This window comes from Lepidochelys kempii, chromosome 6 (genome assembly GCF_965140285.1).
Source record: "Lepidochelys kempii isolate rLepKem1 chromosome 6, rLepKem1.hap1, whole genome shotgun sequence".
Classification (NCBI taxonomy): Eukaryota; Metazoa; Chordata; order Testudines; family Cheloniidae; genus Lepidochelys; species Lepidochelys kempii.
This window is the reverse complement of record NC_136385.1, coordinates 2,958,782-3,029,235: the sequence shown is the minus strand read 5'-3', so window position 1 is coordinate 3,029,235 and position 70,454 is coordinate 2,958,782. Positions and strand designations below refer to the sequence as shown.

Here is a 70,454-nt window from a genome sequence, read left to right as displayed (position 1 = left end):
TCTCCTGGAGTCTTTGTCTTCTAACTGTCCCTAGCCTATTTGTCAGAGGGTGGAGATGAGATCACTTGATCATTACTGTAAGGTTCACGCCCTCTGGGGCACCTGGCATTGGCCACTGTCGGCAGACAGGATACTAGGCTAGATGGACCTTTGGTCTGACCCAGTAGGGCCATTCTTATGTTCTTATGTTCCCGCCCCGGGTTTCCCAGGCTCCCTTCCCACCCCCACCCTCCTTCCTTAGGGCTTCTTGCTGGGACTCAGCCTCATGCCTCCACAGGTCTTCTTGGCTCTTATCGCACAGCACGGCCTCCCTGCCAGCTCCCCACCGCAGGGGCTGTGGCAGGAGCCTTCCCCTTCCTGCAAATCGTCTCCACAGCCCCCGCAAATCTGCCTCCAGCCCCACCCCTGCCACCTTAGGCTTCATCATCACTGCCTCTAGCCCCGTCCTGGCTCTGGTTCTGGCTCCAGGCTTCCAAGTCCCAGCTGCCTCCTGGGATCACGCGATCTCCTCACGCGATCTCCTCCTTGGTCCCTTTTCCCATGGCCCTGAGCTCCCTCCTTTATGAAAACTCATCCCGCCCCAGCCCCAGTTCTAGCACCCTCGCCAGCAGCCTAATGCGACTCCAGTTCCTGTTAATGATGGATGGATTCATAGCTTCCCAAACCATTGTGATCATCTTGTCTGACCTCCCTGGAGAACACAGGCCAGAGGCCTGCCCCCGAATAATTCCTAGAGCAGATCTCTTGGAGAAACAGCCAATCTTGATTCAAAAAAATGTAACAATGGAGAATCCACCACGACCCTGGGTAAATTGTTCCTATGGTTAATTACTCTCCCCATTAAAAATGTACACCTTATTTCCAGTCTGAATTTACCTAGCTTCAGCTTCCAGCCAGTGGATCGTGTTAGACTTTTCTCTGCTAGACTGAAGAACCCATTATCAAATATTTGTTCTCCGTGTAGGTACATGGGATCAAGTCCCCCCTGAAACCTTCTCTTTGCTAAACTTAATAGTTACAGCCTTAGTTACAGCCTCTTGTAACTTTTCCAGCTGCACCCGGGGCTTAAACAATGGCTCTGATCCACGTCCAAACTGACCTCCTCTGCTCAGCATCGATCTCAGCTGGTGCCCAGCACCCACAAGGCTAATCAGGGTAAAGGTTGGATCTCCAAGCTGATGAGCCAAAGAAAGTTGTTTGCTCATGCAGCCACACTGGGGCTTTCCTGGCCACCAGAATGCACGCAGCCAGGTGGTTGGAGATGACATGCTGTGGCTAGTATATCTGAGTATTTCCCGAGTGCTAAGAGTTTCAGTCCTAACCTTGGAAGCTTTCTGAGAACTTGGTGTTATGTACATGGGTGGTTCTCAACCTTTATTCATTTGCGGACCCCTAAAAAGTGTCAAAGGGAGCTTAGGAAATCGATTGTCTGCGTAGAGTTGAATTCGGTTCAGTCAGTTTAAGTCTGTGTGGACCCCTTAGACATAGTCTGCCAGCCCCTTGGGGATCTGCAGATTACATCTTGAGAACCACTGATGTATATTACTCGCATTCATAGATTCCACACCACTAGATCCTAGAGTCTGATGTCTACACGACTGTGGTAAGTCGACCTGCACCACGCAATTCCAGCTACGTGAATAATGTAGCTGGAGTTGACATACCTTAGGTCGAGTTACCACGGGGTCTACACTGCTGGGGGTCGACGGGAGAAACTCTCCCATCGACTTACCTTACTCTTCTCGTTGGGGATGGAGTATAGGGGTCGACTGGAGAGCCATCTGCTGTCAGTTTGGTGGGTCTTCACTAGACCCGCTAAATGGACTGCCGGTGGATCGATCTCAGAGCGTCGATCCCGGCTGTAGTGTAGATGTAGCCTGACAGTAGGACTTGTGTGCTTGAACTACAGCAGATCTCTCAGGAAAACATCCAATCTTGATTTACAAATAGTCAGGGATGGAGAATCCCCCCTTTGTAAATTATTCCAATGATTAAATTCCCTTTGCTGTTAAAAATTTGCACCTTATTTCCAATCTGAATTTGTCTGGCTTCAACTTCCAGCTGTTGGATCCTGTTAGACCTTTCTCTGCTCAACTGAAGGGCCCATTATCAAATATTTGCTCCCCATGTAAGTCATTATAGACAGTGACCAAGTCAGCTCTTAACGGTCCCTTTGTTAAAGCTAAATAGATTGAGCTCCTCGGACATCTCACTATGAGGCAGGTTTTCCCATCCTTTAATCATTATCACAGCTCTTCTCTGCACCCTCCCCAAAGTTATCAGCATCCTTATCTAACATCATTCTGCAGAGACTTGTTTGGGGGAGTTTTGCCAAAGTTTCTGCTTTGAGAAATGCTCTTTCAAGGTGTTCTCACATCCATGTGCAGACTTCGATTCTATGTCGCAATCATTTCCCTGGAAAGGCATATTAATTAAATCGTGGAGAGAGGCAAGATTCTGAGAAGCATGACTCAGGTGCCTTGCCCTTGGACTGAGTTGGATCCAAAAAAGAGCACATGCAATTCTCTGCAACGACAGCACGAGCAAGGGGGCCGATCGTGACGAAAACGTTTCCAGGGTCTGACAAGTCCTTTGGAACACCGTTTTCCAAGGAACTACAGCTCGGGGAGGGGTGAAATCAATCAGGACTGTCCTTGGGTTTGTGTAGATTGGATGAGTTCTCACAGACAGCTGGAGCCTGCTCTGGGGGTTGACTTTTCCATGATCAACTGAAGTTGCTGCTTTGATTGAGGACAGGATCCTGGTCAATAGCAACTGTACGCAAGTCCTTAGACTAGGACTGTCTGTTAGGACTACCTGGCCTGGCGTTAAGCAACTTGCTTGCTCATGCTTGGCATTTCTCAGAATTTTGAAATATCAACTCTGAAACCAGAACCTTTGGCCTCCAGGCAACATTACCAAAAATAGCCTTTGCGGAGGGCAGGACTCAGGCTCAAAGCCTGTGCGTGCTGAAGTTTACCATCACAACTAGTCACCAAATCCTGCTGGGCACATAAAGATTTTTTCTCCCCCGGCTCCTTGCTTGGCGTCCAGCCACACTGGAGAGCTAACATTGAGCCTGGATAACTTCATCACTCTCGCTTCCCCAAAGGGGGTAGGAGCTGAGATCCAAACTTAGCGGGGGAGATCAGTTTTGAGGTCGATGAGAGCCATCGTTTCATCGATAGGCGCGCACAAACAAAGTGGTAAGAGCTGGAAGTGGTGGCTGTCGTGTGATTTTTAGGGGGCCATATTTCGGGCTGACCTCAAATACCCCACCGTGCAGCCTCGTGAGGTGCCGCAGTTTTCAAGACAGTCGGAGTCTGTTTGTGGATACGGGAGAACTTGGAATAATTGGCCTCAGTCTTCATGATAGTGCCCGATTAGAATTGCTTTGCTGATGCATCAGAGGATTGCACTCGAGTGAAACTCAAGCGGGCAGCCAGCTGGGTGTGCAGGCTGTGGGGAGCACAAACTAGGGAGGTGGGAGGGGGGGCGTGACAGTCCGTCACCCCTGTGCAGTTCATAGCACACGGGGATCCGACAGGCCAAGGACAAGCTGCTGCCTGTAGGGGATTTGAAGGTGGAGTGGTCCCACTCCCATGCTCCAGGGCAGAAAGGAACTGCCTGTGAGCAGGAACAGGAAGGAAGATCTTCCTCTCGGTCAAACACCATGTCACAAGAGAGGCTGGGCAATGCTGAGTGGGGACATGGCAACTTCCTCTGATCCAGCCCTGCTCACTGCTGGAGCGGGCAGGATACAGCATTAGATGGGCCCACGGAAATTGAGCACCGTGCCCCCTGGACGGCACCCACATGAGGCAGCCAGAGCGAACTGGTCTCATGGCTCAGGCCAGGAGATAAGAGCTTCCTAGAGGGGAGTCCAAATGGGACCGAGCCGGGCAAGGTGCAGTCGCTGTTCACATTAACGCTCCACCCACCGCTATTGAGCCCCCCATTGCCTGCAGCGCTGCTCCCCCTAGTGCCGCACTGGGGGGCAACAGCGAGGGGAGAGTGCCCCCTACTGAGCCCCCCACCCCCCCCCGCTGTGTGCAGGACAGCGCCCCCTAGTGTCTCTCTGGGACATTGGTGCCAGCACTGACTGCCAGAGGGGAGCACTCCCGACCGAGCCCTGCCCGACTCCCTGCAGCACAGTGCCCCCTAGTGGTGCACTGGGGCATTGACGCCAGCACTGACTGCCCGGGGAGAGCGCCCCCTAGCGCACAGCCCTGTGTGTTTGTAAGCCCCAAACCAATATTTGCTTGTTTGTTTTTAAAAAAGAGTTTCCTTTTCTTTCACCGAGGTGATTTTGTTGGGTTTTTAGCCATTTTATATCCCCCCATCCCCTTAGGTGTCCTTGGGCTTTCAACCCTTTTCTTTTTTAGTCTATTGCCTTTTTATCCTCTGAGAACTGCAAATAGAACCCAGGCGTCCTGCTGACTCCCTTCCCCTGCTCTAACCCACCAGACCCACTCCCCCACCCCCCGGAGCGAGAGATAGAACCCAGGAGTCCTGACTCCCAGCCCCGCATGCTCTAACCCACTAGTCCCCGCTGTCCTCCCAGAGCCAGGGGTGGAACCCAGGAGTCCTGGCTCCCAACCCCTCATTTTCTAACCCATGAGCTCTAGTCCACAGACAATGATGCCTCAGAGATGTAAGTTCTCCCTGCTAAGTCCACTGGGTATCCTGGGTCCGGGCTGCCCTGGAGTCAGATACTGGGTCCTACTGAGCCAGCACATCCCTCCAGATGAAATCATCCCCCAGAGGCTACCGACACAGGCTCCTCACCCTTGTTTTCTCTCCCTTACAGGCCTCCAGCAAGGAGCAGTAGCAACAGGTAGGAAGCCCAACATCTCTCTGATCTGGGCTTGTGGGAATTTGGCTGCCCTCCTCCAGGCTCCTGAGCGGCTGGTTCCATCTGCCCCCGGAGCTGTGGCGGCTGGGGAGCAGGAATGGCGGCTCTGGAAAGGAGGATTTTTGCATTTCACGATGGGCTTCTGCAAATGAGTCAATGCCCAGCGCACTGGTCTGAAATCCACCAGAGGAAAGTCAATAAGGGCAAACGCAAAGCGCAGCACGTAGGAAGGGAAAGTCAGACGCACAGCTACAAAATGGGGGAATAACTGGCGAGGTGCAGTGCTGCTGGAAAGTCTTCGGGGCTTATAGCAGATCACAGAGAGAATATGAGTCAACAATGCGATGCAGTGGAAAGAAAGGCGAATATCAGTCTGGGGTGTATGAGCAGGAGCGTCATATGGAAGACCCGGGAGGTCATTGTCCCCCTCTACTCAGCACTGGTGAGGTCTCAGCTGGAGGGCTGTGTCCAGTTCTGAGTACCGCACTCTCAGGAAGATGTGGACAAATTGGAGAGGAGGGATGGCTCGGTGGTTTGAGCATTGGCCTGCTAAATCCAGGGTTGTGAGTTCAATCCTTGAGGGGGCCATTTAGGGATCTGGGACAAAAATTGGGGAATTGGTCCTGCTTTGAGCAGGGGGTTGGACTAGATGACCTCCTGAGGTCCCTTCCAACTCTGATATTCTAGCTTTCTATGAGAGAGTCCAGAGGGGAGCAAAAAAGTTTAGCCCACCTGAGCTATGAGGAAAGGTTAAAAAAGCCAGGTGTGTTTAGTCTTGAGAAAAGAAGAGTAAGGGGGGGATCTGATAACCATCTTCAAATATGTTAAGGGTTTTGGTACAGAGGCTGGTGATCAATTGTTCGCTCCGTCCACTGATAGTAGGACAAGAAGAAATGGGCTTAATCTGCAGCAAGGAAGATTTAGGTTAGAAATTTGAAGAAAACTTTCTAACTCTCAGGGGCATTAAGCTCTGGAATGGGCTTCCAATGGAGGATGTGGAATCCCCATCATTGGAGGTTTCTAAGAACAGGCTGGACAAACATCTGTCAGGGCTGGTCTAGGTTTACTTGGTCCTGCATCAGCACAGGGGGCTGGACTTGATGCCCTCTCATGGTCCCATCCAGCCTGACATTTCCGTGAGTCTAGATTAATAGGATACACAAGTAAAGCCATTGCAACATTTCATAGAATCATAGAATATCAGGGTTGGAAGGGACCTCAGGAGGTCATCTAGTCCAACCCCCTGCTCAAAGCAGGACCAATCCCCAATTTTTGCCCCAGATCCCAAATGGCCCCCTCAAGGACTAAACTCACAACCCTGGGTTTAGCAGGCCAATGCTCAAACCACTGAGCTATCCCTCCCCCCTGGTGGGGGAGGGATGAAGGCTCCAGATTTCCAGGCTGATGGGCAAGGGAGGTTTGGTAAATCATGCAGCAGATGTTGCAGAGACTCTGCAATCCAGCTGCATGGAATTTGCACATGCCACCAGGGATGTAATGACAGTGAGACACACACACAAGGGTATGCAGAATGAGGCGGACACAATCACATCACACACACACAGCCTCCCCATACTTTAACCCACTAGACCCCACTCTCCTCCTGGAGTGAGAGATAAAACCCAGGATTCCATGCCCCTCCCCTCCCTGCGCTAACCCACTAGACCCCACTCACTTCCCAGAGCCAGGATAGAACCCAGGAGTCCTGGATCCCAGGACCCCCTGTTCTAACTCACTAGACCCCACTCCTCTCCTGGAATGACCAGTTCCCTCTGTTTTCTTCCACATGTGGGGTAGGATTATTGAGTGATAACTATTTCCCCCACTTTCTACAGGACCAGTCTGTGGCCAGCAGAGAATCTTTGGCCGGATCGTCGGTGGGGTCAATGCCCGGAGAGGGGAGTGGCCCTGGCAGGCCAGCCTGCAGCTCCGCGGGGAGCACATGTGTGGAGGGACCCTGATTGGTGACAAATGGGTTCTTTCAGCCGCTCACTGCTTTATTGGGTGAGTCTAGAACCTCAGGACTCGAATCTTGGGGAAAGAAGTCTGCATGGCCTCTAGAACAGGGTAGCTAGGACTGTGTGTGTCATCTAGCACTGGGAGTGCAGGGCTGCTCATCTAGAGCCATGGGCACGAGAACTCTCAGTCTAGAACAGTGCACACATCATCCAGAGGCAGAGTGCTGTTCTAGAACCCAGCATGGTCTCCAGTACAACATCCTGAGACTTGAAAGATCAGAGATGATGAAATCTAGAGCATCTGCAACATCTAGATAGGTATTCAGGATCTAGAGTACAGAGCAGTTAGTCCAAAACCATGCACAGCATCTATAATGAGCCTAGAGCTGGGCATGTAAACTGTGTGCACCAACCACAGTTGAGGATCTAGATATGTATGCACGATCTGGAAAGAATGGAGACCTAAATCTAGAAAGGTGTCTACCATCAAGAGCAGTGAATCTAGAGCTTCATGCAGCATCTAGAACAAACATAGAGGCAGGAAACTAAAACAATATGTACAAACCAGAGCAAAGAACCTCATGCTGTATACAACATCTGGAATTAGTCTAAACCCACAATTGTATAGTTGTATGTACTGTCTAGAACTGGTCTAGAACCATGAATGTAGAACTGTTTTGCAGGCACCATCTAGAACAAACCTAGACCCACTAATCTAGAGCTGCAATCCAGAGTGAGTCTAGAGCCATGCACTTAAAAAGATGACCACCACCAAGAGACAAATAACCTCAGAACAGGGAATCTAGAATCAGCAAGATCCATTAACCTAGAACCAAGTGCACCACCAAGAGCCAGGAAGCAATCTATATATATAGAGAGAGAGAGAGAGACAAGATGGCCAGTGTCAGTTTGGTGGGTCCTGCACTTTTCTTGGCAGGGGGCTAACCTGCCACCTCTTGCCCCTGCTCTTGGGGCCTGGGAAGGTAGTAAAGGAGGGAAGCAGGAGAGGGGTCTGGGTTGGCTCCTCACTCTGAGCCCCAGCCCCTCTCAACCCCTGCGGGTTCTCACCCTCTTCCCCCTTGGGTGGGGTAACTTTGGTCCTTAGACGCTGGGGGAGGGAGTCTCCCTCCCCTGGTGGGGCAGGGTCTCCCTTACTTTGGTCCTCTGATCTTTCAAGTCTTACAGCACACCTCCAGGCTCCAGTCCTCTCTCCTTTTCCCTGACTGCCTGAAGCGGGGGGGGAGGGGTTATTAGGTTCCTGACAAGGCCTTAATTGACGGCAGGTGCTTCAATTAACCTGTAGCCACCCTCCCTAGGGAACCACACCTTAATTAGCCTTAATTAGCTTATATGTTTCTCCTTCAGCACACATACGCATACACAATCTAGGACAAGTCTAGAACTCAGCCTGGTAATGACACCCAGGCCCTTATCCCCCTGCAGGAAGGACACGACCAAGGACTCATCCTCCTGGAACGTGGTACTGGGGCGTCTGAAGCTGAGAGGTGGCCGTCTGCCGGGCATAGTGCGGAACGTGTCCGAGATCATCACCCACGAGAAGTACAAAGACTTCACTAAGGGCTTGGACATTGCCCTGCTGAGGCTGGCTGAGCCCGTCCCTTTCAGCCGTGATGTAGCCCCCATCTGCCTGCCTTACGCCAACCACCAATTCGCCTTCGGGTCCCAGTGCTGGGCCACCGGCTGGGGCAGGGTGAAGGAGGACAGTGAGTGAGAGGGGAGAGCTCCTGGCAAAGATGGAGACATCTAGTCCCCCGTCCCTTTCCCCGCTCCGGGGTATGCTCATTCCTGACAGGGCACTCACCCGTTTTCTTTCTCTCCCTGCAGTGACCCTCCCACCTCCCAAGCCTCTCAAGAAGGTGGGGCTGGACTTGCTCAGTGCAGAGACCTGCAACTGCATCCACAATAATCTGCGCCAGAAGGAGCTCGCCAGCCCCGCCGGGCCAGGGCTGATCTGTGCCGGGTATCAGAAAGGGGGCGTGGGGCCTTGCCAGGTGAGAGTGAAAGGGGGGTGCCAGGTGGGGGAAAGGCAGAGGGGCTGGGCTGAGGGGTTGGAGAGAAAGAAGGGGAGGGATAGCTCAGTGGTTTGAGCATTGGCCTGCTAAATCCAGGGTTGTGAGTTCAATCCTTGAGAAGGCCATTTAGAGATCGGGGCAAAAATTGGGGATTGGTCCTGCTTTGAGCAGGGGGTTGGACTAGATGACCTCCTGAGGTCCCTTCCAACCGTGATATTCCATGATTCTATGATTCTAAGGGGAAGCAGATGGGTTGTGGGAGGGGAACAGAGGGGCTGCCCCTAGTTTGGATGGGGGTAGAGAGGGCAAAGGGATCACACCTTGCTCCCCAGCCCTGAATGTCCATGCCCATCCCTCCCCAGGGTGATTCCGGGGGGCCGGTGGCCTGCTTCGAGGACGGGACATGGTTCCAGGCCGGGATCCTGAGCTTCTCAGTGGGCTGTGCCCGGCCCCACAGCCCCATCCTGCTGACCGAGGTCACTGCCTACACCGACTGGATCCAGAACCAGACAGAGGGAGCCTCCTTCGCTGTCCAGACTGCGCCGCCCCCTGTCAGCAGTGACCATGAAAAGTGCAGAGGTGCGGCCAGTGGGGAATGGGACATGGGGCCTTTCCCCTCTCGGGGGTGCTGGTTCTGATCCAGCCCCAGGGAGGGGGAATGGCTGGCTGTGAGGGGCAGGTGATAGGCTACTGACTTCTAATCTCTCCAGGTTGTGGGAAGCTGAACGGATCCGAGCTGAGTGTCACTGCCAAGGGGCCTTGGCCCTGGTACGTGAGCCTACAATATAGGGGGCAGCACGTCTGCGGGGGAGCGCTGATCTCTGAGAGCCGGGTGCTGGCGGCCGCTCACTGCTTCATCGGGTGAGTGAGGGGCATGAGGTGGGGGTGTCCCAGCAGGGGTTGGGGGGGGAGGGAGAGGTGTCATGCACATCAGGGTATCCATGCCTCTATCAGAGATGAATGACTGTCTGTAATGTGTGCCCTCCCCAGCTCCCCTCTGGACCCCAGAGATAGAACCCAGGAGTCCTGACCCCCCATCCCCCTCTGCTCTAAGCACTAGACCCCACTCCTCTTCCAGAGCCAGGGATAGAACCCAGAAGTCCTGACCCCCATCCCCTTCTGACCCCACTCCCTTGCCAGTGCCGTGGATCGAACTCCAAACTCCTGACTCCCAGCTCCTTGCCCTGACCGATTAGTAACCCCCTCCGGGGGCTGTGTTGCAGGCGGCAAAACCCCAGAGCCTGGAAGGTGCTCCTGGGTGAACGGCGGGAGGGGGAAGAGCCACGCTGGCAAGAAGAGAGGGGCCTTCGGAAGCTCATCCTCCATGCAGCCTACGTGAATGTGAAGACGGGATTTGACATCGCACTGCTGAGGCTCGCCAAGCCAGTGGTGTTTGGGGAGAACATCTGGGCTGTCTGCGTCCCCTACAAGACACACCGATTTCAGCTCGGCGGCACCTGCTGGGTCAGGGGACGGGAGAATGGTATGTGGGACATGGGGGCCTTTCCCCTCTAGGGGCACCGACTTCGATCTGGCCCCCAGGCGGTCAGTGGCTGGCTCAAGGGGCAGAGGGTAGGATAAGGGGTAGGGCTTGGTAACTGCCAACACAATGTCTCTGTGTTTTTATAGATCGGGCTCCCCTACCGCAGCTACTACAGGGCATGGAGGTGGATCTCATGGGACCTGTCGCCTGTAACTGCACCTACAACCAGTCCGGCTCCGCTGGCGAGGCAGTGTCCATCCTCCCAAACATGCTTTGCGCTGCTCAACAGGAGAAGAGCACCAGCTGTGAGGTGAGTGAGCCATCCTCGGCACAGCATGGCCCCCGGGTCTTCAGAACATCTGGGCAGCCACAACAGCTGGCTCTGAAGGACTGATCTCCATGGCTCTGTCAAGGGAGACATTCCCCCATTTTCCACCCAAAGGCCTGGTTCTGGCAGGCCTTCCGTCCCCGTCCCCGTCCCCCGCATCTCACCCCTGCCCCATTTGCTTATCAGATGCTCTGGATGTTCAGGGTGCTGATCACTTGAATCTAGATGCTGGCTCCTCTGGAGCTGTCCATGGTGCTGAAGTGTCCAATCCTCTGGGGCTGAACCATCCAGCATTCAGTGGGGCAGGTACCCAGCAGTACATGGGGCTTATGGCACTGTCCATGGTACTGAGATTTTCTATTGGCCATTGCTGAGCTACATGCTTTTGGGTCAGGCAGGTTTTCCACACACCCTTGTTCCTCTAGAGCTGTCCATGGTACTAATGTGTCCTATTTTTGCCCAGGGCTGAACCAGCCGGTGTTCGGTAAGGCATGGATCCAGTATGTCCTGGTTCTCCAGGGTGACCTGTCCTATTGTCTGTGGGTAGTCCATCCTGCCTTGGGTTGGACATTGATGTAGCACACCACAGCTCTCCACGGTGCAGAGATGGTCTGTGCAATCTCTGACCCACTGTGCACTGGGGTAGCTCATGGTCATTCTTGGAGGAGGACTGTTCCACTAAATTTCCTGGACAACTCCTCATGCAGCCATGCCCTTGGGAAGACCCAGAATATCCACTGTCCAACAGGCCCTGAGAACCCACCCAGTCTGGAGTTCATGCAGTTGTCCCTTTGCTCGTGACTTTCCAGGGCGATGATGGGGGGCCTCTGATTTGCAATGAGAAGGGCACCTGGTACCTGACTGGCCTCTCCAGCTTTCGCAATGGCTGCGGGAGGAAGAGCCAGCCCGGGGTATACACAGAAGTTAGCGCATATGAGGAATGGATCTTGGACATCACGCGGGATGGTTACTTTGCCAAGCAGCCCATGCCACTTCCAGAGGTCCTAGAAGAGGACAGATGCCCAGTGAAGCCTACTCCAAGTAAGGGGAGATCCAGACAGCAAGCTCAGTTTCTTTGGGCGCCCATGCTAAGAAGACTGGGGCTAGGTCAATGCTTGGATGGGGGACCAGAAAGGAAAAACTGGGTGCTGCACAGGGGGCTACCTGCTCTCTCATTGCAGTTGCGGCTGGCCCCGATGCCCCATAGTGGCATTAGGAGGCCCTGTGCTGTAGGGGTTGGGACAGGAACTCAGTAGTGGGTGGTCTCCCCTGGCAGTCCGTGCTGACCCCAATGCCCCACTGCGACACTAGGGGGCGCTGTGCTGCAGGAAATATTGTGAGTGATTCAGAGACACTCCCTGACTAGGCTTCTCTCTCCTGCAGCTTCCGGTGGAGACGGGGGAAAGCCAGTGACACCCACTGGTGGTACCACGCATGGGGAAGGTGAGTCCCGAAGCATCTGAGGGCACTTTTCCCCTGCCCTGGCAGTCCGAGGGGTGTTCAGAGGTGTGGTCTCGCTGCAAAGCGACCTGCCCCACCCACAATCTGCCTCCCCACCCAGAGCTACCTCCCAGCACCTGGGACAAGCCTTCCACCCTGCCTGCCAAGCACCATAGAATCATAGACTATCAGGGTTGGAAGGGACCTCAGGAGGTCATCTAGTCCAACCCCCTGCTCAAAGCAGGACCGATCCCCAATTTTTGCCCTAGATCCCTAAATGGCCCCCTCAAGGATTGAACTCACAACCCTGGGTTTAGCAGGCCAATGCTCAAACCACTGAGCTATCCCTCCCCCGAAGCCATCCAGAGCCCAGCCCCGCCTCCACCCGCTGCTCCGGTGTGGCACTAGGGGGCACCGCACTGCGGGAAGCAGAGCAAAGGCTCAGTAGGGGGCGCTGTCCTCCGGCAGTCAGGGCTGACCCCAGTGCAGTGTTGGGGGGCGCTGTGCTGCAGGGAACAATGTTGGGGACGCCCAGACACTTACTGACTATGCCTTTCTCTCCTGCAACTTCCGGTGGAGAGGGGGAAAAGCCAGTGACACCCACTGGTGGTACCACGCCTGGGGAAGGTGAGTCCCGAAGCATCCGAGGGCCCTTTTCCCCTGCCCTGGCAGTCCGAGGGGTGTTCAGAAGTGTGGTCTCACTGCACAGTGACCTGCCCCTCCCGCAATCTGCCTCCCCACCCAGAGCTACCTCCCAGCACCTGGGTCACGCCTTCTACCCTGCCTGCCAAGCACCAAGCCATCCAGAGCCCAGCTCCGTCTTCACCCGCTGCTCCGGTGTGACACTGGAGGGTGCCGAGCTGCAGGTGATGGGGCAGGGCCTAGTAGCGGGTGCCCTTCCCTGGCAGGCAGCGCTGGCCCTGATTCCCCAGTGTGGCGGTGGAGGGCGCTGTGCTGTGGGAAGCAGAGTAAAGGCTCAGGAGTGGGGGGTCTCCCCTGGCGGTCAGCGCTGACCCCAATGCCCCACTGCGACACTAGGGGGCGCTGTGCTGCAGGAAATATTGTGGGTGACTCAGAGACACTCCCTGACTAGGCTTCTCTCTCCTGCAGATTCTGGTGGAGAGGGGGAAAAGCCAGTGACACCCACTGGTGGTACCACGCATGGGGAAGGTGAGTCCCCAAGCATCTGAGGGCACTTTTCCCCTGCCCTGGCAGTCCGAGGGGTGTTCAGAGGTGTGGTCTCGCTGCAAAGCAACCTGCCCCACCCACAATCTGCCTCCATACCCAGAGCTACCACCCAGCACCTGGGACAAGCCTTCTACCCTGCCTGCCAAGCACCATAGAATCATAGACTATCAGGGTTGGAAGGGACCTCAGGAGGTCATCTAGTCCAACCCCCTGCTCAAAGCAGGACCGATCCCCAATTTTTGCCCTAGATCCCTAAATGGCCCCCTCAAGGATTGAACTCACAACCCTGGGTTTAGCAAGCCAATGCTCAAACCACTGAGCTATCCCTCCCCCGAAGCCATCCAGAGCCCAGCTCCGCCTCCACCCGCTGCTCCGGTGTGGCACTAGGGGGCACCGCACTGCGGGAAGCAGAGCAAAGGCTCAGTAGGGGGCGCTGTCCTCCGGCAGTCAGGGCTGACCCCAGTGCAGTGTTGCGGGGGCGCTGTGCTGCAGGGAACAATGTTGGGGATGCCCAGACACTTACTGACTATGCCTTTCTCTCCTGCAACTTCCGGTGGAGAGGGGGAAAAGCCAGTGACACCCACTGGTGGTACCACGCCTGGGGAAGGTGAGTCCCGAAGCATCTGAGGGCCCTTTTCCCCTGCCCTGGCAGTCCGAGGGGTGTTCAGAAGTGTGGTCTCACTGCACAGTGACCTGCCCCTCCCGCAATCTGCCTCCCCACCCAGAGCTACCTCCCAGCACCTGGGTCACGCCTTCTACCCTGCCTGCCAAGCACCAAGCCATCCAGAGCCCAGCTCCGTCTTCACCCGCTGCTCCGGTGTGACACTGGAGGGTGCCGAGCTGCAGGTGATGGGGCAGGGCCTAGTAGCGGGTGCCCTTCCCTGGCAGGCAGCGCTGGCCCTGATTCCCCAGTGTGGCGGTGGAGGGCGCTGTGCTGTGGGAAGCAGAGTAAAGGCTCAGGAGTGGGGGGTCTCCCCTGGCGGTCAGCGCTGACCCCAATGCCCCACTGCGACACTAGGGGGCGCTGTGCTGCAGGAAATATTGTGGGTGACTCAGAGACACTCCCTGACTAGGCTTCTCTCTCCTGCAGATTCTGGTGGAGAGGGGGAAAAGCCAGTGACACCCACTGGTGGTACCACGCATGGGGAAGGTGAGTCCCCAAGCATCTGAGGGCACTTTTCCCCTGCCCTGGCAGTCCGAGGGGTGTTCAGAGGTGTGGTCTCGCTGCAAAGCAACCTGCCCCACCCACAATCTGCCTCCATACCCAGAGCTACCACCCAGCACCTGGGACAAGCCTTCTACCCTGCCTGCCAAGCACCATAGAATCATAGACTATCAGGGTTGGAAGGGACCTCAGGAGGTCATCTAGTCCAACCCCCTGCTCAAAGCAGGACCGATCCCCAATTTTTGCCCTAGATCCCTAAATGGCCCCCTCAAGGATTGAACTCACAACCCTGGGTTTAGCAAGCCAATGCTCAAACCACTGAGCTATCCCTCCCCCGAAGCCATCCAGAGCCCAGCTCCGCCTCCACCCGCTGCTCCGGTGTGGCACTAGGGGGCACCGCACTGCGGGAAGCAGAGCAAAGGCTCAGTAGGGGGCGCTGTCCTCCGGCAGTCAGGGCTGACCCCAGTGCAGTGTTGCGGGGGCGCTGTGCTGCAGGGAACAATGTTGGGGATGCCCAGACACTTACTGACTATGCCTTTCTCTCCTGCAACTTCCGGTGGAGAGGGGGAAAAGCCAGTGACACCCACTGGTGCCACAGAAGAGGAAGGTGAGTCGCTAAGCACCTGAGGCCCCTTTCTCACTTTCCAGGCAGTCTAAAGGATACTCAGATGTCTGGTTTCACTGCAGAGCGACCTGACCCTCCTGCATCCAGAGCTACCTCCCAGCTCCTGGGACAGACCTTCCACCCTGCCTGCCACCCACCAAACCATCCAGAGCCCAGCTCTGCCCCCACCAGTCAGTCTGGTGGGGCACTAGGGGGCCCTGAGCTGCAGGGAATGGGGGGCTCAGTAATGGGCGCTCTCCCCTGACAGTCAGTGCTGGCCCTGATGTCCCAGCGTGGTGGTAGGAGGCGCTGTGTAGCTGTTCCCCGGCTGCTGCACCCCAGAGCTGGCTGCATATCGGCGCCAGGCAAGCCATCCCCATCCAACGGCATTATCCAGCTGTTCCCCCGTTGCCCCACCCCAGAGGTGGCTGCATCGCAGCACTGGGCAAGCCATCCCTTTGCAGTGTCACTTTGGGGCAAACCATAGCATGTACTGGGTACTGCGTGGAGCAGAGCAAATCAGTAGGGGACACTCTCCCCTCACCACCAGTGCTGACCCCAGTCCCCCAGTGCAGCACCAGGGGGCGCTGTGCTGCAAGGATTGGGGCAGGTGGCTCAGTTGGGAGCGCTCTCTTCTGGCAGCCAACGCTGACCCCAATGCCCCCGTGCAGTGCTAGGGGGCGCTGTGCTGCAGGGAACAATGTGGGTAACTCAGAGACGCTCCCTGACTATGCCTCTCCCTGCTGCAGGTTCCGGTGGAGAGTGGGAAATTCCAGTGCTACCCGGCTTTGCCAGACGACGAGAAGGTGAGTCCCGCAGTGCCTGAGCCCCGTTTTCCACTCCCCGGGCAGTCCAAGGGGTGTTGAGATGTGTTGTCTCACCACAGGGCGACCTGATCCTCCTGCAATCGGCCTCCCCGACCAGAGCTCCCGCCCAGCTCTTGGGACAAACTTTCCACCCTGCCTGCCAACCACCAAACCATCCACAGCCCAGTTCTGCCGCCACCAGTCACTCTGGTGGGGCACTAGGGGGCCCTGAGCTGCAGGGAATGGGGGGCTCAGTAATGGGCGCTCTCCCCTGACAGTCAGTGCTGGCCCTGATGTCCCAGCGTGGTGGTAGGAGGCGCTGTGTAGCTGTTCCCCGGCTGCTGCACCCCAGAGCTGGCTGCATATCGGCGCCAGGCAAGCCATCCCCATGCAACGGCATTATCCAGCTGTTCCCCCGTTGCCCCACCCCAGAGGTGGCTGCATCGCAGCACTGGGCAAGCCATCCCTTTGCAGTGTCACTTTGGGGCAAACCATAGCATGTACTGGGTACTGCATGGAGCAGAGCAAATCAGTAGGGGACACTCTCCCCTCACCACCGTGCTGACCCCAGTCCCGCAGTGCAGCACCAGGGGGCGCTGTGCTGCAAGGATTGGGGCAGGTGGCTCAGTAGGGAGCGCTCTCTTCTGGCAGCCAATGCTGACCCCAATGCCCCCGTGCAGTGCTAGGGGGCGCTGTGCTGCAGGGAACAATGTGGGTAACTCAGAGACGCTCCCTGACTATGCCTCTCCCTGCTGCAGGTTCCGGTGGAGAGTGGGAAATTCCAGTGCTACCCGGCTTTGCCAGACGACGAGAAGGTGAGTCCTGCAGTGCCTGAGTCCCATTTTTCACTCCCCGGGCAGTCCAAGGGGTGTTGAGATGTGTTGTCTCACCACAGGGCGACCTGATCCTCCTGCAATCGGCCTCCCCGACCAGAGCTCCCGCCCAGCTCTTGGGACAAACTTTCCACCCTGCCTGCCAAGCACCAAACCATCCACAGCCCAGCTCTGCCCCCACCAGTCACTCTGGTGGGGCACTAGGGGGCCCTGAGCTGCAGGGAATGGGGGGCTCAGTAATGGGCACTCTCCCCTGACAGTCAGTGCTGGCCCTGATGTCCCAGTGCAGGACTAGGGGGTGCCGTAGCTGCGGGGAGTGGGGAAGGGGCTCAGTAAGGGGTGCTCGCCCCTCACCACCAATGCTGACCCCCAATGCCACACTGCACTACCAGGGAATAATTTGGGTGACTTAGTGGAGACACTCACTGACTATACCTCTCTTCCCTACAGCTTCCAGTAGCCAGGGGCAGAAGCGAGTGCCACCCGGTTGTGCCAAACGAGGGGCAGGTGAGTCCCCAAATACCCAAGGACACTTTGTCACTCCCCAGGCACCGTAACTGGTGTTCAGAAGCGTGGTCTCGCCGCAGAGCGACCTGACCCTCCTGCAATCTGCCTCCCCACCCAGCTCTTGGGACAAAGCGTCCACCCTGCCTGCCAACCGCCGAGCCGTCCAGAGGCCAGCTCTGCCACCGCCAGCCGCTGTAGCGTGGCACTAGGGGGCGCTGTGCTGCAGGGAGCAAGGCAGGGGCTGAAAAGAGGCGCTGTCCCCTGGCAGTCAGGGGTGGCCCCAGTGCAGCACTAGGGGGCGCTGTGCTGACAACGTCCATTGCAGTGTCTCCGGCACGTTCGTCTTTAATCCAAGAGTTCATTCTGGTGTCCTAGCTGAATCCCTCGCTCTGCCTGCCTCGCTCCCCCCTGCGCTTTCAGCTAGATACCAGGGTCCCCTCCTCTTCCTGTATTAAACTGTGTAGCTCAGTACCCGGCCACCCACCCCAGAGGTGACCGCATCTCAGCACCAGGTGTGCCATCCCTGTGCTGCATTGTGTGCAGCTGTTCCCCAGCTGCCCCGCCCCAGAGCCGGCTGCATCTCCGCGCCGGGTGAGCCATCCCCATGCAACGGCACCCCAGAGCTGGCTGCATCTCCGCGCCGGATGAGCCATCCCCATACAACGGCACCCCAGAGCCGGCTGCATCTCCGCGCCGGGTGAGCCATCCCCATGCAACGGCACCCCAGAGCTGGCTGCATCTCCGCGTCAAGCCAGTGATCCCCGTGCATGCAGCCTCTAAAGTGCTTTGGGATCCACCAAAGCATCATAACCATGGCTAAAGATACCGCATGACCTCACTGCCTGTTGTCTTTCTGGTCACTTTCGCAGATAAAAACTGGAAGGGATACAAGGGAAAGATCCATGTCTATTAGCTACCGACCCAGAGAAGAGAATTCTGGCTCCGTCTGTTTGCTTCATCCAATGGCAGATTGTCACTTGCTAATCGGCAGCTCTCTCTGTTTCCTGTGCAGTCCCAGCTGCTGAGATGTCGAATCGGGCACGAGAGAAGCCACTCGCCTTCATTTGTGTTATGATCCCTTCCCAGTGGGTTCTCCTACCCAGCATTCTATGGATTTAGAAATGACATTTCCTGATGCCACAATGCAACTGGCTCTGGGGAGGAACATTTTTGTTTAACTGCCTATTAATTATTATTAATAATAATGTTACAATAGTATCCAGAGATTCTGAGATCGGGGACTCCATTGTGCTGAACACGGCACAGATCCCAGCCGAGATTGGGGGTCCCCATTGTGCCACGTTCTACACAGACCCTGACCGAGATCGGGGGCCCCCCGTCGCACCGGGCGCCTCACAGCTCAGGGACCCTATTGTACTGGGTGCTGCATGGACCCCGACTGAGATCCGGGTCCTCGCTTTGTTCATAGCGCACCAGAGACGATGTTTGCATCCAAAGTCTGATCGTCAACGCTGCGGTGACCTTGGCTTTCCCCCACTCCCACCTCAGTTTGGGTTTCATTTGCCTCGTGTACATATATCACCTGGAGGGAGGTGTAATGATCTTGGGTGTTACAATGGCTTAAAACGAATGTAATATTGTTAATCACAGCACAACCTGTTTTTTTGCAGTAGTGTTCAAACAATAATAAAAAATGGATTCATGAACCGCACCAAAGGGCTTCGAGCGTCAATCTAGAGCTTACGTTCAAAATCTTTCGTCTACTACGTTGCGCCCATATCAAGCCTCCTACGCCTTGCAAGACAACACCTCGTGCTGAGCCTCCCCCCGGTTCCCTGCATCACAGCGCCCCACACTGAGCCCCTGCCCTACTCCCCCCCGCTGAGCCCCCCACTCCCTGCATCACAGCGCCCCCTGCTGAGTCCCCATTCCCCGCGCTGAGCCCCCCATTCCCTGCAGCACAGCCCCCCCCCACTGAGCCCCTGCCCCGCTCCCTGCATCACAGCGCCCCACACTGAGCCCCTGCCCTACTCCCCCCCACTGAGCCCCCCACTCCCTGCATCACAGCGCCCCCTGCTGAGTCCCCACTCCCCCCGCTGAGCCCCCCCATTCCCTGCATCACAGCCCCCCCACTGAGCCCCTGCCCTACTCCCCCCCGCTGAGCCCCCCACTCCTTGCATCACAGCGCCCCCTGCTGAGTCCCCACTCCCCACGCTGAGCCCCCCATTCCCTGCAGCACAGCCCCCCCACTGAGCCCCTGCCCCGCTCCCTGCATCACAGCGCCCCACACTGAGCCCCTGCCCTACTCCCCCCCACTGAGCCCCCCCACTCCCTGCATCACAGCGCCCCCTGCTGAGTCCCCATTCCCCCGCTAACCCCCCCATTCCCTGCAACACAGCCCCCCCCACTGAGCCCCTGCCCCGCTCCCTGCATCACAGCGCCCCACACTGAGCCCCTGCCCTACTCCCCCCCACTGAGCCCCCCACTCCCTGCATCACAGCGCCCCCTGCTGAGTCCCCACTCCCCCCGCTGAGCCCCCCCATTCCCTGCATCACAGCCCCCCCACTGAGCCCCTGCCCTACTCCCCCCCGCTGAGCCCCCCACTCCCTGCATCACAGCGCCCCCTGCTGAGTCCCCACTCCCCACGCTGAGCCCCCCATTCCCTGCAGCACAGCCCCCCCACTGAGCCCCTGCCCCGCTCCCTGCATCACAGCGCCCCACACTGAGCCCCTGCCCTACTCCCCCCCACTGAGCCCCCCCACTCCCTGCATCACAGCGCCCCCTGCTGAGTCCCCATTCCCCCGCTAACCCCCCCATTCCCTGCAACACAGCCCCCCCCACTGAGCCCCTGCCCCGCTCCCTGCATCACAGCACCCCACACTGAGCCCCTGCCCTACTCCCCCCCACTGAGCCCCCCACTCCCTGCATCACAGCGCCCCCTGCTGAGTCCCCACTCCCCCCCGCTGACCCCCCCATTCCCTGCATCACAGCCCCCCCACTGAGCCCCTGCCCCGCTCCCTGCATCACAGCGCCCCCTGCTGAGTCCCCACTGCCCCCCGCTGAGCCCCCCATTCCCTGCTGCACAGCGCCCCCTGCTGAGTCCCCACTCCCCCCGCTGAGCCCCCCCATTCCCTGAAGCGCAGCGCCCCCTGCTGAGCCCACCACCTGCTCCCTGCAGCACAGCGCCCCTTATTGAGTACCCGTTCCATCCCCCACTGAGCCCCCACCCCCACCCCCACCCCACAGCACAGCACCCCTTACTGCTCTGAGCCCCATAAACTTTGCAGGAATCTTCGCATCCCAGATCCCCACATGGGGCCCTTTGGAGAAGCACTGACAGTAGGAAATACGCTTCTGCTCCCGGCAGCCCCCGTCGCGCCCGCGTTCCCCTTGCACCAGGGATCTGGCATGGGAAGAGCTGAGCCTTGCAACCGCCCTGGAGCTGAACTCCTTGTTCCCCTGCTGCCCCACCCCAGAGCTGGCTGCATATCGGCGCCAGGCAAGCCATCCCCATGCAGCGACATTATCCAGCTGTTCCCCAGTTGGCCCACCCCAGACGTGGCTGCATCTCAGCACTGGGCAAGCCATCCCTGTGCAGTGTCACTTTGGGGCAAACCATAGCCCAGGCGTTACATGCTCGCGACTATGACCAGATTTTACAGCTGCCTCAAGTGCAGAGGTAAGTCCAATAAAGATCTTACCTCACCCTCCTTGTCTCTCAAGTACACAGAAAAAGCAAAACACCCTCAGAGCCACCTATTCTCAGAAAGAAGACGTCTCCTGGAATTTATTCAGGCTCCAGCCATAGCGTGCAAAGAAAATTCCTCACAAATAGTAAACTATTCAATGCTGGGGAATAGCTGCACAGTGACGCCACACGGGGATGGCTCGCCCAGTGGTGAGATGCAGCCACCTCTGGGGTGGGGCAGCTGGGGAACAGCTACACAGCAATGCAGATAAGCTATTACCAGCAGGACAGTGGGGTGGGAGGGGGTATTGTTTCATATTCTCTGTGTATATATAAAGCCTGCTGCAGTTTCCACGGCATGCATCCGATGAAGTGAGCTGTAGCTCACGAAAGCTCATGCTCTAATAAATGGGTTAGTCTCTAAGGTGCCACACGTCCTCCTTTTCTTTTTGCAAATCAAAACAGATGATCTCAGAAACAAAAACAAAATTGCCATCTAAGCTCTATAAATTTGAATCAAGCAGCGTCTCACCCTGACGGTACAAGCAGTTTGCAAATCTTTCATACACAAGCTTGAATCCACCTTTCCTGCCTGGGACCCTCCTCCTGTTCAAAGTCTTAGTCCTGCAGACATGCTTCCAGGTGTTGAGTTGTGGGGAGGGAGTGGGGCCAAGTGATTATGTCACTGTCTCCTTTTATGGCTTCTTCCATGTGGAGGGAACTTCATCGTTCCAAGCAAAGTCCCCAGTATAGTTTGTAGAAAAGTACAGACACAAGATGGAGTCCAGTGTCACATGATCTAGTCACATGCCCTAGCATGCTTCGATGAGACATAGCAGCCATTACTCATAGACTGGCTGGAGCCTCCACAAGAAAGTCCATCAGGTGGGAATAGGCTTCTTCTAAGGCCAATTCTGTTTCTTAATGGGCCATTACCTGGAATGGTTCTTCCACAATGTGCTGGCTAGACCGGATGTAAACTACCTTGTGGGTGTCACCCAGGAGCAAATGCAGCTGGAATACTGGTTCATAGTCATTATTCATAACTTCAGCTACAAAACATATCTGTGCATGCAAACAGGGTAATCATATTCGGCAAATCATAACTTCTCCACTGATACCTTACATGACAAACTTCATATAAAACGTATTATAGTCATATCACTGTGGTAAATATGGGGGGGCTCGGGTGTTGCTCTGGGGTACAGAATGTCAGACCCTGGAAAGATCTCATTTTGCAAAGCCAGGACCTCACTCAATGCAAAGGGCATCAGACAGCTCGGGGGGGGGCGGTGGGGGCTGCGTAGGAAGAAGGTGGAGGAGTGATTCTGAAGGCCAGATCCCCAGCTGGGATCACTCAGCTGTCACTCCACTGGGGTCAATGGGGCCAGATCCCCAACTGGGATCACTCAGCTGTTGCTCCATTGGGGTCAATGGGGCAGATCCCCAGGTGGGGATCTACCTCTAACTCTTGACTTCTGCTGCCCCATGCACAAATCTGTCTGGTCCCACGGGTCACTCTGGCTATGGATTCCCTTGGAACAGCAGAATCCCAACCCCCATGTCGACCCCCTGGTACTCTATCTCCTCTGTCTCGCCCCCACCTCCGCACCCATTTCTCCTTTGAACAGCAAGCCCAGGTCCCCTCCCCTCTTTACAGAGCCCCAGTGCTAAGGGTGATCCCTGACAAGAGTTTGGGGTTCATTCTTCAGGGTTTCAGCCAGTCACCTGTAGGGGTCAGGAAGGAATTCACACCCTATCTGCCCCATTGCACAGCTGGCCAACAGTATCTGGGATTGTCTGTCCCCCGCTTCCTCTGAAGCATCAGGGATCAGCCACCCCTGGAGACAGGACACTGATGGGGTGGCCTGTGCCCCGAGCCGCTCCAGAGAATCCTTGTTCTGCTGGCGGGTCTGGCTCATGTGCTCAGAGTCACCAGATTGGGGGTGGGAAGGAATCTCCCCTGGGTCAGAAGGGCAGGCAGCTTGTGGGGGGTTGCTGCAACATGGGGTGCGCATGGCCTGCAGGGTTGTCTGGGGGTGTCTCACCTATTCCATTGCCTGCCACCGCAGGAGCCAGGGACATCGGGGGAATCTCGATCCCTCCTGCTCTCTGCCCATAGCACGCAATGGTTTGGTCTCCTGTGCACTGAAAGAGTCTAACCCACGTGAGTGGGCAGAACACGGGGGGCTGGGGGAGGGATTCTCTGGTCTGTGCTATGCAGGAGGGCAGACGAGCTGATCTAAAGGGGCCCTTCTGGCTTTCGACTCTGTGAAGCTCATTCCTGCCTCAGTTACAAGGCGGGGGGGCCCACTGCATGGCTGAGCCGGGCAGGAATCAGATTTCCCCTGGCCCTAATTTGGTTCTTTTAGTGCTGCACCCTCAAGCCTCTATGGCAGGGGTTCTCAAACTGGGGGTGGGGACCCCTCCGGGGGTCGCGAGGTTATTACCTGGGGGGGTCGCAAGCTGTCAGCCGCCACCCCAAACCCCACTTTGCCTCCAGCATTTATAAGGGTGTTAAATAGATTAAAAAGTGTTCTTTTAATTTATAAGGGGGGGGGTTGTACTCAGAGGCTTGCTATGTGAAAGGGATCACCAGGACAAAAGTTTGAGAACCACTGCTCTATTGCGTAGTAAGCAGGGGGTTCTGTTTTTACCGCTGCCCCCAGCGGCTGCAATCGTGTGTGTGTATGTGTGTGTGTCCACACTGCCCCTAGTGACTCTGTGTGTGTTTGTCCCTCCATCCGTCCTCTACTGACTCTGTGCGGGTGCCCCACATACGTCAACGCCACCTGTCGCTCAGATGGGATCTGCAGTCTTCCGGAGGGACGTCCCGTTGGCCTTTCATCCGGCACAGCTCTTTCTCCACTTTAGCCAAGCTCTTCCACGGACCCCCTTGGAGCCTCCGCATTTCCCTCTTGTACTTTGCCACGTCCTGTATTTCCGCCCTGATTTCTTCGACGCGCTCCAATGCAGTCCGACGTTCTCCACCGCCCTCCTCCACCTGGATCCCGAGCTTCCGTGCCGCCACGGCCATGTCTCGGATGCTCACGCTCTTGGGAGAGGAGCTCACGACGCTCCATAGGGTGGATCGCAGCCTTCTGACCAGCTCCGCGCCATTGTTGCTGTCATAAATATGAAGGGAAGGGTAAGCACCTTTCTGTATACAGCGCTATAAAATCCCTCCTGGCCAGAGGCAAAATCCTTTCACCTGTAAAGGGTTAAGAAGCTAAGGTAACCTCGCTGGTACCTGACCCAAAATGACCAATGGGGGAGTAGATACTTTCAAATCTGGGGGAATGGGGGGGAAAGGCTTTTGTCTGTCTGTGTGATACCTTTGCCGGGAACAGATCAAGGATGCAAGCCCTCCAACTCCTGTAAAGTTAGTAAGTAATCTAGCTAGAAAATGCGTAAGGTTTTCTCTTTTTTTGGCTTGTGAAATTCGCTGTGCTGGAGGGAATGTGTATTCCTGTTTTTGTGTCTTTTTGTAACTTAAGGTTTTGCCTAGAGGGAGTCTCTATGTTTTGAATCTGACTGCCGGTAAGATTATCTTCCGTTCTAATCTTACAGAGAGTCTTTTATCTTTGTTTTGTTCTTTCTAATAAAGTTCTGTTTTTTTTTTAAGAATCTGATTGGGTTTGTAGGGTCCTAAGAAACCCAAGCTGGTTTGTGCTCAACTTGTTTATTCTCAAGCCTCCCCAGGAAAGGGGGTGTAAGGGATGGGGGGGATCGCTGGGGGAAGAGGAACTCCAAGTGGTCCTTTTCCCTAGTTCTTTGTTAAAGCGCCTGGTGGTGGCAGTGTACCCTAGCCCAAGGGCAAAGATTTTGTGCCTTGGGGAAGTTTTTAACCTAAGCTGGTAGAAATAAGCTTAGGGGGTCTTTCATGCGGGTCCCCAAGTCTGTACCCCAGAGTTCAGAGCGGGGAAGGAACCTTGACAGTTGCTGTGCTCTGTCACCAGAAATTGTGGTTTGTTCCTGTCCAGCTGCAGGGCTAATTTCCCGAGGAGTCCCAGCGTTTCCTTGGCTTTCCCAGCCCTGGCTGGGATGATTTAGTTGGGGATGGGTCCTGCTTTGAGCAGGGGGTTGGGCTAGATGACCTCCTGAGGTCCCTTCCAACCCTGATATTCTATGAGTCTATGATTGTTAGAGATGAAGCAGTTTTCAGCGGCCGATCCCTGCAGGGATGAGAACAGCCCGTGTTCTCTCTCACCGATGCTCTCAGTACCTACGAACGCTGCTGAGGAGACCACTGTTAAAAAACGAAACTGCAGCCAGTGGGACTCAGTGTCTCCCCGCAGATTTGTAACCACAGCGGGCTCTGGGAAAAGATCTGAACTCTCCCTCCCCGCAGGGAAATACCAGGAAATCTCAACCAGCCCATCTGTGATTTCAAGCATCCTCATTCTGCTTCAGAGTTAAACTGTGTTAAACTGTGGGGCTCAATTCCCTCCCTCCATCCCTATAGCAGCTCCCAGTTCCCTTCCCCTGGTGGCTCCATTCCCACCCCCACTAACATAATCAGCCGTGGAATAGTGACAACTGCTATTGTTACATGCCATCATTAGACTCCAGAGTCAACACGGGGAGACACGATAGATGTGAACACTCCTCACTTCCTTGTGTCAGCTCCCAGTTCCCCTTGCCCCACATGGGCTCCACTCCCACCCATCTGCTGAGACTATGAGCAATGACAGAGTGAAAACTGACATTTTAAAGGGTTTTCATTAGGCTTCAGAATCAACAGGAGTTAAACTACAGACCTGAATCCTTGTTCGGTCTCTCCACAGCAACTCCCAATTACCCCTTCCCTTATTGGTGTCACCTTCATGCCCTTCTCCTGCCTCATCCACCCAAATGATCAGCACGTCGATGTACACTGATGTGCCAGCAAGTGACATCATTAGCTTCAAGTGTGAACGAGCCCCTGGAGACAAATGCGGCCAGTTCGCTCTGCTCAGAGCTGTTGTGTCAGGCTCTCTGCAGACTCTGGCAACAGTCACACTGGTTGGATGGCTTTCTTTGCAGCCACGAGGACTAGAGAATTAATTTTTGAAACGAAGGCTGAGGTGTTGCAGAATCTAGTTATTCCACACCGGCCTCAGAGACACATCAGCCAGGCTGGGGGTTGGCGAGCAGGGGAGTGCTCTTGTCCTTATGGCCCAGGGAAGATTCCAGGACTGCTGGGTTCACCTCCCAACACCCTGTGTGACCGTGGGCAAGTCACTGAATTGTGCTGTGCCTCAGTTTCCCCTCCACACGCTGGGCCTGTCTTGTCTGTTTAGACTATGAGTTATGAGGGTGAGGGACTGGCTCCTACAGGGCTCAGCACCCCCATTGTGTGCGCGCTGATCTCAGCGACCCCAACAAACGGTGTCTCTCTTGCCAGAAGCACTCCATTTCCAACCCCCACCTGTGAGCAGAAATCTTGCCCTTGCCCTTCTGCCTGCTTCTCCGCTGTCTGGCCTCGCGCTGCCCTGGCCTCTCCCTCCATCAGGGCAGGGAGCACTTTGCAGGGAAAGGGAGGCGTGTGTCCGAAATACGTTGCTCTCCCCTTCATCCACTGGCCCTCACCCACGCTGAGCTGGCTCATGACAGAATCTCAGCTGGCAAATGATCGGCTGGTTTGGCAGCTTTCCATGGCCCCAGCCGCACACACACAGACACAGACTACGCCAGTGTGTATGACTCATTTAGGAAGTATGATGAAAGCCTGAATAGATCTCTGTGCATGCAAATCTGCTCTAACCCTCTCGACCTCACTCCCCTCCCAGAGCTGGGGAGCGAATCCAGGAGTCCTGGCTCCCAGCCCCCCCTGCTCTAACCCACTAATCTTAAATACTCAAAGGAAATACTATCCCTAAATACCCACATAGCCCGTGGAACTCATTGGCACAGGACGTGAGTCAGGATTCGGAACAGGATCTTCACATGAAGAATGGAAAGAGCCAGAGTTATACTCCTATGGGTTTAAAACAAATATGTTTGGAAGGGATGTAAATGTCATGCTCCAAGGCTTAAACTACCCTCTGATTAATGAGGGTCAGGAGGAAAGTGACCCCAGGAGGGCAGGTTATTCCAGAATTGGCCACAGTGTAAGACTGGATACCAGGCTAGATGGGCCCACTGGTCTGACCTGGGGTGGCAGGGAGATGGCAGGCTAGATGGGTCTATAGGTGTGATCCAGAATTGCAGGGAGGGGGCGGGATACTAGGCTACATGGGCCTATGGGTCTGACTCTGATCTGGCAGGGGTGGGGTGGGAAATCAGGTTAGATGGGCCCATTCCCATGGTTCTGATCTTGGAAGCGGAGCAGGGTTAGGGTTAGCATAGGGGTTAAATTAGGGTTAGGGGAGGAGAGCTGGGATAACGTTGAAGCAGGCCTTAGGGGTAAAGTAATGGAGTTAGGTTAGGGTTAGAATAGGGAGCAGGGCCGGGGAGCCGGCTGGACAATCAGACCTGCTCTGGGGAAACGCTTTACAGGGCCAGCGGAGAGATTGGCTTTAACCAGCGTTCGGGCTCACCTCCCTAGCAATACACATGACACATTGTGTTCAACTCAGAGAGTTACCTCTAAAAACTAAGGCCGTTCCCAGACAGAAAACTTCATTGTGTTCCAGCTAAGGCTGCTAAGTGCCCTTTAAGAGACAACAATCCATGACAAATATCCAGACATTAAAATCAGGGGGGAAAAGTTGGTTTCTTTAGTTGGGGTTGGTCCTGCTTTGAGCAGGGGGTTGGACTAGATGACCTCCTGAGGTCCCTTCCAACCCTGATATTCTATGAGTCTATGAAATCATGAGCTCACTTGTCAAAAACAGCCAAATTTTAATTACTATTAATTATGGAAGTACTAATTCAGGTTCCATAATCAAGGTGAGTTTTGCATTTATAGCAGATATTCAGCCTCTTCATTACACATGAAAAATACAACATATTCTCCCCAAAATGATAACAATGACTCTTTGAATATCATATTAATTTTCCAGAACAGTTTATAGACAGGCAAGGAACTTACTTTTAAGGGTAGGTGAGTCCTGTTTGGTTTATCATGGATAGGGCCCTAACAAATTCACAGTCCGTTTTCATAAATTTCTCTGTCATAGCATTTTAAAAATCTTGAATTTCACGGTTTCAGACATTTAGACGTTACATTTCACACTGTTGTAACAAAACATGAATAACGTATTTTTAAGTGGCAAAATATAAACATGTAAAGCCCATAAGACTCAGGATTTCTCAAACTGGGGGTCCCGACCCAAAAGGGGTTCACAAGGCTATTGTGTGTGTGGGTCACGGGATTGCCACTCTTACTTCTGCGCTGCCTTCAGAGCTGGGTGGCCAGAGAGCAACGGCTGCTGAGCAGGAGTCCAGTTCTGAAGGCAGCTCTGCCGCCAGCCGCAGCCCAGAAGTAAGGCTGGCATTACTGGGACCCCACTAAAATAGCCTTGCTCCCCCTCTTGGGTTGGGACCCCCAGTTTGAGAAATGCTGTGTACTTTTGTATACTTTTACCCTATACAAAGAAACAGATTTCATGAGGGAGACTATAATTCACGGTCCGTGATGCATTTTTCATGGCCGTGAATTTAGTAAGGCCCTAATCATAGATAACAAGGCTTGGCCAAATATGACTTTTATTTTATTTTATTTTATTTTATTTTAGCATTGCAATGGCTAATATGAATGTTTCTTTTTAAGCATTGTTTTTATTTCTATCTACATTTTCACAGTTGAGCAAAATTATGCATTTTAATCATTTGTTAAATGTTTATCTATTTAAATTTTCACAGCTGTGGGAAATTATGGGGCATCCAGAAATGGGGACAGGTCAGACAACAATTATTTAATGACAAAAGTCATTGAGATTCAAAAAGTTAAAGCTTTATAACCATTCAAACACACAAACTGTCAACATCACACGTCAAAATACACAAAGGAACCCGTCATCAGCATGGACGCATGTCCTCTGGAATGGTGGTGGAAGCATCAAGGGACATATGAATCTTTAGCGCATCTGGCATGTAAATATCTTGCGACACCAGCTACAGCAGTGCCATGCAAACTCCTGTTCTCACTTTCAAGGGATATTGTAAACAAGAAGCAGTCAGCATTATCTTCTGCAAATGTAACCAAACTTCTTTGTCTGAGCAATTGGCTGAAGAAGAAGTAGGACTGATTGGACTTGTAGGCGCTAAAGTTTTACATTGTTTTATTTTTGAATGAAGGGATTTTTTGTAGGGCTGTGCGGCCTAGTGACCGGTCAGGGGTGTAAGCCGCCCCTAGGGTTGGGTGGCAGCTGGGTATGGGGACCCGGGCTCTCCCTGCTCCAGGAGGTCCCAGCTCAGGACCCTGACAGTGACAAATATGCTTGCCACTGGGTCAGTGGGGAATCTGCCCGAAACACGCTGACACCTCTCGGCACAGTGACTAGCCCCCCTTAGATACTTTCTACCCTGTCCCTGGGGCAGGGCTCTAGGGTGTCTGGGCTCCTCGGTCTGTGCGGCTCTCAGCAGCTCTGTCACTCCTTGGGCATCCTCCTGGATCTCGGCATCTCTGGTTTCTGCCACCTGGGGCTTCAGCAGCTCCGGGGCTGGAGCTCATGGAGTGCACCCTCCATCTTCAGTGGTCAGCCCCGAATGAGCCAAGCTGCTCCCTTTTATACCTAGTCACCACCCGGAACATGCCCAGCAAGGCTGAGGGGGCGTGGACTCCTCGGCCCAAAGAATAGAGTTAACCCTTGCAGTACCAGTGCGGGGCAAGCAGGAGGCACTGGGGAGGAGCGGCGGGGGCAGAAAGAGGCGGGGGAGGAACGGGGCAGGAAGGGGCAAGATGGGGGTGGGGCAGGGGTGGGAAGAGCTGGGGTCGGGGCTTGGGGGAAGGGGTGAGGGCGGGGGCTGGGGCAGAGCAGAGGTCAAGCACCCCCTGGGAACTCAGGAAGTTGGGGTGTCTGCTTCCAGCCATCAGAGGTCGTCTTAAAGTTGAAAGAATGAAGACCTCAGAAAGCTTCTACAAGGAAATAATTTAATAATATTTAAATAGGAATTATAGCTTTTATGACCTCGTGCTTGAATCTTGATAATACAGTGGCATGTTTGTTTGTCTTTGATAAGACAATCTTGCTGATCTCTTTATCTTTTGTAGATTTACAATTGCCCACTGATACCTTCAACACCTTGCAATTAAAGCCTTCTGTCACACATTTGCTACAAAGCATCAATCCCAAGGACACATGTATCTCTCTCAAATCATAGCATATAAGGAAATAGTACAGACGATTAAAGGACATACACGTTATCGTGTAAACATTTTTATAGCCAATAGCGTTATCTCCTCTCACACCTGAGGCCTATTGCCATGACAGAAAACAGAATTCCTCCTAAGAAATACCTTAGCTAGCTGAAATCTTTCACATGATGAAATCAGCAATAGGTCACATGCCTGTAAGTCATTATATTCTCCAAAGATTGTGTATAATAAGAATTATGAGTACCTCTTTAATTCCGTAAAGGCGCAGGCAAGTTTGTTGTGGCTTCACGTTATCAGAATAAATTATGCAGTCTGCACAGGTAACATGCTTTTAATCATGGCATCTGCAATCTAGCAGACAAAGGTCTCAGTAGATCTGATGGCTGGAAATTGAAGCTAGCCCAATTCAGACAGGAAGAAAGGACACAATCTTTAACAGAGAGTGTGATTAACCACTGGAGCAATTTACCGAGGGCCGTAGTGGATTCTCCATCATGGACAATTTGTAAATCTGGAGTGGTTTTTATTTTTTTCCTTAGAAGACCTGCTCTAGTTTGAACAGGAATTAATTCAGGGCAGGTCTCTGGCCTGTGTTATCCAGGAGGTCAGACTAGATGACCGGAATTGTCCTTTCTGGACTTAGAGTCTGTGGATCTACAACACTGAGCTCTACCCCTACAAGTTGCCAATGTCCAACGGTACGTCACACAGTGGTCATTTCTCTCTCCCAGGTTCTGGGTTACCCATAATCCTCCGCTCACCAGCCATTTCACCCAGGCCTTGAGGGACCTCCCGGAGGATTACACCCGCAGCTCGCAGCTCGAGTACCATCAGCTGATCAACACCTACGGCACCCACTATGTGTCCCAGCTGCAGCTGGGGGGCCGGGTGCAGGATGTGACGGCCGTGAGGGTCTGTGAGGCAGCGCTGGACGGGATGACAGCTGACGCGGTCAAGGACTGTCTGAGCCTGGAGGCCTCTGTCAGCATCGGGGCCGGGAAGGGCAGGGCCCAGGCGGCCTTCAGCCAGCGTGAGAGCAGAAGAAGAAGCAGAACTTCAAGCGGAGCTTCCACGAGACCTACAGCGAGCGCCACACTGATGTGTCGGGCGGCCACAGCCACGCTGACCCGCTGTTCTCTGAGGGGCAGGACGGCAAGGTCTGGAGAGCCTCAAAGCCAGCCATGGCCTGGTGTCCTACTCGCTGTGCCCCATCCACACCTTGCTGGGGCAGGACAACCCCAGGCAGGAAGCGCTGAGGTGGGCGGTGAACAAGTATGTCACTGAGAGGGCCCTGTGGAGGCCTGACTAACCTAATTGCCTTCTATGACAAGATAACTGCCTCTGTGGATGAGGGGAAAGCGGTGGACTTGTTATTCCTTGACTTGAGTAAAGCTTTTGACACGGTCTCCCACAGTATTCTTGCCAGCAAGTTAAAGACGTATAGGCTGGATGAATGGACTATAAGGTGGATAGAAAGCTGGCTAGATCGTCAGGCTCAATGAGTAGTGATCAACGGCTCCATGTCTAGTTGGCAGCCGGTATCAAGTGGAGTGCCCCAAGGGTCAGTCCTGGGGCTGGTTTTGTTCAATATTTTCATTAACGATCTGGTGGAAGGCGTGGATTGCACCCTCAGCAAGTTTGCAGATGACACTAAACTGGGAGGAGTGGTAGATACGCTGGAGGGCAGGGATAGGATACAGAGGGACCCAGACAAATTAGAGGATTGGGCCAAAAGAAATCTGATGAGGTTCAATAAGGACAAGTGCAGAGTCCTGCACTTAGGATGGAGGAATCCCATACACCGCTACAGACTAGGGACCGAGTGGCTCGGCAGCAGTTCTGCAGAAAAGGACCTAGGGGTTACAGTGGACGAGAAGCTGGATATGAGTCAACAGTGTGCCCTTGTTGCCAAGAAGGCTAACGGCATTTTGAGCTGTATAAGTAGAAGCATTGCCAGAAGATCAAGGGACATGATCTTTCCCCTCTATTTGACATTGGTGAGGCCTCATCTGGAGTACTGTGTCCAGTTTTGGGCCCTGCACTACAAGAAGGATGTGGAAAAATTGGAAAACATCCAGCAGAGGGCATCCAGATTAGGGGGCTGGAACACATGATTTATGGAGAGAAGCTGAGGGAACTGGGATTATTTAGTCTGCAGAAGAGAAGAATGAGGGGGGATTTGATAGCTGCTTTCAACTACCTGAAGGGGGGTTCCAAAGAGGATGGATCTAGGCTGTTCTCAGTGGTACTAGACAACAGAACAAGGAGTAATGGTCTCAAGTTGCAGTGGGGGAGGTTTAGGTTGGATATTAGGAAAAGCTTTTTCACTAGGATGATGGTGAAGCACTGGAATGCGTTCCCTAGGGAGGTGGTGGAATCTGGTTCCTTAGAGGTTTCTAAGGTCAGGCTTGACAAAGCCTTGGCTGGGATGATTTAGTTGGGGGTTGGTCCTGCTTTGACCAGGGGGTTGGACTAGATACCTCCTGAGGTCCCTTCCAACCCTGATCTTCTATGATTCTATGAATCGCACCCACAGGTGCCCCCTGGGGACCCAGTGCAGCACCCATGACTTCTACTGCTGTGTCTGCCCCAGGGACGGCTCCATCAACACCATGTGCTGCTCGCGGGGGCGGGGCCAGGGGAAGCTGACGGTGACGGTGGAGCGGGCCAGCGACCTGTGGGGCGACTGCTCCAGCCCCACTGATGCCTACGTCAAAGGTCTCCTTCCAGGGCCAGAAGCCGCAGAAGGAAACCGTGTGGAACGCCGACAACCCAGCTTGGGGCATTCGCCCAGGCCTGGGGCCCCTATGGGTGGGGGAGACCAGCCAGCTCCGCCTCCAGGTCTGGGACGTGCAATGAACTGCTGCGCTCCGGGGAGGGTCGGCACCAGGTCTGGCACCACCCTCCCACACAGCACCTCCTTACCCCGGCACCTCACGCCCACCATCCTCCCTCGTCAAACCAACCCCTCCCCCTGCAGGCCCAGTGTTCCTCAAGGCCCCATTGTCTCAATTGGGAAGTGGCGGGTGAAAAAGCCTCACCCCAGCTGCCCAGCCGGCTGCCAGATGCTGGGTCTGGCAGGGCGGCAGCTGGCAGATGAGGGGGGACGAAGGCAGCTCTGGGCTGCGCTCAGCCTCTGAGCAGTGAATGTGGACAGAGCCCTGCTCTTTGCTGGACCCACTGGATTCAGGTAATCTAGGGGCAGGGGGGCAGGTGGGCTGAAAGTCCCTGCAGGGAGAAGCTGGCTGGGACGAGGGGTGGGGAGCAGGGGTTGGGGTCCCAGGGAATGTACCCCACTACTAAGGACCTTGCTACCCAGGGCTCCTTGTTAACCATCCTCTCCCCAAAGTTTACCGCCCTCTGCCCTCCTCTACACCCCACAACAGTGCTGTGTGGCCATTCCCAGCTGCCCCATCCCAGAGGTGGCTGCATCTCAGCATCAGGCGAGCCATCCCTGGGCAGCATCTCTGTCCAGCTGTTACCCAGCTGTCACCCAGCTGCCCAACCCCAGAGGTGGCTGCATCTTAATGCCAGGTGAGCCGTCACGACATTATAAGCAGACCGGGTTGCACTGCCTTAATAACAGACCCTGTTACAAGACCCTGTTTCCAGTTGCCTGGAACTTTGGCAAACTTTCTCCAAAAGACTGGAATAAATGGGGACAAGGAGGCTGGAGAGATTGGGGCAGGAGAGAAATGGTGAATGAGAGTTGGAGAGGGAAGGCTGGGGCTGGCTGGGCAGCGAGACTGGGACTGGGAGCTGGGGAGGAGACTGGGACTGACTGGCTAAAGGCCCTCTGCATTGCTACACGCTCATAACACAACTCTGCACTAAGACAATGACCATTGTCCAATCTCATGCTTCAGCTGGTCACCTGCAGGGGTCAGGGAGGAATTCACCCCCCCCCTGCTTCCGCCCCCCATCCATGCACAATTGACCAGAAGTATCTGGGTCCCCTCCTCCACCAATTCCTCTGAAGCATCAGAGATCAGCCACAGCTGGAGAATAGACACTGGCTGGGCCCATGCTCTGAGCTGGACCAGACAATCCCCATTCTGGCTGCCTGGATGGTAGGGCAGGGTTGCCGGATATGGGGCTGGGAAGGAATTTACCCCTGTCCCCGCCTCACTCAGACTGACAGGGACCATGGGAGCTTTTTGCCTCCCTCTGCAGCTGGCACCTGTTGGGATCATCGGGGCATATCTCACCTCATTCCCTGCCATGGCAAGGGCCCTGGGCATGGGTGGCACCTGGGACCTGTTCCCTGCTCCTGGGGAAGGACAGAGGCAGAGGTTCTCCAGTGCTCCCCCTGGCACCCCATAATGCCCAGCTGCCCTCAACCTGCTCCACGTGTCTACAGTCCATCATGGCACCAATCTCTCAGATCTTCTGGCCTCCACTCTGTGAAAGTACAAAAGAAGCTGGGAGTGTGGCGGGGTGAGTGGGGGAGGCTGGGACTGCGGGGAAGGGGTCAGGGGACCCCATAGGGTCAGTGGAGGAGGGAGGGAGGCAGGGGTACGCCCTCTGCAGGCACTCCCCATGGCACCCTATAATCCCCAGCCGCCCTCACCCCGCAGCCTCTCCACACATCTACAGCCCATCATGGCACCCACCCCCTGAACCTCTCACAGCACCCATAATGCTCCCCGCCCCCGGACCAGTGATCCTCAATGGCTCATTGTCTCGATGGGGGAGTGGCAGGTGACAGCTGCCCAGCTGGCTCCCTCGAATGTTGATCTAGAGGGCGGCACCTTGGTGGTTAAATTGGGGCTGAGACACGGCAGATCTGGGCAGCTCGGCCTCTAGCCGGTGAACGAGTGCTGGACCCCGAGACAGGAGCCCTGCGCTTCGCTGGACCCACCAGAGTATTCTAGGGGGCATGGCAACTTGGGGGGTGGGCTGAGAGGGGCAGATCCAGACTGGGGTGACGGGCACTGGGGAGAGGAGTGGGGAGCTGCGGCTGGCATGATGGGAAATTTAGGGGGGGGCAGCACCATACCCCACTGACGATCACTGTGCTATTCAGGGCTCCCTGGCTAACCTGCTTCTCCCCTGCACTGCCCTTGTCTGTGCCCTCCAATGCTGGTAGGCAGCTCTCCCCAGCTGCCCCACCCCAGAGGCAGCTGCATCGCAGGGCCGAGTAAGCCCCCCCTGTGCAGCTTTGCTGAGTGGCCATTACCAAACTGCCCCACCCCAGAGGTGGCTGCATCTCAGCACCGGGCAAGCCGTTGTTGTGTGCCGTCGCTGTCTGTCTGTTCCCCTAGCTGTCCTGCCCCAGAGGTGGCTGCATCGCATCACCAGGCAAGCCAGCCGCATGCAGCATAGCTACGCAACTGTTACCCACCTGCCCCATCCCAGAGGCAGCTGCATCCTCGCTCCGGGTGAGCCATTTTGGCACTGAAGTCTACGCTGGTAGCCTAGCCTGTTATTAACATTAAGCCATGCTTCCCATCATATGACACTCTTTTCAGTTGAGTATTGGACCAGTTTCTGTGGGCGAGAGAGACAAGCTGTCGGGCTGCACCGAGCTTGTCTTCCTGAGACACGAAGAGCCCTGTGGAGCTGAAGGCTGGTCTCTCTCCCCAGCAGAGATTGGTCCAATAAAAGATATTCCCTCTCCTGCCTTGTCTCGCTAATATGCTTTTGTTTATTGTGCTAGCATTAGAAGCCTAAAGTGAGATCAAGGCCCCCCTTGTGCCAGGTGTTGCACAGACCCCGACCAAGACCAGGGACCTCCCTTGTGTCAGGCGCTGCACAGACTCCGACTAACCCTCCCTCCACCCCTCGTGCCAGATCCCGACCGAGATCAGGGTCCCATCGTGCCAGGTGAAGCACAGACCCTGACCAATATCAGGACCCCCCTTGTGCTGGGCACTAAACAGACCCCACTGACTGAGATCGGGACCCCACTGGGATGGGCGACGCCCAGACACACAGGGAGAGACAGTCCCTGTCCTGAAGAGCCGATGCTCTAACCTGACAAAGGCAGGATCATTCTCCCCATTTTACTGATGAGGAAACTGAGGTCCAGAGAGATTCAGAGGCTTGTCCAACATCACTCTTGTCTGTGTCAGAGCCAAGAATAGAACCCAGGAGTCCTGCCTCCATTTCCACTGCTTAAGGACAAGTCTAACATTTCTATAAGCTCTCTTCTGCATTCTCAATAGCAAGACAGAACAGCCAGTTACCTGCCTGGAAAGAAATTGTCATTATTTATTATTTGTATTACGGATGCACCTGGGAACCCTGGTGATGGACCAGGAACCCACTGCACTAAAGATGCATTGAAAATACTGTCCTGAAATCTCCGCATAACCTGTGGAACTCATTGGCACAGGATAGGACTAAGGCCAAGAGTTTATCAGGATTCTGAACAGGACCTTTCCCTGGAGAATGGGAGATCCAGAATTATGATCCTAAAGGTTTTAAATATGTGTGTTTAATGGGATATAAATCTGATGCTTCATGGTCTGAACCCACCTCTGATCAATGAGGGGCAGGGCCAATTGGCTTCTGTTAGACATGGCACACTGGGCTAGAAGCAGCTCTGATTGGGCTAAAGAAACCCTAGAATATGACCCTCAGTTGGTGGCTAAATGTAACCAAATCCGCCACTCGGCATGTCCACTAGGGGGCCCCAGCAGTTTCTGTGGTGAGGCCAGTCATGTCCAGTGTGAGCCCAGCGCTCGCTGGCCTCGCTGTCAAGCAGCTGGGGACTAATGTCTAGCAAGCCCTGGATTTTGTGTGGGAACGCACCGCCCCCTACTGGCCAGACCCAGACAGAGCAGCAGCACACTGAATGTAATTGCAACTTACAGGGTATGTGCAACAATCTCCTCCCCCTAGTGGCGAGTGAGGGCTACAACGACGGCAAGGGAAAGGGGTGGGGCTATGCAAATTAACAAATGCATGTTCAGACATGCAAATTGGTCACTGTGTCATTTGCATAAAGCCACCAGGTTCCAGGTGTGATACAAGATGTGGTTGACAGAGCCAATGGTAATTGGATGCCTCTGGCTCTCCATATAACCAGGTTAACCCATGGAACTACCTGCTACTGAATTATGATTCATGCAGGATCTCTTTTCTGTCTCTCCCTGTAGGGGTTTTGGAGACTGACGCTGACTCCTGCGCCAGGGACCGCAACATACCAGCCATGCCCAAACCTAGTGCTTGCACCCTCCTCCTCCTCCTCTTCCTCCTCCCCGTGGTCTCCCCCGGATGCCAGACAGGCACAGCAGCTGCATGCACGAATGCAACCTTCGTGCCCGGGCACAGCCTGGTGGGGGAGAGGATTGACGTGACCACACTGGGCAAGACGGGGGCCCACGTGCTGGACACCAGCCAGTGGCGCGGCCCGAATGGCACCTGCACCCTGTGCCAGAACCCGCTGCAGGGAGGCCAGTGGCAGAGGCTGCCGCTGGCCGCGGTGGACTGAAGGGTCCGCGTCTCGTGCCAACGAAAGCTCAGCAGCTCGGTGCAGCAGTCGGCCATGGGCATGATGGAGTCCGCAGCGTCCGTGGTGCAGAACGACTGGAAGGTGGGGCTGAAAATGCCCGTGGTGTCCACGGTTAATGTCCAGGTGGGGCTGGACTGGCCGGCTCACATTCCAAACTGGCCGAATTTGTCACGCAGAAGTCGCGGAATGACAAATACACCTTTGTGAGCCATGAGGTTTCCTGCCCATATTACAGGTAAGCAGCAGCCCGGACACCTCCCAGCATGGGGATGGCTCATCCGGCACTGAATGCAGCTGGCTCTGGGGAGGGGCAAATGAGTAACACATGTACAGTGATGTCACACCAGCGTTGCTCAGCCTGTGCTGAGATGCAGCCACCTCTCGGGTGGGGCAGCTGGGAAACTGCTGCACAGTAGTACCACCAGCCATCCAGGGCCTTTCCCTTGTTAGGAGCTGTCTCATTCTGGGGTGCGATCCAGGCCAGTGAGGGATTGTGTCACTGCCTGACCTGTAGCCCTAAATGCTGCAAGAGGCTCTGCCTCTCTGAGTCCCTTCTCTGGATGCCCCACGAGCCAGCAGTGAGTATCTGTGTGTGAATCAGCTCTGAGACCAGCAGCCTGTGTGTTACCCCCCAGCCACACACTGGTCGATGACCCCAACACGCTTCCCATCCCAAGTGTCCCCCAAACCGTGTGCTTTGCAATCTCCATCCCTCTTGTGGCCCATTCGGAGAGATTTAAGGTTCCTTTGTTCCTTTAAAGATACAACACTCAGCAGCTTGCCGGGCTAACTGGAGTTCACATGCACTTTATGTCAAACACAGCACAGGGTGGGGTTAGCAAGTTTCTGAAGTAAGGGAGAGAGGAGGGTGAGTGAGGTCAAGCACAAGGGATAAGGACAAGAGTGATTACAAGCAAAGTGAAAAGCGCTTTCTGATGGCTAAGATATAACAAAACAAGGCACAACCTTTGTGCAAGGCAGTTTCCTTATCAATCTACCTTCCAGTGAGATGGTTGACCACCCCTCTGGTCGAGATCTCCCACCGAGTCCATTGTGTTTGGGTCCTTTCTCTTCTTAAGTGAAAGATCATTTGGGGTCCTCAGCCCTTCCCTTGATAGCCCAGAGAACCTTTGCAATGGATTCTCCTTACAGTCACCCCGCCATAGTAAAGTCCACCCAAGCTGTGAGGAAGGTGACGTGGAGTCAGCTGGCCAAGGAAAGTTCTTACTGGTTTCTTCCCCTGCTTGGGGTTGCTAAAATGCAAATCGATCTGTTTCCTGTACTCTCCTCCCCCTGCCGACTTAATGGTCCTGTTGACCCTCATTTGCAGTCCCCTTGTCTCTTACTGCGCCTTGGAGATGCCTTTCAGGGACAGAACCACAGTCCTTTGTCGAGGGTGGAGTACCTATCGCCCTGCCTGGCAGACGCACTCTGATAACAGAATTTCCCACCCGTATGCATGTTTGGATGTGTCCTCCATAGAGAAGCCTCAAAATGATAGCAATGAGCAGCACGGCATTAGCTTGCTGTCGATAGCTTACGTGGCCCCTTTTAGATTCAGGTGATGACATGAGTGAGGTGGGGTACACTGAACTGGTCAGGCCAGCTGAGACTCACTACCAGAAACCAGGGAGCCCTTGTCCTCTGGCATTGGGGTGCTGTTAGGGTCACACCTGAGCCACAGGGGTGCTGGCTGAGATCCGGCCCCAGGGCAAGGGACTGGCTGGCTCAAAGTGGTTGGGAATAGGACACAGCTTTTCCCCTCTGTTGGGCCCAGGTCTGATCTGGCCCCAGGGTGGGGGGGACTGTCTGTTCCAGGGGTTGGGGGAATGGGAGAAGGTCTTTTGCCCGCTAGGGGTGCCAGCTGTGATCTGGTCGCAGGTTTGGAAGCTGTGCTGTGATGGGTGGAGGAATGGAACAGGGGCCTTTCTCCTCTAGGGTTGCAGCTCTGATCTGGGCCGGGCTGGCTATTGGGGATTTTCTAACTCTCTCATAAATTCCTTGGATCCCTGGGGCAGGTTCGGGATCAGCAGAAAACCTCCACTCACTGGTCATTTTGTCCTGGCGGTGAAGAACCTTCCTAGCCTGTACAACAAGGCCTCCCAGCTGGAGTACCATCATCTGATTCACACCTACGGCACCCACTATATGACCCAGGCGTCGCTGGGGGGGCCGGGTGCGGGACGTGACTGCCGTGCAGGTCTGCCAGGCGGCACTGGATGGGCTGACCGTCAATGAGATTAAGGACTGTCTGAGCATCAAGGTGGCCGTGAATACTGGGGTGGGCTCAGACCAGTCCAGCTTCAGCAGCTGCAAGGAGAATAAGAGAGTGAAATTCCAACAGAGCTTCCGCAAGACGTACCGGGAGCGCTATGCGGAGGAGGAAGGAGGGCAAAACACCGGCGACCTGTTCTTCTCCAACAATTACGTTGGGGTCTTCTCAGGCTGGGTAAAAACCTTGAAGTCCCTCCCTGGCCTGCTCACCTACTCCTTGAGGCCGATCCACACCTTGTTGGGGCAGGACGACCCCAAGCGGGAGGCGCTGGGGCAGGCAGTGAGCGAGTACATCCGTGAGAGGGCCCTGCGGGTGGATTGCACCAAGAGCTGCCCAGCGGGGACCCGGCGGAGCGCCCTCGATCCCTGCTCCTGCGTCTGCCCCGGGGACAGCTCCACCAACACCATGTGCTGTTCACGGGAGCGGGGCCTGGCAAGACTGACGGTGACTGTGGAGCGGGCCAGTGATCTGCGGGGTGACACTCTCACAGCTACGGATGCCTACGTCAAGATCTTCTTTGACAGGAGAGAGAGGCGGACTGTCACCATCTGGAACCGAAAAAGCCCTGTCTGGAACAGTCACATGGACTTTGGCTCTGTCCGTGTCACTGACGCCAGCCAGCTCCGTGTCGAGGTCTGGGACGAAGACAATGGCTGGGATGATGACTTGCTCGGGGTCTGCAACATCCCACTGAAGTCTGGGGGGCCCTATCACAGGGAGTGCTACCTGAAACGTGGCCACCTCAGCTTCCACTACAGTCTGCCCTGTGGGCCCAACCTTCGGGGCCAGAGATGTTCTGAGTATATTCCCCAGCCCCCCCAGCACAGCATAGCCAAAGGGAAGGAGCCCTTCTGGTGAGCGCCCTGGGCAGGGAATTGGAGAGGGGCACGGGTGTGTGTTGGAGAACTGTGCTCCCTGTCCCGCAAAACGTTTCCTAGCTCCTGCTCCGCTGACGCTACTGGGCTTCATGCTGTTACTCCTGCTCGGTAATTGGTGTCTCCTAAGTCCATAACAGCCTCCCCACTTCCATGGACCGGTCACCCTCACAGATCCCTCTGGAAAAATATCCCACCACTACCTGCCTAGTCCTGATCCATCGAACCAGTGTATCCATTGACTGTCTCCAACCAATGTCTGTATCCAGTGCATCCAAGCTATCCATCCATCCATCCGTGCAACCAATATATCTATTCAATACATCATGGAATCTCTCCAACCCATTAGCCAACAAACCAACCAGCGTCTGTATCCAGTGCATCCAATGTGTCCATCAAACCAATTAACCAAGGAATGTATCAAGTTCATCCAAGCTATCCATCTAATCAACTAATGTATGTATCCACTACATGCAACATCTCTATCCAGCCAATCAATCCACTCACCATTGTACCCAGAGCTTCCAGCATATCCAAGCAACCAATGTACGTATCCGGTGCCTCTAATGTTTCCATGCAACCAATATATCCAGTGCATTCAAACTATCCAAATAACTAACCTACCCATGTCTATATCCACTATATACTATGTATATATTCAGTGTGTCCAACCAACCAAAGCATCCCATCCTTCCATTTATCCATCCAATGTGTATATCCAGTACATCCAACCAACCAACAAACCAACCAATGTATGCAGTGCATCAAACCTATCTCTCCAACCATCCAACTAATGAATTTATGCAGTGCATCCAAGCTCTCTCTCCAACCAACCAATGTATGTGTCCAGTACAACACCCCAGCAAACAATATCAGGTAGTGCATTCATCCAATCAGTAACCAAACAATGTATCCAGAGCTTCCAACATATCTGTGAAACCAACCAATGTCCAGTAATCCAACATTTTCATCCATCAATCCATCCATGAATTAACCAGTATCTGCACCTAGAACAACCAAACACCCTGACAACATATCCACCAATCCATCGAACCAACCAATATGTGTCACCATTGCAACCAACCAGCCAATCAATGTATGAAGTACATCCAACCAACCAACCCACCAGACAACCAATGTGTGCAGACAGTGCAACCAACCCACCACCCAACATATCTATCCATCCAAGAGATCATCAGGAACAAAGGTCAGCCCCCGTGCTATTGTGGCATCAGGGATTAACCCTCTGCAGAAACCCGAAGATACTCCAGGGATCGACACAGTTCTAAACACACAGCGGATAGGCTGGGCTCCCGGGGGAAGGATTCATTAGGGGGCTGTTCCCTAACTGTTGTTTTTGTTGCTTTCCAGAATTACCCAGCAGCTCTTGTGTTAATTATTTCACCATGAATGCACGCACCCCACACACCATCCAGCTGGATGTTCCCTGCGCATATGATCAGCAGTGATGCTGATATATCACTTGCCATTGGTAAGATTCACAGTTAACACCCATAACACGGCTAATACTCTGAAACCAGTTAACACCCAGGAGAACATTCCACTGGGCTATTGATTCTGGCTGTCAGCAGACTCAGGGAGATGGTACTGCATTAGGGTCACATTGAAAAAGGCAAATTCCCCCTGACTCTGGGATTAAAGTGTCTTCCTGGCTCATGCCTACCTACATCTGCTGAGAGCCTAGATTAATAGCTCCATGATGCAGTTAACTGGTGAATGATGACTGTTAACTCTGAACCCTACTGACTGCAAGTTAAATATCTTCAGCATGGAAAACTGTCATGCAGCTTTGCAGCTCCACCACAAAATGATTTGCTTCTGGGAGGCTTCCAGACCTCTGACTCTTTGCAAATGTATCTCCCTGCCTCAATAAACATTTGTGAAAGGAAGTTGGTAAACAGGGATCCGTGTCATTCTTCTAACCCCACTAGGAGGGAACAAGATGGAGCAAACTGGAAATGAGCAGGTGCAATATATTGGGTACACTAGCGGGAGTAATGGGCTGGAGGGGAGAGAGGCATGACAAGACAGGGAAGCTAGACATCTGGGTGACTTTGCTGCAATGGGGAATCCAGTGTCATGTGGCTAATGCCAGTCAAAGGGAAGCGTTTCTGTCAGGGCAGAGTGGGGTGGATAGGAAAGGGAGCCAAGGAGATGGGCAGTTTTATTATGGGGCATTAATAGCACACAGGTGATATTTACAGGTGAGTAATACTTCCAAGGGATCCCGGAGGGGATAGGAGGCCTTTCCCATCTACAGGACCCTATACAGCAGGGGTTCCCAAACTGTGGGCCATTCCCTAACGGTGGGCCATGACATAGTGCTGGGTGTTCCGCCATGGGCGGTGCTGGAAGGGGGACGGGAGGACGTTGCCCCCACAAACTGCGTACATTGGTGGAGTGGTAGCCGGCGATGGCCCCTTCCCAGGGCCAGAGGAGCCCAGCACCCCCCGCGGGTGGCAGAGGCTGAAGCGGAGCTGCCGTGCGGTGGGTGGAGGGTGAGGAGAAGGGGCCAGTCCCTAAAATGGTGGCTCCCAGAGTGGCTGGAGAAGGCTTGAGGGTTTGCAGCCGCTCCCACTCCGAGCCACCGCAGCCCACGATCAATGGCTGTTGGAACCCCTGGGGTACCAGCCCCACAGTCCCTTCTCAGGGACCAGGGCTCAGCAGTGGGTGATCAGGACCATCAAGGTAATGGCCAGGCCCAGCCTAAGCACCTGCCTCTGCCCAACACGGGCGGCCCCCAAGCACTTCCCTCATTCCTGGGAAGGGGGTGCCTGAGAAGCGCGCCAAGGTGCTGGATGGGTGACTGTGACAGGGCTGCCAGGTGACACCTGCTAAGGCGAGGGGCTGCGAATGCCCCTCGGTTTCCCTCTCCCTGACAGACGTGTGTTAATAGTGGGCTTGCAGTGCCTATTGCAGCTGCACAGGTGGGCCTCATGGAACAAAGTTTGTCAACTCCTGATCTAGACCCCACTCCTCTCCCAGAGCTGAGGATAGAATCCAGGAGTCCTGACTCTCAGTCTCTCCTCCCCCCACACACAACCTGATAACATTAAATACTCAAAGGAAATACTATCTCTAAATACCCAGGTAACCTGTGGAACTCATTGACACAGGGTGTGAGTCAGGATTTGGAACTGGATCTTCACATGGAGGATGGAAGAGCCAGCATTATACTCATAAGGGTTTAAAACAAATATGTTTGGAAGGGGTGTAAATGTCATGCTCCAGGGCTTAAACTTCCCTCTGATTAATGAGAGTCAGGAGGAAAGTGGCCCTAGGAGGGCAGGTTATTCCAGTGTTGTCCACTGTGTAAGACTGGATACCAGGCTAGATGGCCCGTGGAAGAGCTTAGCCTTCCTGTAAATGTTTCAGCCAGCCTGTAAGTAATGGCTGCTAGGACTCAGCAAGGGCATGTGACCAGACCACATGACACTGAACTCCATTTTGGCACCTGTATTTTTCCAGAAACTGGGCTGGGAACTTAGCTTGGAACAAAGGGTTCCCACCATATGAGCAGACTATAAGGTGGAGAGTGACATCATGATTTGTCTTCACTCCCCCACAACTCAACACCTGTGAGAAGCTCTGAAAGACAAAGGACTTGGAACGTGGACAGCTCTTAGACTGCACACCGGGGTGACAACCCACCACACCCACCATTTTTTTCCATGGGTGCTCTGGCCCTGAAGCACCCACAGAGTCAGCGCCTTTGAGATGAACCCTTATACTCAGGGATTGAGTGCATGCCCACTATACTGCAAGCATGCATTCTGGCACTGTGACCCTAATGTATGTGACCCTAATGTACATACTAATGTATGTATCCACTACATGCAACATCTACATTCTACATTCTACAAAGCAGAACTCTTCTTCAGGTCTGGGAGCTCAAAAGCTTCTCTCTCTCACCAACAGATGTTGGTCCAATAAAAGATATTGTCTCACCCACCTTGTCTCTCTAATATGAATCCTGTCATTGTGGCCCTGTTGGGTGCATCCTAATATACTGAAACCACGAATTTTAGCCACTAGAGGAGGAGTGTACGTCTCAATGCTTGTAGCCTGTGTTTAGATCTTACTTCACTCTGAGCGTGGGAGTTTTAATTGTAGCATGTGTATCCTCATGCCAATCCATGAAGGCAGTGGAGTTTGGAAATAAGGTGAACACAGGGCTGGCCTTATGGGTAGGCATTGTAGCGGGGTGGGATGGGGGTTCTGTGGTCAAGAGGCAAGGCGTGTGGTGGGCCTGCAGTGTGAGGCCACGGAAGGGAGCTGGGGCAATGGGGGAGGGAAGCAGTGGGGCCCAGAGGTGATGGGGGGATTCCTCTGCCACATTGTCCTTCTCCACCCATACTTTTACAAAGGTTCTGTCACCCTTGGGCTCCCCACAGTGACCCATCTCCCTGGGTGGCTGCCGTGTCTCTTACCGGAGCCCAGCTCCGGCTTCTGTCATGGCCAAGGGGCGGGGCCTCAGGTGAGAGGAGGAGCAGGGGGTGGGACGGAGGTGGGCATAATTTAGGTCGATTTATAGCTTTAGTGTAGACCAGCCCTTAGATTGGAAGATCTTTAAGGAAACAGTGTCTTTTTATTGTAACCCATCTGCCAGGTGGAGTGGCATTAATAAGTGCCAGGTTCAATGTCTAGGAGTTCCTTTTCAACAATATAACACAGAACTGGCTCAAGCCCCCAGCCAGTAACCTGGGAAAATTCCCACTCCTGGGGGCCTCTTACAGATAATACTTCCCCACTCGCAAGCACAGAGTCTGGTGAGTGTAGAAAAGAAACTTTGAATAAGAGGAGGGAAGTCACCCGACATTAAGTTAGGAAAACTCTGCAGGCAGGATTCATAAGCACACCATGATCAAAAGACCCACCCCAGTGTGCGTTGAGCAGTGGCTTTTTCCTCAGGTTCTTGAGTCCAACAACCAAAAGTTCATTTAGTGTGTCCCTCCCTTCTCCGTACCCATTCACAGTTGTTGATCACGGTCAGTGAAGACCCAGAGTTCAGAGGCGCATCTGTGAGAGTTCACCTCCCACCCTGGTGGGAGGGGAAGGCACCTTGCTCGCTCTGCTGTTCGGGGGCTCGCTCTGGCATCAGTCACCCTGCCAGTCACTCCACTCGCTGCTTCACCAGCTGCTCTACATATTCTGGGATGTCTTGAGGTCCCCCACTTCATAGACTCTCAGGGCTAGAAGGGACCTCAGGAGGTATCTAGTCCAACCCCCTGCTCGAAGCAGGACCCATCCCCCATTTTTGCCTCAGATCCCTAAATGGCCCCCTCAAGGATTGAACTCGCAACTCTGGGTTTAGCAGGCCAATGCTCAAACCACTGAGCTATCCCTCCCCCCACACAGCTCTCAGTGATTTCACCTGTTAGTGGGGAAGTCTAGAGCCGGTTATCAGTGATTTGAGCTCTATTGGTCTGCAAACAAAAGACTCCCAATTGAGTCTTAATCACCTCTGTTAATACACAATAAAGAGAGGTAGGTCAAATGGACACCACCAGGCACAAGAACATGTCCCCAGCTACCCTCATCTCTTGGCACCCCTGTCCCCTCCCTAGTGAGTGCAATTCAGATGAGGGCGAACCTCTCACTCAGGGCAGGCCAAGCACAGCTCTGCTGCCCTTGATTCACACAACAAGGATAACATCCCTTTATTACCCTTGCCCCCAATAACAAAGTGATTTGCAATCCAACACCAGCCAAAAGTGATCATTTAGGCAAAGCAGCCCCACCACGCTGCTCACCTAGGCAGGACTGGGTGTGTTCATGCAAACAAGGTCAGCTCCTGAAGGCCTATTACATGGCTCATCCCTAGATGTCAACGGAAAGCTCATTCCGACCCTGCTTACATTATTCTGCATCGGTACAGCACCTGGCAGTCTAGGGTCCTGGCCCATGGCTAGAATTCCTAGATGATACAACAACACAAATAATCAAAAATAATAAATTCTATTTATATTCCACTAGTTCTCTCTATTTATCATGCCTTCTCCCCGGGAATACCAGTATGGAGGGAACGGAATTCATCTTGAGCTCCCATAATTACCTAGTAACCCACAATGCACTGCAAAAATGTCCCATGAGGTATTGCACCAGATGATGGAATAGGGGATACCGGGATGCCTACCCATAATGCCCCACACCATCTGCAGACAAAGCCTCTTCGGTGGCCCAGACGAAAGCAGCCAAATGCTCACAAGTTCCAGCAATATGGCAAAGTCGGCATCTGTCAGCTCCCAAAAGATCTGACGGTGAAACGTTTGAGGGCAGATGTGGCATGTCGTCCTGGAGTTCAACAGAAAGTGGCGCTCCTATCTTCAGTGACAACCGCATTCCAATAACCTGTTAAAATCATTACCCAGAAAATGCAACCCTTTAAGGAATAGCAAGGATTTCACTAGTAAGAGGAAGATAAGTTAGAAAGAAGTAATCGCTCTTCTGTAACCTATTTTCCAGCCATAAGTGTTTGCCTTCAAATTGAAAGAATAAAGACTTTGGAAAGTATCTAAAAGGAAGTAAGCTAATAATATTGAAATAGGAATTACAGCTTTTATGACCTCATTCTTAGCTCTTGATAACACATTGGCATCTTTCATAAGACAATCTTGCTGATCTGTTTATCTTTTGATGAAAAGGTTCGTAGATTTACAATTGCCCACTGATACCTTCGACACCTTGCAATTAAAGCCTTCTGTCACACATATGCTACAAAGCGTCAATCCCAAGGACACATATGTGCCTCTCAAATCATAGCATATAAGGAAATAGTACAGAAGATTAAAGGACATACACGTTACCAGCTGCATTTCAGAACTTGTGTAAACACATTTATGGCCAATAGTGTTATCTCCTCTCACATCTGAGGCCTGTCGCCTTGACAGAAAACAGAATTCCTCCTAGGAATTACCTTAGCTAGCTGAAATCTTTCACATGATGAAATCAGCAATAGATCGCATGCCTGTAAGTTATTATATTCTCCAAAGATAGTGCATAATAAGAGTTATGAGTATCTCTTCAATCCCGTAAAGGCGCAGGCAGGTTTGTTGTGACCTCACATTTTCAGAATAAATTATTCAATCTACACTGGTAATAAGCTTTTGATCATGGCTTCTGCAATCTACCAGACAAAGGTCTAATAAGGTCTGATGGCTGCAAATTGAAGCTAGCCAAGTTCAGACAGGAAATAAGGACACAGTTCACCAAGGGCCATGGTGGATTTCCCATCATGGACAATTTTGAAATCCGGAATGGTTTTTGTTATTTTTTTCCTAGGAGACCAGCTGTAGTTCAAACAGGGATTCATTCAGGGCACTTCTCTGGCCCGTGTTATCCAGGAGGTCAGACTAGATGATCACAACGGTCCCTTCTGGGCTTAGAGTCTGTGGATCTAGAACACTGAGCTCTACCCTCACAAGACGCCAATGTCCGACGGTACGTCACACGGTGGCCGCTTCTCTCTCCCAGGTTCCGAGTTACCCACAAACCTTCGCTCAGCAGCCATTTCACCCAGGCCCTGAGGAACGTCCCGGAGGATTACACCCACAGCTTGCTGCAGCTGGGGGGGCCGGGCGGGGCATGTGACGGCCATGCGGGTCTGCAAGGCGGCGCTGGATGGGGTGAAGGCTGATGAGGTCAAGGACTGTCTCAGCCTGGAGGCCTCCGTCAGCATCGGGGCCAGGAAGGGCAGGGCCCAGGCGGCCTTCAGCCAGTGTGAGGAGTAGCAGAAGAAGAAGAACTTCAAGGGGAGCTTCCACGAGACCAAAGCAAGTGCCGCACTGAGGTGACGGGCGGCCACAGCCACGCCAACCTGCTGTTCTCTGAGGGGCAGGACGCCGAGGTGTTCTCGGCCTGGATGGAGAGCCTCAAAGCCAGCCCCGGCCTGGTGTCCTACTCACTGCGCCCCATCCTTGGTGAGGCAGGACAACCCCAAGCGGGAGGTGCTGAGGCGGGCGGTGAGTGAGTACATCGCCGAGAGGGCCCTGTGGAGGAATTGCACCCACAGCTGCCCTCCGGGGACCCAGCGCAGCGCCCATGACTCCTGCTCCTGCGTCTGCCCCGGGGACGGCTCCACCAACACCATGTGCTGCTCGCGGGAGCGGGGTCAGGGGAAGCTGACGGTGACGGTGGAGCGGGCCAGCGGCCTGTGGGGCGACTACACCAGCCGCACAGACGCCTACGTCAAGGTCTCCTTCCAGGATCGGGAGGTGCGGACGGCAACCGTGTGGAACACCGACAACCCGGTCTGGGACGTCCACCTGGACCTGGGGCACGTGCGGGTGGCGGAGACCAGCCAGCTCCGCCTCCAGGTCTGGGACGAAAACAACAAATATGACAGCGACCCGCTGGGGACCTGCAACGAGCTGCTGCGCTCTGGGCAGGGCTGGTACCAGGTCTGCTACTTGAACCTCAGCCAGCTGGCACCATCCTCCCCAACAGCACCTACCCCGCATGCCCACCCTCCCCCTCATCAAACCAGATTCTCTCCTGCCAGGCCCAGTGTTGCTCAATGGCCCATTGTCTCTAACAGGAAGTGGCGGGTGAAAAAGCCTCACCCCAGCTTCCCAGCAGGCTGCCAGATGCTGGGTCTAGCAGGGCGGTAGCTGGCAGATGAGGGGGGACGAAGGCAGCTCTGGGCTGCTCAGCCTCTAGCTCGTGAACACGCACTGGGTCCTGAGGCAGGAACCCTGCTCTTTGCTGGACCCACTGGAGTCAGGTAATCAAAGGGCAGAGGAGCTATGGGGGCAGGTGGGCTGAAAGCTCCTGCAGGGAGAAGCTGGCTGGAACGAGGGGTGGGGAGCAGGGGTTGGGGTCCCAGGGAAGGTACCCCACTGCTAAGGACCTTGCTACCCAGGGCTCCTTGGTTAACCATCCTCTCCCCAAAGTTTACAGCACACTGGCCCTCCTCTGCATCCCACAACAGTGCTGTGTGGCTGTTCCAAGCTGCCCAACCCCAGAGGTGGCTGCATCTCGGAGCCAGGTGAGCCATCCCCGGGCGGCATCACTGAGCAGCTACTTCACAGCTGTCTCATCCCAGAGGTAGCTGCATCTCAGTGCCAGGTAAGCTGTCACGACATTATAAGCAGATATCTGTTATAAGCACTGCCTGTTATTAAGGTTGCCCAAAGCTTCACGTTACAAGACCCTGTTTCCAGTTGCCTGGAACTTTGGCAAACTTTCCCCAAAAGACTGGAGTAAATGGGGACAAGGAGGCTGGAGAGATTGGGGCAGGAGAGAAACTGTGAATCGGGGTTGGAGAGGAAAGGCTGGGGCTGGCTGGGCAGCGAGACTGGGACTGGGAGCTGGTGAGGAGACTGGGACTGACTGGCTAAAGGACCTGTGCATTGCTACATGCTCATAACACAGCTCTGCACTAAGACAATGACCACAGTCGAGTCTCATGCTTCAGGGCTTCAGCTGGTCACCTGCAGGGGTCAGGAAGGAATCCCTTCCCCCCACATGCATAATTGACCAGCATCTGGGATTCCCCACCCCATCCCCGATTCCTCTGAAGCACCTGAGGTCAGCCACAGCTGGAGACTAGACACTGGCTGGTTCAGTGCTCTGAGCTGGTCCAGAAAACCCTCATTCTGGCTGCCTGGCTGGTGGGGCAGGGTTGCCAGATATGAGGCTAGGAAGGAATTTCCCCCCAGGGCAGACTGGCAGGGACTGTGGGAGCTTTTCTCCTCCCTCTGCAGCTGGCACCTCCTGGGATCAATGGGACATATCTCACCTCATTCCCTGCCACGGCAAGGGCCCCGGGCATGGCTGGCACCTGGGCCCTGTTCCCTGCCCCTGGCACAGCCTGGCCTACTGAAGGCTGAATGATTTGGTCTAACCCAAGGGGTGGGCTCAATACAAATGTAACTGGTAAAATTCCCTGGCCTGGGCTCACAGGGCATCAGACTAGATCCTCTAATCTTCTGGCCCCCACTCTGTGAAAGTACAAAGGATGCTGGGAATGGGAGTAGAGGGCATAATGGGACTGGGGGGAAAGAGGTAAGGGGAGCCCATAGGGTCAGTGCGGGAAGGACAGAGGCAGTGGTTCCCCATGGCACCCTGTAATGCCCAGCTGCCCTCACCCTGCTCCACGTGTCTTCAGTCCATCATGGCACCAATCTCTCAGCCACCCAGAGCACCCAGAGTACCCCACTTCTGCCAGCCCAGTGATTCTCAGTGGCTCATTGTCTCGATGGGGGAATGGCAGGTGACAGCTAGCTCCTATGTTGATCTAGAGGGCGGCACCTTGCTGGTTAAATTGGGGCTGAGACATGGAGGCGAAGGCAGATCTGGGCAGCTCGGCCTCTGACTGGTGAACGTGCGCTGGATCCCGAGACAGGAGCCCTGCGCTTTGCTGGATCCACTGGAGACGGTATTCTAGGGGGCAGGGCAACTTGGGGGGTGGGCTGAGAGGGGCAGATCCAGGCCGGAGTGACGGACACTGGGGAGAGGGCATGCTGGGGAATTTAGGGGGGCAGCACCGTACCCCACTGATGACCACTGTGCTACTCAGGGCTCCCTGGATAACCATCTTCTTCTCAAAGACCACAGCCCTCATCTGTGCCCCCCAGTCTGGGTAGGCAGCTGTTCCCCAGTTCCCCCTCCCCAGAGGTGGCTGCATCTCAGCTCCAGGTGAGCCATTTTGGCATTGCAGATGGTGTTGGTAGCCTAGCCTGTTATTAAAGCGAACCCAGACTTCCCATCATATGACACTCTTTTCGGTTGACTCTTCCTTACCAGACTTTAACTATCTGAGCTGAAATTTTCCATGCTGGCCGGTGTCTACCGCAAGCTGAATATTCTGGGAGAATTTCAGCCAAAACAATTAATCCATTCCCAAGAGAGAGGCAAAGGAAAAATACAGTGTTTTGCCCACATTAAAAAATTTCTTGCCATCTCTTTTTTAACTGCTCTAGTGGCCTGGCTCTTCATACCGGGCCGGCGTCTTTTGCTGTCAGAGCAGGACTTTCCCTGTAATTTCTCCTCCAGGCCGGACTGGGGCCGGGCAGTGTTAGGGGGCTTATTCCTTCACCCACTTACTTCCCTGGTCCTTCTCGCATGAACAGAGAGCAACAATACCCAAAGTCCAAAGGTGCAAACAATTCGATGTTTATTGGGGTGAACTTCCAGCAAGCATGATTCCAGTTTCCTTCCTTAGTGTCCCCCTTCCTAGCTCTGACACCACAGAGCCTTATACCTGTGTCCCTGTTCCCATTCCTGCCCTTAGCCAAACATGATTCCAATTTCCCCACTCCCCTTCCCTGTTCCCATCTCCCCCTTTAGCAAAACATGATTCCATTTTACTTACCCCCATTCCCTGTTCCCGTCTCCCCCACCCACACACCCCACACATCCACCCACTCACTTCCTGATTGACTGCAGACTGCATTTTCCACCTTTATGCATCCGATGTAGTGAGCTGTAGCTCACGAAAATTTATGCTCAAATAAATTGGTTAGTCTCTAAGGTGCCACAAGTCCTCCTTTTCTTTTTGCGAATACAGACTAACACGGCTGCTACTCTGAAACCTGCAGACTATATAGTAAAACTTGAGTTCTGCTTAGCTATACCTTAACCAATCATTTTCCTGAAATTTAACTAACCAATCCTAATGTATTGTAACATGACTATGTAACCAATTATATCCCACCACCTTCATTAGTTTACACCCAGCAAAATCAATTATACAGCAGACAGGAACAATCACAGAACCAGACAGAGATTATACAGACAAACAATAGCAAAGTGGGAACTATAATGACAAAACAATACAGAAGTGAGGATTTCACATCCTAGCTATTGATAAGTGAGTTCTTGCCAGACAGGATGCTATCAAACTAAGTTGCCTTTTACATCTTCAAGGCACTTCCCTTTCTCTGGAGGCGATAGGCACTATCAGGACAGGATTGTATTCCTAACAGCCCAATAGCACCTTCTTTCAGTGTGACTAGTTTGGGATGTGAGGACGTGACCGGTCGCTTCCCAGCTTATGGCTGCTTCTCTTGCTTAGCCAAAGGCCTGAGCCTAAGAACAGGGCGTCAGACAGTCACAGTAGGAGAAGGCCCTTACACCAGCAGACAGTGATTTTGATTCTTTCTTTTATACCTCTAGAACTAGCCAGGCGATAAGAATACACCTAAATTCTTAGAGTATAGGCCTTTACCGACAGGCCTGAAGATCTATATCCAACAGGCAGCAGAACAGCGAGCAGGGAGCCTGCTGCTTCTGGGGTCTTAGCGACCCTCCAGGCCTGGCACCCAGGCGGTGCAGAGGAGGAAGTGTCTGATTCCAACACAGAGCGGATAAAAACTAGACCAAGGGGGGGAGCTGGAAGGTGCAGATTTGGGCAAGGAGTTGGGAGAGACCAGGAGGGCAGCGATGCTGTGACTGAGAGTTGGAGGAGGGGTGAGTGAGGCTGGTTGGGCAGGGAAGTTGGGATGGAGACCTGGCAGGCGGTGGGAAGGCTGGGGATGGCTGGACAAGGAGACTGGGATGAGGCGCCGGGGGGAGGAAGAGACGGGACTGGCACTGGTTGGAGAGGATGGAGGAGAAGGGGTCCAGTTTGAGGCAAATGGGCAGAAGGTTCTGTGCCCATGAGAGCACTCTGCCCTCCTGAGCCTGGACGGGACCCCAGGATCCCCAGATGCCAGTGTCTTCTGCTGGGGAAGGTAAATTACCCAGAGGGTTGCACATGTCATTGCTTCTCCTGTCTGAGCTCAAAGCACCTCCTCCCTGGGATCCTCGCATCCTTCTGCCCCGCCACGAGCTGCCTGGGTGCCTCCTCCCATCCCCCTCGAGCTCAGGGCATCCATTCCCATTTCCCCCATTCTCATTTCTTTTGTGATTGGCTGGCAGATCAGTTATTCAGGGTGTCGACAGGTTACACCCCACTGGGAGGCTGAGCAAGATTAAACTGGGCATTGTTGGGACAGGTTAATTTCTGGGGGGCAGGGATAGATCAGTGGTTTGAGCATTGGCCTGCTAAACCCAGGGTTGTGAGTTCAGTTCTTGAGGGGGCCATTTAGAGATCTGGGCCAAACATTGGGGACTGGTCCTGCTTTGAGCAGGGGGATGGACTAGATGACCTCTTGAGGTCCCTTCCAACCCTGATATTCTATGATTCCAGATTTAGCTGATGCTGCTGGCTCTGCTAACCGATGCCAGGGGCTCTGGGCATCCCCCATTTCCTTCTCCTGGGTTCCTGACTACCCCCCAAAATGTGCAGGGCTCTGCCCGGCGACGCCTAGAACAGTCGCTGACATTTGGGAACTGATTGGCTGCGACATTGAAAAATGACATCGAAACCGAGAATAGCCAGATCTGTTTAGTGCAGTGGTGTTGTCGCCAGGTTGGTCCTGCTGTAATAGAGAGACAAGGCGGGTGAGGAAATATCATTTATTGGACCAGCTTCTCTTGGTGAGAGAGACAAGCTGTTGGGCTGCACCGAGCTCTTCTTCCTGAGACACAAAGAACCTTGGAGAGCTGAAGGCTGGTCTCTCTCACCCACAGACGTTGGTGCAATAAAGGATATTTCCTCACCCGCCTTGTCTCACTATAATGTTTATGACAGGTTTCAGAGTAACAGCCGTGTTAGTCTGTATTCGCAAAAAGAAAAGGAGGACTTGTGGCACCTTAGAGACTAACCAATTTATTAGAGCATAAGCTTTCGTGAGCTACAGCTCACTTCCTCAGATGCATATCGTGGAAACTGCAGCAGGCTTTATATATACACAGAGAATATGAAACAATACCTATTCCCACCCCACTGTCCTGCTGGTAATAGCTTATCTAAAGTGATTTCCAGCACAAATCCAGGTTTTCTCACCCTCCACCCCCCCCACACAAATTCACTCTCCTGCTGGTGATAGCCCATCCAAAGTGACAACTCTTTACACAATGTGCATGACAATCAAGCTGGGCTATTTCCTGCACAAATCCAGGTTCTCACATCCCCCCCACCCCCATACACACACAAACTCACTCTCCTGCTGGTAATAGCTCATCCAAACTGACCACTCTTCAAGTTAAAATCCAAGTTAAACCAGAACATCTGGGGGGGGGGGGTAGGAAAAAACAAGAGGAAACAGGCTACCTTGCATAATGACTTAGCCACTCCAAGTCTCTATTTAAGCCTAAATTAATAGTATCCAATTTGCAAATGAATTCCAATTCAGCAGTTTCTCGCTGGAGTCTGGATTTGAAGTTTTTTTGTTTTAAGATAGCGACCTTCATGTCTGTGATTGCGTGACCAGAGAGATTGAAGTGTTCTCCGACTGGTTTATGAATGTTATAATTCTTGACATCTGATTTGTGTCCATTTATTCTTTTACGTAGAGACTGTCCAGTTTGACCAATGTACATGGCAGAGGGGCATTGCTGGCACATGATGGCATATATATTATATATATATATCTGGCATATGGAATTCATTTGCAAATTGGATACTATTAATTTAGGCTTAAATAGAGACTTGGAGTGGCTAAGTCATTATGCAAGGTAGCCTGTTTCCTCTTGTTTTTTCCTACCCCCCCCCCCCCCAGATGTTCTGGTTTAACTTGGATTTTAACTTGAAGAGTGGTCAGTTTGGATGAGCTATTACCAGCAGGAGAGTGAGTTTGTGTGTGTATGGGGGTGGGGGGGATGTGAGAACCTGGATTTGTGCAGGAAATAGCCCAGCTTGATTGTCATGCACATTATGTAAAGAGTTGTCACTTTGGATGGGCTATCACCAGCAGGAGAGTGAATTTGTGTGGGGGGGGTGGAGGGTGAGAAAACCTGGATTTGTGCTGGAAATCACTTTAGATAAGCTATTACCAGCAGGACAGTGGGGTGGGAATAGGTATTGTTTCATATTCTCTGTGTATATATAAAGCCTGCTGCAGTTTCCACGATATGCATCTGAGGAAGTGAGCTGTAGCTCACGAAAGCTTATGCTCTAATAAATTGGTTAGTCTCTAAGGTGCCACAAGTCCTCCTTTTCTTTTTATAATGTTTATGTTTATTATGCTAGCATTAGAAGCCTAAAGGGAGATCAGGGCCCCCCCTTGTGCCGGGCGCTGCACAGACCCAGCTGACTGAGATCAAGGCACCGTTATGACTGGCTGTGTCCAGACACACAGGGAGAGAAAGTCCCTGTCTCGAAGCTCTGACCCAACAAAGGCAGGATTATTCTCCCCATTTTACAGATGTGGAAAGTGAGGCCCAAAGAGATTAAAAGGTTTGTCCAACGTCATATGGGGTCTGTTGCAGAGCTGAGAATAGAACCCAGGAGTAATTGTACCATTTCCGCTCCTTACGTGCCAGGCGAACCTTCCTGTAAGCTCTCTTCTGCGTTCTCAGTAGTGAGACAGAGTAGCCAACAGATAGAAAAATCCACACAGCAAGTTACCTGCCTGGAAAGAAATTATGATTATTTATTATCTGAATTATGGATGCACCTGGGAACCCCAGTCATGGATCAGGACCCCATTGCACTAAATATGCGTTGAAAATATTGTCCTGAAATTGCCTCATAGCCTGTGGAAAGCATTGGCACAGGAGACGAATAGGGCCAAGAGTTTAACAGGATTCCAAACAGGACTTTCTTTGGACATTGGGAAAACCAGAATTATAATCCTAAGGGGTTTAAATAAATTTGTTTAAAAGGGATATGTCTTATGCTTCAAAGTCTGAACCCACCTCTAACGATGGGCAGGGGGAATTGGCCTCTGTTAGAGATTGCAGACTGGGCTAGATGGGCCCTTGGGTCTGATCCAGGGTGGTAGGGAGGGTTCAGGATACCAGTCTAGATGGGCCTATGAGTCTGATGTGGGTCTGATTGGGCTGATGAAACCCTAGAAAATGACCCTCAATCGGTGGCTAAATGTAACAAAATACACCACTTTCAATGTCCACTAGGGGGCCCCAGTGGTTGACAAAAAGACAGTGGTAATTGAATGCCTCTGTCTCTGTCTCTCTCTCTCCATATAAGTAAGTTAACCTGTGGAACTGCCTGCTGCTGAATTATGATTTATTCAGGATCTCTATATGTCTCTCCCTGTAGGGGTTTCTGAGGCTGACGCCCCAACACACCAGCCATGCCCAAACCTAGTGTCTTCATGTTCCTCCTCCTATTCCTCCTCCCCGTGGTCTCCCCCGAATGCCAGACGGGCACGGCTGCTGCATGCACGAATGCAACCTTCGTGCCCGGGCACAGCCTGGTGGGGGAGGGGATTGACGTGACCACACTGGGCAGGACGGGGGCCCACGTGCTGGACACCAGCCAGTGGCGCGGCCCGAATGGCACCTGCACCCTGTGCTGGAACCCGCTGCAGGGAGGCCAGTGGCAGAGGCTGCCACTGGCCGCGGTGGACTGGAGGGTCCGCGTCTCGTGCCAACGAAAGCTCAGCAGCTCGGTGCAGCAGTCGGCCATGGGCATGATGGAGTCCGCTGCGTCCGTGGTGCAGAACGACTGGAAGGTGGGGCTGAAAGTGTCCATGGTGCCCATGGTTAATATCAAGATGGGGCTGGCCGGCTCACGTTCCAAACTGGCCGAATTCGTCACGCAGAAGTCGCGGAAGGACAAATATGCCTTCATAAGGCATGAGGTTTCCTGCCAATATTATGGGTAAGGACCAGCTTGGACACCTCCCAATCTGGGGATGGCTCGCCTGGTACTGAGATGCAGCTAGCTGTGGGGAGGGGCAAATGAGTAACACATGTACAGTGATGTCACACCAGCGTGGCTCAGCCAGTGCTGAGATGCAGCCACCTCTCGGGTGGGGCAGCTGGGAAACAGCTGCACAGTAGTACCACCAGCCATCCAGGGCCTTTCCCTTGTTAGGAGCTGTCTCATTCTGGGGTGCGATCCAGGCCAGTGAGGGATTGTGTCACTGCCTGACCTGTAGCCCTAAATGTTGCAAGAGGCTCTGCCTCTCTGAGTCCCTTCTCTGGATGCCCCACGAGCCAGCAGTGAGTATCTGTGTGTGAATCAGCTCTGAGACCAGCAGCCTGTGTGTTACCCCCAGCCACACGCTGGTCGATGACCCCAACACGCTTCCCATCCCAAGTGTCCCCCAAACCGTGTGCTTTGCAATCTCCATCCCTCTTGTGGCCCATTCTGAGAGATTTAAGGTTCCTTTGTTCCTTTAAAGATACAACACTCAGCAGCTTGCCGGGCTAACTGGAGTTCACATGCACTTTACATCAAACACAGCACAGGGTGGGGTTAGCAAGTTTCTGAAGTAAGGGAGAGAGGAGGGTGAGTGAGGTCAAGCGCAAGGGATAAGGACAAGAGTGATTACAAGCAAAGTGAAAAGCGCTTTCTGATGGCTAAGATATAACAAAACAAGGCACAACCTTTGTGCAAGGCAGTTTCCTTATCAATCTACCTTCCAGTGAGATGGTTGACCACCCCTCTGGTCGAGATCTCCCACCGAGTCCATTGTGTTTGGGTCCTTTCTCTTCTTAAGTGAAAGATCATTTGGGGTCCTCAGCCCTTCCCTTGATAGCCCAGAGAACCTTTGCAATGGATTCTCCTTACAGTCACCCCGCCATAGTAAAGTCCACCCAAGCTGTGAGGAAGGTGACGTGGAGTCAGCTGGCCAAGGAAAGTTCTTACTGGTTTCTTCCCCTGCTTGGGGTTGCTAAAATGCAAATCGATCTGTTTCCTGTACTCTCCTCCCCCTGCCGACTTAATGGTCCTGTTGACCCTCATTTGCAGTCCCCTTGTCTCTTACTGCGCCTTGGAGATGCCTTTCAGGGACAGAACCACAGTCCTTTGTCGAGGGTGGAGTACCTATCGCCCTGCCTGGCAGACGCACTCTGATAACAGAATTTCCCACCCGTATGCATGTTTGGATGTGTCCTCCATAGAGAAGCCTCAAAATGATAGCAATGAGCAGCACGGCATTAGCTTGCTGTCGATAGCTTACGTGGCCCCTTTTAGATTCAGGTGATGACATGAGTGAGGTGGGGTACACTGAACTGGTCAGGCCAGCTGAGACTCACTACCAGAAACCAGGGAGCCCTTGTCCTCTGGCATTGGGGTGCTGTTAGGGTCACACCTGAGCCACAGGGGTGCTGGCTGAGATCCGGCCCCAGGGCAAGGGACTGGCTGGCTCAAAGTGGTTGGGAATAGGACACAGCTTTTCCCCTCTGTTGGGCCCAGGTCTGATCTGGCCCCAGGGTGGGGGGGACTGTCTGTTCCAGGGGTTGGGGGAATGGGAGAAGGTCTTTTGCCCGCTAGGGGTGCCAGCTGTGATCTGGTCGCAGGTTTGGAAGCTGTGCTGTGATGGGTGGAGGAATGGAACAGGGGCCTTTCTCCTCTAGGGTTGCAGCTCTGATCTGGGCCGGGCTGGCTATTGGGGATTTTCTAACTCTCTCATAAATTCCTTGGATCCCTGGGGCAGGTTCGGGATCAGCAGAAAACCTCCACTCACTGGTCATTTTGTCCTGGCGGTGAAGAACCTTCCTAGCCTGTACAACAAGGCCTCCCAGCTGGAGTACCATCATCTGATTCACACCTACGGCACCCACTATATGACCCAGGCGTCGCTGGGGGGGCCGGGTGCGGGACGTGACTGCCGTGCAGGTCTGCCAGGCGGCACTGGATGGGCTGACCGTCAATGAGATTAAGGACTGTCTGAGCATCAAGGTGGCCGTGAATACTGGGGTGGGCTCAGACCAGTCCAGCTTCAGCAGCTGCAAGGAGAATAAGAGAGTGAAATTCCAACAGAGCTTCCGCAAGACGTACCGGGAGCGCTATGCGGAGGAGGAAGGAGGGCAAAACACCGGCGACCTGTTCTTCTCCAACAATTACGTTGGGGTCTTCTCAGGCTGGGTAAAAACCTTGAAGTCCCTCCCTGGCCTGCTCACCTACTCCTTGAGGCCGATCCACACCTTGTTGGGGCAGGACGACCCCAAGCGGGAGGCGCTGGGGCAGGCAGTGAGCGAGTACATCCGTGAGAGGGCCCTGCGGGTGGATTGCACCAAGAGCTGCCCAGCGGGGACCCGGCGGAGCGCCCTCGATCCCTGCTCCTGCGTCTGCCCCGGGGACAGCTCCACCAACACCATGTGCTGTTCACGGGAGCGGGGCCTGGCAAGACTGACGGTGACTGTGGAGCGGGCCAGTGATCTGCGGGGTGACACTCTCACAGCTACGGATGCCTACGTCAAGATCTTCTTTGACAGGAGAGAGAGGCGGACTGTCACCATCTGGAACCGAAAAAGCCCTGTCTGGAACAGTCACATGGACTTTGGCTCTGTCCGTGTCACTGACGCCAGCCAGCTCCGTGTCGAGGTCTGGGACGAAGACAATGGCTGGGATGATGACTTGCTCGGGGTCTGCAACATCCCACTGAAGTCTGGGGGGCCCTATCACAGGGAGTGCTACCTGAAACGTGGCCACCTCAGCTTCCACTACAGTCTGCCCTGTGGGCCCAACCTTCGGGGCCAGAGATGTTCTGAGTATATTCCCCAGCCCCCCCAGCACAGCATAGCCAAAGGGAAGGAGCCCTTCTGGTGAGCGCCCTGGGCAGGGAATTGGAGAGGGGCACGGGTGTGTGTTGGAGAACTGTGCTCCCTGTCCCGCAAAACGTTTCCTAGCTCCTGCTCCGCTGACGCTACTGGGCTTCATGCTGTTACTCCTGCTCGGTAATTGGTGTCTCCTAAGTCCATAACAGCCTCCCCACTTCCATGGACCGGTCACCCTCACAGATCCCTCTGGAAAAATATCCCACCACTACCTGCCTAGTCCTGATCCATCGAACCAGTGTATCCATTGACTGTCTCCAACCAATGTCTGTATCCAGTGCATCCAAGCTATCCATCCATCCATCCGTGCAACCAATATATCTATTCAATACATCATGGAATCTCTCCAACCCATTAGCCAACAAACCAACCAGCGTCTGTATCCAGTGCATCCAATGTGTCCATCAAACCAATTAACCAAGGAATGTATCAAGTTCATCCAAGCTATCCATCTAATCAACTAATGTATGTATCCACTACATGCAACATCTCTATCCAGCCAATCAATCCACTCACCATTGTACCCAGAGCTTCCAGCATATCCAAGCAACCAATGTATGTATCCGGTGCCTCTAATGTTTCCATGCAACCAATATATCCAGTGCATTCAAACTATCCAAATAACTAACCTACCCATGTCTATATCCACTATATACTATGTATATATTCAGTGTGTCCAACCAACCAAAGCATCCCATCCTTCCATTTATCCATCCAATGTGTATATCCAGTACATCCAACCAACCAACAAACCAACCAATGTATGCAGTGCATCAAACCTATCTCTCCAACCATCCAACTAATGAATTTATGCAGTGCATCCAAGCTCTCTCTCCAACCAACCAATGTATGTGTCCAGTACAACACCCCAGCAAACAATATCAGGTAGTGCATTCATCCAATCAGTAACCAAACAATGTATCCAGAGCTTCCAACATATCTGTGAAACCAACCAATGTCCAGTAATCCAACATTTTCATCCATCAATCCATCCATGAATTAACCAGTATCTGCACCTAGAACAACCAAACACCCTGACAACATATCCACCAATCCATCGAACCAACCAATATGTGTCACCATTGCAACCAACCAGCCAATCAATGTATGAAGTACATCCAAGCAACCAACCCACCAGACAACCAATGTGTGCAGACAGTGCAACCAACCCACCACCCAACATATCTATCCATCCAAGAGATCATCAGGAACAAAGGTCAGCCCCCGTGCTATTGTGGCATCAGGGATTAACCCTCTGCAGAAACCCGAAGATACTCCAGGGATCGACACAGTTCTAAACACACAGCGGATAGGCTGGGCTCCCAGGGGAAGGATTCATTAGGGGGCTGTTCCCTAACTGTTGTTTTTGTTGCTTTCCAGAATTACCCAGCAGCTCTTGTGTTAATTATTTCACCATGAATGCACGCACCCCACACACCATCCAGCTGGATGTTCCCTGCGCATATGATCAGCAGTGATGCTGATATATCACTTGCCATTGGTAAGATTCACAGTTAACACCCATAACACGGCTAATACTCTGAAACCAGTTAACACCCAGGAGAACATTCCACTGGGCTATTGATTCTGGCTGTCAGCAGACTCAGGGAGATGGTATTGCATTAGGGTCACATTGAAAAAGGCAAATTCCCCCTGACTCTGGGATTAAAGTGTCTTCCTGGCTCATGCCTACCTACATCTGCTGAGAGCCTAGATTAATAGCTCCATGATGCAGTTAACTGGTGAATGATGACTGTTAACTCTGAACCCTACTGACTGCAAGTTAAATATCTTCAGCATGGAAAACTGTCATGCAGCTTTGCAGCTGCACCACAAAATGATTTGCTTCTGGGAGGCTTCCAGACCTCTGACTCTTTGCAAATGTATCTCCCTGCCTCAATAAACATTTGTGAAAAGAAGTTGGTAAACAGGGATCCGTGTCATTCTTCTAACCCCACTAGGAGGGAACAAGATGGAGCAAACTGGAAATGAGCAGGTGCAATATATTGGGTACACTAGCGGGAGTAATGGGCTGGAGGGGAGAGAGGCATGACAAGACAGGGAAGCTAGACATCTGGGTGACTTTGCTGCAATGGGGAATCCAGTGTCATGTGGCTAATGCCAGTCAAAGGGAAGCGTTTCTGTCGGGGCAGAGTGGGGTGGATAGGAAAGGGAGCCAAGGAGATGGGCAGTTTTATTATGGGGCATTAATAGCACACAGGTGATATTTACAGGTGAGTAATACTTCCAAGGGATCCCGGAGGGGATAGGAGGCCTTTCCCATCTACAGGACCCTATACAGCAGGGGTTCCCAAACTGTGGGCCATTCCCTAACGGTGGGCCATGACATAGTGCTGGGTGTTCCGCCATGGGCGGTGCTGGAAGGGGGATGGGAGGACGTTGCCCCCACAAACTGCGTACATTGGTGGAGTGGTAGCCGGCGATGGCCCCTTCCCAGGGCCAGAGGAGCCCAGCACCCCCCGCGGGTGGCAGAGGCTGAAGCGGAGCTGCCGTGCGGTGGGTGGAGGGTGAGGAGAAGGGGCCAGTCCCTAAAATGGTGGCTCCCAGAGTGGCTGGAGAAGGCTTGAGGGTTTGCAGCCGCTCCCACTCCGAGCCACCGCAGCCCACGATCAATGGCTGTTGGAACCCCTGGGGTACCAGCCCCACAGTCCCTTCTCAGGGACCAGGGCTCAGCAGTGGGTGATCAGGACCATCAAGGTAATGGCCAGGCCCAGCCTAAGCACCTGCCTCTGCCCAACACGGGCGGCCCCCAAGCACTTCCCTCATTCCTGGGAAGGGGGTGCCTGAGAAGCGCGCCAAGGTGCTGGATGGGTGACTGTGACAGGGCTGCCAGGTGACACCTGCTAAGGCGAGGGGCTGCGAATGCCCCTCGGTTTCCCTCTCCCTGACAGACGTGTGTTAATAGTGGGCTTGCAGTGCCTATTGCAGCTGCACAGGTGGGCCTCATGGAACAAAGTTTGTCAACTCCTGATCTAGACCCCACTCCTCTCCCAGAGCTGAGGATAGAATCCAGGAGTCCTGACTCTCAGTCTCTCCTCCCCCCACACACAACCTGATAACATTAAATACTCAAAGGAAATACTATCTCTAAATACCCAGGTAACCTGTGGAACTCATTGACACAGGGTGTGAGTCAGGATTTGGAACTGGATCTTCACATGGAGGATGGAAGAGCCAGCATTATACTCATAAGGGTTTAAAACAAATATGTTTGGAAGGGGTGTAAATGTCATGCTCCAGGGCTTAAACTTCCCTCTGATTAATGAGAGTCAGGAGGAAAGTGGCCCTAGGAGGGCAGGTTATTCCAGTGTTGTCCACTGTGTAAGACTGGATACCAGGCTAGATGGCCCGTGGAAGAGCTTAGCCTTCCTGTAAATGTTTCAGCCAGCCTGTAAGTAATGGCTGCTAGGACTCAGCAAGGGCATGTGACCAGACCACATGACACTGAACTCCATTTTGGCACCTGTATTTTTCCAGAAACTGGGCTGGGAACTTAGCTTGGAACAAAGGGTTCCCACCATATGAGCAGACTATAAGGTGGAGAGTGACATCATGATTTGTCTTCACTCCCCCACAACTCAACACCTGTGAGAAGCTCTGAAAGACAAAGGACTTGGAACGTGGGAGGGGAACCCAGGCTGCATAGCAATTGCAGTCTGTGTCTTAAAATCTGCAAGCCGGCTTGTATCATCAGTCAGGGTGAGAAATTGCTAATTCAAATCCTATCTATCTCATATGTTAGGCTTAGTTTGCGGTTTTGTTTATTTGCTGGGTAATCTGCTTTGATCTGTTTGCTATCACTTACAATCACTTAAAATCTATCTTTCTGTAGTTAATAAACTCGTTATATGTTTTATCTTAACCAGTGTGTTTTGAATGAAGTCTCTGGAAAATCTCAGTTTGGTTAACACAGGCTTGTTGTGCATATCCTTCCCACATCAAGGGAAAAGTGAACTATATTAATGAGTTGGCATTGTACAGACCCCCTGTGCAGTTCAAGATGAGATAATATTGGGTTTCTACTCCAGCAAGGATGCAAGCCTGGGGAGCTGGGAAATTGGCTGATGTCTTCTGTCTGTCCTTGAGTGGCTTTGGTAAAGTATTCAGGTAGCTCAATTGTGTGGCGCCACCTGCTGTCGCGTTAGGTGATAACAGGGCCTGGAGAGGCTGGCTGTAGCACCAGCAGAGTAGTGTGAGAGGGACCAGCCCAGCTGGAGGGTTAGGGGACACAGCGGTTCCCACAGCTCTTAGACTGCACACCGGGGTGACAACCCACCACACCCACCATTTTTTTCCATGGGTGCTCTGGCCCTGAAGCACCCACAGAGTCAGCGCCTTTGAGATGAACCCTTATACTCAGGGATTGAGTGCATGCCCACTATACTGCAAGCATGCATTCTGGCACTGTGACCCTGCAGAGCTCTTCTTCAGGTCTGGGAGCTCAAAAGCTTCTCTCTCTCACCAACAGATGTTGGTCCAATAAAAGATATTGTCTCACCCACCTTGTCTCTCTAATATGAATCCTGTCATTGTGGCCCTGTTGGGTGCATCCTAATATACTGAAACCACGAATTTTAGCCACTAGAGGAGGAGTGTAGGTCTCAATGCTTGTAGCCTGTGTTTAGATCTTACTTCACTCTGAGCGTGGGAGTTTTAATTGTAGCATGTGTATCCTCATGCCAATCCATGAAGGCAGTGGAGTTTGGAAATAAGGTGAACACAGGGCTGGCCTTATGGGTAGGCATTGTAGCGGGGTGGGATGGGGGTTCTGTGGTCAAGAGGCAAGGCGTGTGGTGGGCCTGCAGTGTGAGGCCACGGAAGGGAGCTGGGGCAATGGGGGAGGGAAGCAGTGGGGCCCAGAGGTGATGGGGGGATTCCTCTGCCACATTGTCCTTCTCCACCCACACTTTTACAAAGGTTCTGTCACCCTTGGGCTCCCCACAGTGACCCATCTCCCTGGGTGGCTGCCGTGTCTCTTACCGGAGCCCAACTCCGGCTTCTGTCATGGCCAAGGGGCGGGGCCTCAGGTGAGAGGAGGAGCAGGGGGTGGGATGGAGGTGGGCATAATTTAGGTCGATTTATAGCTTTAGTGTAGACCAGCCCTTAGATTGGAAGATCTTTAAGGAAACAGTGTCTTTTTATTGTAACCCATCTGCCAGGTGGAGTGGCATTAATAAGTGCCAGGTTCAATGTCTAGGAGTTCCTTTTCAACAATATAACACAGAACTGGCTCAAGCCCCCAGCCAGTAACCTGGGAAAATTCCCACTCCTGGGGGCCTCTTACAGATAATACTTCCCCACTCGCAAGCACAGAGTCTGGTGAGTGTAGAAAAGAAACTTTGAATAAGAGGAGGGAAGTCACCCGACATTAAGTTAGGAAAACTCTGCAGGCAGGATTCATAAGCACACCATGATCAAAAGACCCACCCCAGTGTGCGTTGAGCAGTGGCTTTTTCCTCAGGTTCTTGAGTCCAACAACCAAAAGTTCATTTAGTGTGTCCCTCCCTTCTCCGTACCCATTCACAGTTGTTGATCACGGTCAGTGAAGACCCAGAGTTCAGAGGCGCATCTGTGAGAGTTCACCTCCCACCCTGGTGGGAGGGGAAGGCACCTTGCTCGCTCTGCTGTTCGGGGGCTCGCTCTGGCATCAGTCACCCTGCCAGTCACTCCACTCGCTGCTTCACCAGCTGCTCTACATATTCTGGGATGTCTTGAGGTCCCCCACTTCATAGACTCTCAGGGCTAGAAGGGACCTCAGGAGGTATCTAGTCCAACCCCCTGCTCGAAGCAGGACCCATCCCCCATTTTTGCCTCAGATCCCTAAATGGCCCCCTCAAGGATTGAACTCGCAACTCTGGGTTTAGCAGGCCAATGCTCAAACCACTGAGCTATCCCTCCCCCCACACAGCTCTCAGTGATTTCACCTGTTAGTGGGGAAGTCTAGAGCCGGTTATCAGTGATTTGAGCTCTATTGGTCTGCAAACAAAAGACTCCCAATTGAGTCTTAATCACCTCTGTTAATACACAATAAAGAGAGGTAGGTCAAATGGACACCACCAGGCACAAGAACATGTCCCCAGCTACCCTCATCTCTTGGCACCCCTGTCCCCTCCCTAGTGAGTGCAATTCAGATGAGGGCGAACCTCTCACTCAGGGCAGGCCAAGCACAGCTCTGCTGCCCTTGATTCACACAACAAGGATAACATCCCTTTATTACCCTTGCCCCCAATAACAAAGTGATTTGCAATCCAACACCAGCCAAAAGTGATCATTTAGGCAAAGCAGCCCCACCACGCTGCTCACCTAGGCAGGACTGGGTGTGTTCATGCAAACAAGGTCAGCTCCTGAAGGCCTATTACATGGCTCATCCCTAGATGTCAACGGAAAGCTCATTCCGACCCTGCTTACATTATTCTGCATCGGTACAGCACCTGGCAGTCTAGGGTCCTGGCCCATGGCTAGAATTCCTAGATGATACAACAACACAAATAATCAAAAATAATAAATTCTATTTATATTCCACTAGTTCTCTCTATTTATCATGCCTTCTCCCCGGGAATACCAGTATGGAGGGAACGGAATTCATCTTGAGCTCCCATAATTACCTAGTAACCCACAATGCACTGCAAAAATGTCCCATGAGGTATTGCACCAGATGATGGAATAGGGGATACCGGGATGCCTACCCATAATGCCCCACACCATCTGCAGACAAAGCCTCTTCGGTGGCCCAGACGAAAGCAGCCAAATGCTCACAAGTTCCAGCAATATGGCAAAGTCGGCATCTGTCAGCTCCCAAAAGATCTGACGGTGAAACGTTTGAGGGCAGATGTGGCATGTCGTCCTGGAGTTCAACAGAAAGTGGCGCTCCTATCTTCAGTGACAACCGCATTCCAATAACCTGTTAAAATCATTACCCAGAAAATGCAACCCTTTAAGGAATAGCAAGGATTTCACTAGTAAGAGGAAGATAAGTTAGAAAGAAGTAATCGCTCTTCTGTAACCTATTTTCCAGCCATAAGTGTTTGCCTTCAAATTGAAAGAATAAAGACTTTGGAAAGTATCTAAAAGGAAGTAAGCTAATAATATTGAAATAGGAATTACAGCTTTTATGACCTCATTCTTAGCTCTTGATAACACATTGGCATCTTTCATAAGACAATCTTGCTGATCTGTTTATCTTTTGATGAAAAGGTTCGTAGATTTACAATTGCCCACTGATACCTTCGACACCTTGCAATTAAAGCCTTCTGTCACACATATGCTACAAAGCGTCAATCCCAAGGACACATATGTGCCTCTCAAATCATAGCATATAAGGAAATAGTACAGAAGATTAAAGGACATACACGTTACCAGCTGCATTTCAGAACTTGTGTAAACACATTTATGGCCAATAGTGTTATCTCCTCTCACATCTGAGGCCTGTCGCCTTGACAGAAAACAGAATTCCTCCTAGGAATTACCTTAGCTAGCTGAAATCTTTCACATGATGAAATCAGCAATAGATCGCATGCCTGTAAGTTATTATATTCTCCAAAGATAGTGCATAATAAGAGTTATGAGTATCTCTTCAATCCCGTAAAGGCGCAGGCAGGTTTGTTGTGACCTCACATTTTCAGAATAAATTATTCAATCTACACTGGTAATAAGCTTTTGATCATGGCTTCTGCAATCTACCAGACAAAGGTCTAATAAGGTCTGATGGCTGCAAATTGAAGCTAGCCAAGTTCAGACAGGAAATAAGGACACAGTTCACCAAGGGCCATGGTGGATTTCCCATCATGGACAATTTTGAAATCCGGAATGGTTTTTGTTATTTTTTTCCTAGGAGACCAGCTGTAGTTCAAACAGGGATTCATTCAGGGCACTTCTCTGGCCCGTGTTATCCAGGAGGTCAGACTAGATGATCACAACGGTCCCTTCTGGGCTTAGAGTCTGTGGATCTAGAACACTGAGCTCTACCCTCACAAGGCGCCAATGTCCGACGGTACGTCACACGGTGGCCGCTTCTCTCTCCCAGGTTCCGAGTTACCCACAAACCTTCGCTCAGCAGCCATTTCACCCAGGCCCTGAGGAACGTCCCGGAGGATTACACCCACAGCTTGCTGCAGCTGGGGGGGCCGGGTGGGGCATGTGACGGCCATGCGGGTCTGCAAGGCGGCGCTGGATGGGGTGAAGGCTGATGAGGTCAAGGACTGTCTCAGCCTGGAGGCCTCCGTCAGCATCGGGGCCAGGAAGGGCAGGGCCCAGGCGGCCTTCAGCCAGTGTGAGGAGTAGCAGAAGAAGAAGAACTTCAAGGGGAGCTTCCACGAGACCAAAGCAAGTGCCGCACTGAGGTGACGGGCGGCCACAGCCACGCCGACCTGCTGTTCTCTGAGGGGCAGGACGCCGAGGTGTTCTCGGCCTGGATGGAGAGCCTCAAAGCCAGCCCCGGCCTGGTGTCCTACTCACTGCGCCCCATCCTTGGTGAGGCAGGACAACCCCAAGCGGGAGGTGCTGAGGCGGGCGGTGAGTGAGTACATCACCGAGAGGGCCCTGTGGAGGAATTGCACCCACAGCTGCCCTCCGGGGACCCAGCGCAGCGCCCATGACTCCTGCTCCTGCGTCTGCCCCGGGGACGGCTCCACCAACACCATGTGCTGCTCGCGGGAGCGGGGTCAGGGGAAGCTGACGGTGACGGTGGAGCGGGCCAGCGGCCTGTGGGGCGACTACACCAGCCGCACAGACGCCTACGTCAAGGTCTCCTTCCAGGACCGGGAGGTGCGGACGGCAACCGTGTGGAACACCGACAACCCGGTCTGGGACGTCCACCTGGACCTGGGGCACGTGCGGGTGGCGGAGACCAGCCAGCTCCGCCTCCAGGTCTGGGACGAAAACAACAAATATGACAGCGACCCGCTGGGGACCTGCAACGAGCTGCTGCGCTCTGGGCAGGGCTGGTACCAGGTCTGCTACTTGAACCTCAGCCAGCTGGCACCATCCTCCCCAACAGCACCTACCCCGCATGCCCACCCTCCCCCTCATCAAACCAGATTCTCTCCTGCCAGGCCCAGTGTTGCTCAATGGCCCATTGTCTCTAACAGGAAGTGGCGGGTGAAAAAGCCTCACCCCAGCTTCCCAGCAGGCTGCCAGATGCTGGGTCTAGCAGGGCGGTAGCTGGCAGATGAGGGGGGACGAAGGCAGCTCTGGGCTGCTCAGCCTCTAGCTCGTGAACACGCACTGGGTCCTGAGGCAGGAGCCCTGCTCTTTGCTGGACCCACTGGAGTCAGGTAATCAAAGGGCAGAGGAGCTATGGGGGCAGGTGGGCTGAAAGCTCCTGCAGGGAGAAGCTGGCTGGAACGAGGGGTGGGGAGCAGGGGTTGGGGTCCCAGGGAAGGTACCCCACTGCTAAGGACCTTGCTACCCAGGGCTCCTTGGTTAACCATCCTCTCCCCAAAGTTTACAGCACACTGGCCCTCCTCTGCATCCCACAACAGTGCTGTGTGGCTGTTCCAAGCTGCCCAACCCCAGAGGTGGCTGCATCTCGGAGCCAGGTGAGCCATCCCCGGGCGGCATCACTGAGCAGCTACTTCACAGCTGTCTCATCCCAGAGGTAGCTGCATCTCAGTGCCAGGTAAGCTGTCACGACATTATAAGCAGATATCTGTTATAAGCACTGCCTGTTATTAAGGTTGCCCAAAGCTTCACGTTACAAGACCCTGTTTCCAGTTGCCTGGAACTTTGGCAAACTTTCCCCAAAAGACTGGAGTAAATGGGGACAAGGAGGCTGGAGAGATTGGGGCAGGAGAGAAACTGTGAATCGGGGTTGGAGAGGAAAGGCTGGGGCTGGCTGGGCAGCGAGACTGGGACTGGGAGCTGGTGAGGAGACTGGGACTGACTGGCTAAAGGACCTGTGCATTGCTACATGCTCATAACACAGCTCTGCACTAAGACAATGACCACAGTCGAGTCTCATGCTTCAGGGCTTCAGCTGGTCACCTGCAGGGGTCAGGAAGGAATCCCTTCCCCCCACATGCATAATTGACCAGCATCTGGGATTCCCCACCCCATCCCCGATTCCTCTGAAGCACCTGAGGTCAGCCACAGCTGGAGACTAGACACTGGCTGGTTCAGTGCTCTGAGCTGGTCCAGAAAACCCTCATTCTGGCTGCCTGGCTGGTGGGGCAGGGTTGCCAGATATGAGGCTAGG

At 53.5% G+C, this 70,454-nt stretch overlaps 1 protein-coding gene and 5 pseudogenes across 1 annotated transcript in view; all 6 read left to right on the top strand.

Moving 5' to 3' along the window:
* Positions 1–18,113, top strand: part of LOC140912332 (serine protease 53) — a 19,414-nt gene extending 1,301 nt beyond the window's left edge. The window contains exons 2-18 of the mRNA XM_073346561.1: positions 4,811–4,837; positions 6,691–6,859; positions 8,257–8,537; positions 8,659–8,825; positions 9,209–9,425; positions 9,557–9,707; positions 10,070–10,329; positions 10,476–10,639; positions 11,467–11,698; positions 12,041–12,100; positions 13,208–13,267; positions 14,376–14,401; positions 15,024–15,057; positions 15,804–15,860; positions 16,619–16,675; positions 17,144–17,200; positions 18,070–18,113. Coding sequence (XP_073202662.1) covers positions 4,811–4,837; positions 6,691–6,859; positions 8,257–8,537; positions 8,659–8,825; positions 9,209–9,425; positions 9,557–9,707; positions 10,070–10,329; positions 10,476–10,639; positions 11,467–11,698; positions 12,041–12,100; positions 13,208–13,267; positions 14,376–14,401; positions 15,024–15,057; positions 15,804–15,860; positions 16,619–16,675; positions 17,144–17,200; positions 18,070–18,113 — 2,063 coding nt within the window. The remainder of the gene's footprint in view (positions 1–4,810; positions 4,838–6,690; positions 6,860–8,256; positions 8,538–8,658; positions 8,826–9,208; positions 9,426–9,556; positions 9,708–10,069; positions 10,330–10,475; positions 10,640–11,466; positions 11,699–12,040; positions 12,101–13,207; positions 13,268–14,375; positions 14,402–15,023; positions 15,058–15,803; positions 15,861–16,618; positions 16,676–17,143; positions 17,201–18,069) is intronic.
* A 7,605-nt stretch (positions 18,114–25,718) lies between these two features.
* On the top strand, positions 25,719–32,952 carry LOC140912366 (perforin-1 pseudogene; annotated as a pseudogene).
* A 4,297-nt stretch (positions 32,953–37,249) lies between these two features.
* LOC140912333 (perforin-1-like) lies at positions 37,250–40,685 on the top strand (annotated as a pseudogene).
* A 4,492-nt stretch (positions 40,686–45,177) lies between these two features.
* On the top strand, positions 45,178–49,332 carry LOC144930599 (perforin-1 pseudogene; annotated as a pseudogene).
* Positions 49,333–56,805: 7,473 nt separating this feature from the next.
* LOC144930634 (perforin-1-like) lies at positions 56,806–60,233 on the top strand (annotated as a pseudogene).
* Positions 60,234–65,266: 5,033 nt separating this feature from the next.
* On the top strand, positions 65,267–69,421 carry LOC140912361 (perforin-1 pseudogene; annotated as a pseudogene).
* Positions 69,422–70,454: the final 1,033 nt, after the last annotated feature.